This window comes from Suncus etruscus, chromosome X (assembly GCF_024139225.1).
Source record: "Suncus etruscus isolate mSunEtr1 chromosome X, mSunEtr1.pri.cur, whole genome shotgun sequence".
NCBI classification, from domain to species: domain Eukaryota; kingdom Metazoa; phylum Chordata; class Mammalia; order Eulipotyphla; family Soricidae; genus Suncus; species Suncus etruscus.
In genome coordinates this window covers 129,771,703-129,843,791 of record NC_064868.1, presented here as the reverse complement: position 1 = coordinate 129,843,791, position 72,089 = coordinate 129,771,703, and the positions used below count along the sequence as shown (strand labels likewise).

The window sequence follows — 72,089 nt, the reverse complement described above, 5'->3', positions numbered from 1 at the left end:
TGAAGATGTAATTCACACCACTGTCTTTTCAGAGCACAGTGGAATAAGTCTATAAATCATACTAAACAGTCCCTTAAAGTTGTACAAGAGAAGAATGTATCCATTCTCTTCACTACATAGTTTAATTTCTAGGCAGTGAAATTAGATATGAAAAAGGTATAGAAGGAACCTATGGGGCAAAAGAGAGAAAAACTTCCATTGGAAGATCACAATAATAAAGATATGAAGAAACCACTAATAACTCCACCAAGAAACAAATAGAAATAATAAAAGAGGTCAGTAAAATGACAGGATACAAACTCAGTATACACATGTATAAATATGCTGTATTTCTATACAAAAATGATTTTGAGGAAAAGAAACTTAGAAAAACAGTCTAATTTATTGTTATAAGAAAAGAGTTTCAAATGTATGGGAGTAACAACTGGCAAATATATTAATGACCTAAACATAAAATATTATAAGGCATTTCAAAAAAGGAAGAAAACAAAGTGATATAAAGATATAGTATGTCCATATGTTTATTGGAAAAATTAACACTATAAAGGTCATCTCACCAACAGGAAACTGCAAATTCAATATTATTTGATCAAAAGAGTAAGGGCACTTTTCTTTATTATATATTTAATTCCTTTATATTTAGCACCATAATGAACAAAGTTGTTGACAACTTAATCTCAGAATACAAATGCTTCAATCCCAATCCCAATACCATTATCAAGAAAAAATGTCCTATCTCTGAAGGCTCCTTCCACCCATCAACTTGTCTCCTTAACAGATACAGTTTTAAAGTTTAATTATTGTAGTTAAGATCCTATGCTACACTATGCCTAGCAGTTTCACTATACCAAGAAGTTTAGTTTTATATATATATATATATATATATATATATATACATACATACATTTCTTCTCTATCCTATCTGAGTCAAAAGCCCTGAATAGTCCACATTTTCTTGGCTCCTTCCACTTCTCTTCTTCTTTAGTATTTCCCTATACATAATCTAGTGCCAAGATATGCCCATCTTTGATAGTTTCCACTGTCTTGTCATGTTATTCTCTATATCACAGATTAGTAAGAAAATTCAGTGTTTTCTCCTGTCCTTCTGATACTACTTCACTGAACATGAGATTCTATAGTTCAATCCAAGTTGTAGCTAATTGCATTATTCTATATTGCCTTGTGACTACATTGTATTCCATTCTATTTCACTGTGTATGTATGCCACAGGACTCCAAGTAACCAAATACATTCTGTGAGAAAAGAAAAAAAAACCAAGCTACCACTCTCCCTCACTTCAAATGATATTTAAGAGTAATAGCAATTTTTAAAATGTGGTATTGACTCCTAGGAATATACCCTAGGAACACAAAAATACAATACAAAAACCCCTTCCTTACACCTATATTCATTGCAGCACTATTTACCATAGCAAGACTCTGGAAACAACCAAGATGCCCTTCAACAGACGAATGGCTAAAGAGACTGTGGTAAATATACACAATGGAATATTATGCAGCTGTCAGGAGAGATGAAGTCATGAAATTTTCCTATACATGGATGTACATGGAATCTATTATGCTGAGTGAAATAAGTCAGAGAGAGAGAAAAATGCAGAATGTTCTCACTCATCTATGGGTTTTAAGAAAAATGAAAGACATTCTTGCAATAATAATTTTTAGACACAAAAGAGAAAAGAGCTGGAAGTTCCAGCTCACCTCAGGAAGCTCACCACAAAGAGTGATGAGTTTAGTTAGAGAAATAACTACATTTTGAACTGTCCTAATAATAAGAATGTATGAGGGAAATGGAAAGCCTGTTTAGAGTACAGGCATGGGTCGGGTGGGGAGGAGGGAGATTTGGGACATTGATGATGGGAATGTTGCACTGGTGATGGGTGGTGTTCTTTACATGATGAAACCCAAATACAATCTTGTATATAATAAAGTTGGTTAAATAAAAAAAAGAAAAGAAAATTTCCTATACATGGATGTATATGGAATCTATTATGCTGAATGAAAGAAGTCAGAGGGAGAGAGAGAGACGCAGAATAAGCTCACTCATCTATGGGTTTTAAGAAAAATAAATTCCTGTATTTTTAAGGAAGGACATATTTATTAATTCCCCCTTACCTTCTTCTTAAGGAAAAATATGGCAGCCAGTGTGATCCCCGAAATACTTCTAAATCCTTACTAGTTTAATAGAACTATTGTAGTTTATTCTGTCACCCTGGGTGGATCCTATATTATTCTCATTAGTATAATAATATAAGAGAAGTTATACTTATGATTTATTCCTTATTGATTATTCACTGAAGCATACCAGGTTCTTGGGGAAAATAGTTTTCACTTCTGAAAAGAGGACCCCTTGCCATATTTGTTTCTTCTCTCCCCTGCATATGGTGAAACCCAATCAAATTCCAAGTCAACAAGTTTTTAGGATGTTCCTGACATCATGCTACTAAAGCTCAGACATGAGTCCTAGTCAGTGTCTGCATAAAAATATATGCTTATCAAATTTGCTTACCAAGCCACAACAAAATCACTAAGAGATATAGAGGGCATATTACTGGCAAATCTAAGAGAACTCTACAGATTCTTGGAATCCTTGCAATCCTTGGAAAGAAATAAAGAATGCTGTTATCAAAAATGGAAATTCTGGGGCTGGAGCAATGGCGCTAGGACAGACCAGATCAGGGTTCAATCCCCCAGCATCCCATATGGTCCCCCAAGCCAGGAGCGATTTCTGAGTGCATAGCAAGGAGTAACCCCTGAGCGTCAATGGGTGTGGCCCCAAAACAAAAACAAGTAGAAAGCCTGTCTGGAGTACAGGCAGGGGTGAGGTGGGAGGAGGGAGATTTGGGACATTGGTGATGGGAATGTTGCACTGGTGAAGGGGGATGTTCTTTACATGACTGAAACCGAACCACAATCATATTTGTAATCAAGGTGTTTAAATAAAGGTATTAAAATTAAAAAATTAACAAACAAAAAACTACAAAAATTTTCTGAATTGGGTGAAAAAATTGCATTATTTGGAAACTCATTATATTTTTCTTGCATTGACCATGGTTATTTTGCCCAATATGTTAACAAATTTTCATCAGAATATCTGTGATCCCTAAATTTAACATGTTGCCATTATACAAAGTCAATAAATAGAATTGTTTCTCTATGTTTTTTTCCTTTTAAAAAAAAGATCTTAAATGAAATACTAGCAAATAGAATCCAACAGTTCATCAAGATGCTCATATATTAAGTAAGATTCATTCCAGAGATACAAGGTTCAATTAACATATACAAGTCAATCAATATAATGCACCATATTAATAAAACAAAAATTCTTTCAGTCCACTGGGTCACAATAGAATATTCACTGAAAATTCCCATTTAGATGGTCAATTAATCATTGACAAAGTAGCCAAGGACTTGAAATGGAATAAAAATAGTCTTTTCAACAAAGCTTTTGGAACAATAGGATATCCACTTGTAGGAAATTGAAGACCAATCCATATCTTACATCTAACATAGAAGTCAATTCAAAGTGAATTAAAGACCTTCTTTGACTCAGAAGAGCCATTTCCACCCCAAATCAATGCACCCACCTATGAGAATTGCTGCTCTGATTAAATCAGAATGATGCATATTTCTTCTAGTCAATGAGCCCCACTGAAGCACATAAAATACAACACCACACTTCTAAACTCACAATGGGGAAAATACAGAACCTCATCAATAAAGAAGGTAGTTCTGAACACCCAACTAATATTAGCCACATATATAAGGATATATAAAGTCTCTGCTAAGGACTTTAGAGATTAATATTGAGGATCAACAAGTAACTCAAAGTAACCATGGAAAACAGATTCAATAAGTCTCAAGAGGGTATGAGAGTTGAAATGAGAAAACTTCAAACAGAAATGACATAATTGAACAACTTCATAAGCAAATGAAAAACTCATTTCTCAGGCTGAAGAATACTCAAAGTGAAAGTACTCTCATCCTGGATGCCTGAAGAGTATCAGCTAGAAGAGAGCCAAATAAAAGCACCCAAAACATGTCATAACTTGAATGATGAAAATCACAATATATAGAATATATTTAAACCACAAGATATAGAATACTGAAAGCAACAGGATCAAAAAGGGAAATTACATACAAAGAAGCATTCCTAGGATTTGAGGGAGCGATCTCACAAGCAACACTCCAGAAGAGATATATTGGTGGGATATAGTGAAAAATTCTCAAGAGAATGTACAGCTCATCAAGAATACTTCAACCAGCCAGACTTTCATTCAGGTTTGAAATGATACAAAGCTTTATAGATAAACAGTTCAGGATATTTACAGAACCAAAGTTAACCTTAAAAGAAGAATCAAAGGGAGTATATTAAGGCAAGACAAACTCACAAACATCCCATAAAGTAATGAAAAAAATCCATGACAATCCTCTCTCTCAATGTCAATGGACTAAATGCAGCAATAAGAGACACTGAGTGGAAAATGGATTAGAATATAGAATATAATTTAAAATAAAATTTAAAAAAGAAAATAAAATAGAATATAACTTTATTCTGCTTAAAGTCAGAGGTTGGAAGACAATCCTTCAAACAACTCCCTTAAAATGGCTGAGATGGCCATATCAATATTAAACAACATAGACTTAAAAATTAAAAAGTTTATGAGACAGAGGGTTATTTTTAATCAAGAATATGTTTATCACAAAGAAAATCACATTCCTATACTTAAATTCATTCAATGAGGGGCCAGAATTATACTTAAAACAATTGTAAATAGACTTGAAGATAGACATTAGTAACAACACAGAAGTGGTTGGAGACCTCAACACAACTCTGTCACATCTTGATAGATCAACCAAGCTAAAAAGCAACAAGGATATAGTGGCTTTGAAGGAAGAGAAAGCCTTAGTGTTATATATATATATATATATATATATATATATATATATATATATATGTATAATATATACATATATAGGTCCTTTATTCCTCAAATGTTGAATACACATTCTTTTTGAATGCAGTTGGAACATTCTACAAGATAGATCACATGCTGAGGCAAAACACAACTCCATAAAATTAAGGATAGACATTTTATCAACTATATTCTCAGACCATGTTGCACAGAAATTTGAAATTGAAGTGAGTTACAAACATAAATGGAGAAAAAAATTTTCACTTGAAAATTAAAAGCTTTTTACAGAACAACCAGGGAGTCATAGAGGAAATAAAAGAAATTACAATATTCCTAGAAACAAAAATTAAGACATGAGGGATAAAATTTTATATTATATTACAAAAGCATGATAAGTGTTATAGTTTTGCAAAATTTCTTCAGGAAGAAATGGCCTACATAAATAACTAATATCAAAGCTTAAGAAATTGGAAAATGAGCAAATAAATGAGCCTAAATCAGACAAAAAGGTAGAAATCATAAAGCTGAGAACAGAAATTAATGAATTGGACACCCCACAAAAATTCAAAAGATCAATGAAAACAAAAGTTTGTTCTTTGAAAGAATGGACAAGATCATTAAACTATCAGTAAGACAAAGAATTATAATCTTATGAACTGAATCATAAATGAAATATATTATAGAAATATCAGATACTGCAGAAATTGAAAGAGTAATTAGATTGTATTTTGAGAAAATTTATTCCATAAAATGAGAGAACCTGGAAGAAAGGTATAAACTGCAGTTTACACTGTCGTAAGGAGAGAGAGTGAGTGAGAGAGAGAGAGAAGCAAGTTGCCTGTACTAGAGATTGGCCAGGTAGGATGTATGGGAAGAAAAAAGGGGGAAATCATGGCAAGAAGGGTGCAGTGGTGAAGTATAGTGTAAATTGTATGGCTGAAAGCCAACAATTAACAATTTTGTTACCATGGTGCTTAAATAAAGTAATTAATAAAAATAACGGTATATATCCTTGGACTCCTATAACCTCTCAAGGTTGAACCAAGATAATGTGGAATATCTGAACAGACATGTGATTTTGAGAAAATTCAAATGTTACTCTAAATGCTTCCCCAAAAGAAAATTCCAGGACCATGTGGATTCACTAGTGAATTTATTTAGACTTTTTAAAGAGGATATACTGCCTGTCCTTTCAGAATCTATCAGAAAATTAAAAAAAAAAAACAGAGTGGGTGATGGGCTAATGTCATCCCGATAGGTAAATCAGACAAATCAAAAAAGAAGAATATCACAGGACAATATACTGGATGAACACAGATAAAAAGAGCCTCAACAAAATACAAACCAATAGTATCCAACAATTCATCAAGTTGAGTGGAAAAACTGACCTATCTTTACAATGAAATACTATACAGCTTTTAGAAAAATGAAGTCAATGAAATTTGCTTATACATGGATGAATATGGAGAGTATTATACTGAGTGAAATGAGTTCGAGGGAGAGGGATAGAAATAAAATGATCACACTCATTTGTAAGATATAAAAAGATAATATGGTATTAATATCCAGAGACCATAGAGACAAGGGCCTGGAATACCAGTCAAGGATAGGAAGATTGTCACAAATAGGACAGAGAAGAGACCACTGTGACAAGTAGTTGGAAATGATCACTCTGAACAAGAACTGGATGCTGAAAGCAGATCAAGTTATATGCATGGTAGCTCTTCGGCATCATTTTACAAGCAACAGTGTCTAAAAGAAAAAATGGAGAAAAGCTGGGAGGTAGAGAGGAGAGAGAGAGAGAAAAGAGAAAAGAAAAATACCTGCTCTAGTGACAGGAGCAGGAGGAAAACTGGAAACATTGATGGAGGGTAATGTGCATGGTTAATGATGATGTTCATTTTATGATTGAAACTCGATCATGAATAACTTTGCAATTGTGAAAGAGAAAACCCTACTGCATGATGAACAACCTTGTAACCATGGTGTTTAAATAAAGTATTTTTTAAAAAGAATAATATTGAATATGAGCTTTTTATAGTTAGCTCTTCCTATCTTGAGGAACATTTCTTCCATGTCTAATTTGTGAAGGTTTTAATTATGAATGTGTGTTGGATTTGTCAGATGCTTTCTTTGCCTCGACTGATATGATCATTTAATTTCTGTCATTCTATTTACTGATATGGTGCATGATATTAATTGATTTGCATATATTGAACCATTCTAGAATCCTTGAGATGAAACCCACTTGATCATTGGTATACTTTTTTGATGTGCTATTACATTCAGTTTACTAAAATATTTTTTTGGCCATACCCTGTGGAACTCAGGGGCTACTGCTAGCTTTGCTCTCAGAAATCGCTCCTGGAGGGCTCAGGGAACTATATGGGATGCCTGGGATCAAACTCCAGTCAGTCGAGTGCAAGGCAAATACCCTACTCACTGTATATCACTCCAGCCCCATGCTAAGATTTTACTGACAATTTTATCAGTTTTTATCAGTAATATTAGTCTGTAGTTTTCTATTTTGGTATCGCTGTCAGCTTTGGGTCTCAACTTAATATTATCTTCATAGAATATCAGGGTGGGTTCCCATCACTGATATTTTGAAAGAATTTAAGGATAAAATGGCAGTAATTCTTCTTTGAATGTTTGGTAAAACTCCCCTCTAACCCTATCAGGGCCTGGACTTATTTTCAGGGTGATTCTTAGTTAATGTATCAATTAACTTGTTTATAACTGGCCTGTTTAATCAACTTATTTTTCCAGAAATTTGTCTTTTAATTCTAGGTACTCTAGCTTAACAGAATAAACTGGTTCATAGCAAGCCCTCATGATGTCTTAGACATCATTAGGTTCCATTGTGCTTTTATTTCTGATTCAGTTTGAGTGTGTTCTCGGTTTTTTCTTGTAAGTTTTGTTATTGGTTTGTCTATCCTTTTTATCTTTGAAAAATCAGCTCTTGTTTTCATTGATTCTTTGTATTTCTTTTCTTGGTTTCTATAACATTTATTGCTGCACATTTTTTTAATTATTTCTTTTCTTCTATGACTATGTTTCTTTGTTGTTTGCTGGTTCTCCAGATATTTAAGGTTTGTCTTTAGGTTGTTGATTTTATATTTTTCTTCTTTCTCTATGTAGGCCTGTATTCCTAGGATTTCCCCCCTAATTAATGCTTTTTCTGTGTCCCATAGATTTTGGTATCTTTCACTACAATTAGTCTCAAGTAATCTTTTTATTTCTTCCTTGATTTCCTCTTTGATTCAGCTATTAGTAAACAGCATGTTATTAGTCTCCAGGAATTAGGGTTTCTCCACATTTTCTTTTTATAGTCAATCTCTATCTCTTTGGTATTGTGGTCTTATAGAAATCTTGGTATTATTATTTTTTATAAAAATTTTTATTTAAGCATCATAATTACAAGCATGATTATAGTTGGTTTTTAGTCATAAAGAGAACACCCCTCTTCACCAGAGCAACATTCCCACCACTGATGCCCCAATCTCCCTCCTCCCCCACCCCTACCTGTATTCAAGACAGGCATTCTACTTCTCTCATTCATTAACTTAGTCATGCTAGTTGTTAGTGTAGTTATATTCCTAACAGCATTCACCACTCTTCGTGGTGAGCTTCATATTGTGGGCCAGTCCTTCTGGCCCTTCACTCTATTGTCTTTGGGATTATTACAATAATGTCTTTATTTTAAAAAAACATAGATCAGTGAGACTATTCTTGTCTATCTCTCTCCTTCTGACTTATATCACTCATAATAGATTCCATGTACAACCATGTATAGGAAAATTTCATGACTTCATCCCTCCTGACAGCTGCATAATATTCCATTGTATACATATACTACAGTTTCTTTAGCCATTCCTTTGTTGAAGGGCATTTTGGTTGTTTTTAGTGTCTGGTTAGTATGATTCTATGTTGTGAATTTCTGTAAGCTATTCTGATGTCAAAAATTGTGATCTAATTCAGGAAATGTTCATTGTTATTTAAAGAACGCTTATTCAACTTTTTGAGGATGGAATACCTATATTAATCTAGTAGTCCTAGTTCTTCTAGTTTTTCTTTTAGGGCTCTTATGTTGTTATTGATATTATGCCTCATGGGCCTAACTAGTTGTGAAAGTGTCATGTTGAAATTTTCTCTACTATCACATTTTTATTCATGTGTTTCTCTAGGGTTGTTAGCAAAAGGTTTACAACCTTTACTGATCCAACATTTGGTGAGTATATGTTCATTAGAGTTAGTACTTGCTGTTCTATTGTTCCCCTGATCAATAGTGTCAATTCTTGCTTCTACTTACTTTCTTGAGCTTGAATGCATTTTGGTTTTATATAGGTATGACTCTCCCAGCTTTATTATTTTGTTTTCTGGGGACATATACAGTTGTTTTCCTTTCTTTTATTCTGAGCTTGTGTCTCCTAGATTTTAGATGTGCTTCCTGTATGCAGCAAATAGATGGATTTTGTTTCCTAATTCAACCCTCCACTCTGCTTTTTAATGGAAGAGTTTAGTCCATTGACATAAAAGGAAGCTATTGAGATAGGACTGCTATGTCATAACATTCTGCAGAGTTATTGCTTCTATAATTGGTTATTTGGTTTAATAAGGTGATATTTTAGTAGTTCATTTAGAGGTGGTTTGGTTTAGAATGTGTTTTTATTCCTCTCTCCCATATAAATGAGAGGTTTGCTGAGTAGTGGACTCTAGGTTGAAATTCATTCCTGAATTCAGTAATTTGAATATGTCATTCCACTTCTTTCTCGGCTGGACCATTTCATATGGTAGATCTATTGTTATTATAATGTTCTTTTTTTCAAATAAATTTTAACTTCTCCATATTTAAAAAAATTTACCCCTCTCTTTGAATTTTGCCACTTTGATTATATGTCCTCTTGTTCTGTTTATGTCTATTTTGTTTACTACACTTTTGTCATCTTGAATTGGCATGGCTGCCTCTTTTCAGAGAGTTAGGAAGTTCTCTGCTATTATCTCTTTCACTATTTTTCTTCCCCTTTCTTTTTTTCCCTCACCTTCTGGTATTCCTATAATCCAGAGCTAATTCCTCCTGTCTTTGTTCATTAAATACCTTACCTTTTCCCATTTCACTGTCAGTCTTCTCCACTTTCAGGGAGGTTTCAGGAGAGCTTTATGTTTGTGAAGATCATCTCGTGGGCTCTAAAGGGGCCTTCTGCTGGGAAATCCAGGCCCATGGGCATGGCTTCTGACCTATGAATGTGGTCCAACCATCAGTTTTGGGGGTAGGTCAGGTAGCTCCACCTACAGGCTTCTTGCCTTGATACTCAGCCTCTGACTTCCTGCTGCATACATCATTTTGAATGAATATTTCTAAGGCCTGGGTATAGATATTAAAAAGTGGAATTTTGGGGGGTCGGAGAGATAGCATGGAGGTAAGGCGTTTACCTTTCATGCAGAAGGTCATCGCTTCGAATCCCGGCATCCCATATGGTCCCCCGTGCCTGCCAGGAGCGATTTCTGAGCACAGAGCCTGGAAAAACCCCTGAGCACTACCAGGTGTGACCCAAAAAAAAAACATAAAAAAAGTGGAATTTTTGGGTTATATGCCAGCTCAAATTGTAAGTATACTGAGGACTCTAGTCTGTTTTCCACAGTAGTTGGACCAGATAATATTCCCTCCAACAGTGGATTCGAGTTCCTTTTTCACTGCATTCAGGCAAGCACAGATTATTTTTTACTATTTTTGAGATGTGTCATCCTAACTGGTGTGAGACCTTATGTCATTTTTTTCTTGACTTGGATTTCCCTGCTGATGTGATGCTGAGCACTATTTCATATTGACACTAATTGTCTACCTCAAAGAAGTATCTGTTCAATTCCTCTCCCCTGCTTTTAATTTTTTTTTTTTTTTTGGATTTTGGGTCCCACCCGGCAGCGCTCAGGGGTTACTCCTGGCTCTATGTTCAGAAATTGCTCCTGGCAGGCTCGGGAGACCATATGGGATGCCGGGATTCGAACCACCATCCTTCTGCATGCAAGGCAAACGCCTTACTTCCATGGTATCTCTCCGGCCCTCAGCTTTTAATTTTTGTTGTTCTTTGTGAATAATTTATATATCCTGAATATGTGTTTACCTGATATGTTGAATGCAAATGTATTTGACCATTCAGTTAATATATTTTACTTTTACTTCCTATTACTTTTGCCTTGCAGAAACTCTTTAATTTGATGTAGTTTTGTTTGTTTACTATTTTTGTTGGTTTTGACAATGATATTAAATCATTAAAGCTTCTGGTCATTTCTTAAGGCCTTTGATCCACTTTGAATTGATTTTGTATAAGGAATAAGATGTGTTTTGATTTTTAATTTTAATATATAGTTATAAATGATTATTTCACTAGAATTCTGTATTTTTAATCCTAGAGATTTTTAAATGTCCATGCCTTTTTTGTATAGAACTTGTGTTATTTTAAGTTTTTAGCATGGGTTTTCTTGTACAGAACTCCAAATTTAGTGTTTAAAACTGTATTTTTTTAAAAAAGTTTGAGGGCCAGAATAATTGCACAGTGGGTAGGGCATTTGTGTTGTATGTGGCCAACCCAGATTCAAAACCTGACATTCCATATGGTCTCCCAAGCCCACCATGAGTGATTTCTGAGCTCACAGCTAGGAGTAACTCCTGAGCACCTCTGAGTGTGGCCCCAAAACCAAACCAAACAAACAAATAAAAATTATATGAGATGCTTGTGTGATAGTATAATAGGTAGGAGTCTTGCCTTATTACAAGCTTTAATCCTTGGCACTACATATGGTCCCCTGAGCCAAGGAGTCATCCCTGAACCCATCCTGAATACCATCATATGTGGCCCAAATCCAAAAATAAAAATATTTGCTTTTCATAAAGGCTGAACCAGACAACATTCTTCTTAAAGATGAACAAGAGTTTTTAAATTTTATCTCCACCAACATATGGTTGTCTTGAACTATTTTCATTAGTGTGAGGTGACTTGTCATTGTTTGACTTGTGTTTCCTTTATAATAAATATATACGTACATATCATGAAATTTCAGATGGTTTCTGTCTGTATGCTTTCTTTTGAGATGTCCATCCCCAAATGAACATCAATACCTAAATGTATATTCTTCACCTCCCATTTTAAATGGGGTTATTGGGATGTTTTTGTTGTTGTGTTTTGTAAGTGCCTTATTTACCTTGTATATTAACCCTTCATCTGATATACCGTGTTCAAATACTTTCTTCCATTATGTGGGATGTCTTGAGCTTACCCTATGTTGCTTTTGCTGTGTAAATATTTTAGTTTAATGTAATCCCTTACACATATTTTTGTTTCTGTCAGTGTAGTCAAATCATTGAAGACATTGTTGAGGTCCCATCTCTGGAGTATTCCACCCTTTGCTCTCCCATTAAAGATATTGATAGTAGACCAAAATCCATAAAGGACTATTATTTTTTTATTTATGGGCTACACCCAGAGGTGCTCAAGACATTATTCAGGCTCAATTGTCACTCCTAGTGGGACTCAGGGACCCAAACGGAGCACAGGGGATTGAACCCAGGTAGAACATATGCAAGGTCTACGTATTACAGTTAAGCCTGTTTATGCATCTACAATTTAATATATTAACACTATTTATAATTAAACTGCTTAAAGGTAGTTGTATATACCTGTATATCCAAAACTGTGGAGTAATACTCATGCATTGGATGTCACCAATCTCACTTATTTTTGTCCACTCTCTTTAAGACTCTTCCTGATGACTACCATAATAGCTGCACTTATGGAAATGATCATAGTTTTCAACAATTTTGGTGGGTTGTTTTTGGTACTTTGGGGTTATGCCGGTGGTGCTCAAGGTTTACACCTGGTTCTGCTCTCAGAGATCACTCCTGGTGAAGATACTATGAGGTGACAGATATCTAACCCTGATTAGCTGCATGCAAGGCAAATGACCTTTTAATTGTTTTATTGCTCCAGACCCTATCTTGATCTTGGATTCTGCTTCTATCTTTTGCTGTTCCTATTTTTATGAATAAAAGGTGCCTTTTGAATGGGAGCCAAATGTCTTTGAACCCAATGCACATGTACCACACTTTTTTAGGGAACTATAGTCCCTAAACTAATATTTTCAATGAAGATATAAGCACAAACTAAAAAGTGTAGTGTCCAGAATCTGAATATGAATCCTTGCTCTAACTATACTTACTGTTATAATTTCCTGAAACTCAATTTTCTTTTCTGTAGCATGGTTCACCTCAAAGTGTTGTTGCAAGAGTCAACTCATTCCAAACATATGAGTTTTGACTATCTATTTATGAAAGCATGATATATATGCTATATAAAATTCCATATATTGGAGATATCATATATAACTTTAGATTTTCAGTCTCAAAATATTAGACCTGGAGATAGTCCTAAAACTATTTTTTTTTTGGTTTTTGGGTCACACCCGGTAATGCTCAGGGGTTACTCCTGGCTATGAGCTCAGAAGTTGCTCCTGGCTTGGGGGACCATAAGGGATGCCGGGGGATCAAACCGCGGTCAGTCCAAGGCTAGCACAGGCAAGGCAGGCACCTTACCTCTAGCACCACTGCCCGGTCCCCCTAAAACTATTTTAATCCAATGATTAATACCTTTTTCAAAACAGTCAGGATTATTGTCTAAGTATGTTATAGATCACATGACAGACATAGAGTCAGGAAATAAATATATTAATCCAGCATTCTTTGCCTTCTTTTGTTGTTCACCAGGTATGATAGATTATGCCTTGCTAAAATGTTTGAATAATAGCTAAAATTTATTGAATATTACCATATGTTATATACTAAATTATTTTTATTTTTCATTGATTTACTATACTTTTTTTTACAATACTGTTTAATGATGGACTCATGTGTAACATAATTCCAACATCACACCCATTGCCAGAGTACCCACCTACAACCATAAAAGTCCTCTTTCAAACCTTGCTTCCCTAAACTCAGTTTGGTGGACCAACTTTTCAGTTCTGTTGTATATGGTCCTTTGTTGCTACTTTACTGTGTATATTTAAGTCCTACATATGTGGGAGATCATTCTGTATCAATATTTTTCAAGCTGGTTTATTACACTCAGCATATCTTCTATTTACTTCCATGTCATGGAAGATTGCATGTTTTTCTTTTATTAGTATCCAATTGTGTTTGTATATTTTATATATAGAGAGAGAATTATTGATCCATTCATCCATTGTGCGTTTGTAATTTTTCATACATTTGCCATCGTACTAAGTTATGTGATAATATAGTTGTATATTTGGACTTTCAAAATAATTGTTTTGTGTTTGAAGGGTAGATGCTAAGAAAAACTGGGTTTTATGAGAGTTATGTTGTTGCCTTTTAATTAACCTTCATATTGCTTTCATAAAAATATGATTCTAATTAAAATTGAAATTTTACATGTAACAGTATTATCTCAAGAGGTGTTTATAATACATCCATTTTGTAGATAAGAAAATTTAAAGGCATAAACACTAAGTAATTTATCATAGAAAATATATCTAAGAATTGACATAATATAAACAGCTATCTGGAAGTGATATAATTGGTATCCAAGGCAGAATGACATAGAGAATAAGTAGCAATAGTGGAATCCATAGTTTTAATATTTTTCATTTAAAGCATTGTGATTTATATCTATTCATAGTGGAGTTTTATAATTCATACTTTACTTTAGACAGTCTATCTCTAGAAATACATATATATTTTTATATAAATAGATACATTTTACCCAACATACCACTATAGACCATGCCTTCAATTCATCCTAAATGATGTCACTGTCTTTTATTTACCTGAAATCCATTATTTTCACATCCATGGAATCATTATTCACAGACCACTATTTTATTAAAGTATTATAATTATCATGTAAAGTCCTTATTCCAAATGGCATATAAAATCAAATCCCCAAACTGATATTACTATATCTCTGTCCTATATTATTTACACATTAATGATCTAATCTCATTCAAATAAAGATAATTTACTACTTCATAGCTAAAAAAAGTTCAGCAATTATTTTGACTTCAGAAAAGGATCAGTCTAATAATTTAGTGATACTACAAGCATCCCAGTAAATATATAATTTTTTTCTTTTGTTTCAATGGTTTTTGTACTTATCTTCCAGGTCCATATACCAGACATTTGACAATTCCATGATCCACAAATTTGGTTTGGTTTTAAATGATCAAAAGCTGTGAATTTGCATACTGTATTGTACAGTAGAAAACCTATGTCCATAATTACCAGAAAATTCACAGTTTACTATGATTAAATCATTTAAATATCTAGTTACTAAGCCCAGGGGAATAAGATTCAGTAATTGGCCTAGGGTTGGCTTACTTGCCTTCCTGAGGCAGTCCATAGGGCCAGGATGATGGGTTATCTTGATTGATTTAAGGCAATTATGATGTGCACCAGGGTGCTAGAGTCAATTCTACCTAAAGAACTTGGCTGAGAGTCGAGAGTGGGATGGTTTCCCAAACAAAATTTAACCCTATGTCTATTAAAAAAATAAAAAATACGTTTGTAGGCACTTGACTATGTGCTACAATTTCCCTTTTTCTCTCTAATTAAACCACTTTATATTTTTTGATGTCTGAATTTGACTCATTTACTCATGTCAATATCTGTAGCTATATAGCATTCACAATATTATGTTGTTTCATACATAATTTATGACATGGAATTCCAAAAAGAAATTAAGTTCATCTAAAGCACAGACTTTCTTCTAGAACAATCCAGTGCTTACAGTGCAATATAAACAATTTTTTACTTGACTTACTGACTTGTTGAGTTAGGTAAATCTATTTCATTCATTTTGGCCATCTTCAGGATTGATGCTCTGGTTCACGCAATAATTTGACTCTCAACATGAATAATAAATATAACAAATATAAATAGATTAGCTAGGTTTTAGTTCTTTCATTGTGCCTTATGGGTGATGTAGCTTTTTTGATAAATAGTACTTACCTCTATATTCCCTTATAATGCTTCATACTTTTGTATTTTTGAAGATCTATCTTTTTGTTGAGATATAGCTATTATTAAAACAATTTTTGTGGAAAACATTCTTTAATAATTACCTATATTTGAGTTACTGGTAAGTGCTTTCTATTCTGCGATGTTTACTTGCATTAACTATTGTACCCTGTTTCATGTGCCTTTTCCTTTTTATAGTTTGTTTTGTTGTATTTTTTATGTTCCATAATCAAACTTCTGGAAAAAAGCATTAGTCACAATGACTGCAGTTCATCTTGTACTAATGATCCACTATTAAACTGATTATCCTTTAGCAGAACATTCAACTTTTTCTCCAGAATCATGGGACATTTAGTCTGTTATTAAAAAGTAAATGGACTCAAAGACTTTATTTAAGATTAAAATTCCAAAAGCTAAAGAAATTTTTCAATGAATATTTAAATACCAGTGACATCATTGGCATTTATATAAAGAAAAAGAATTAAAGGTCAAAGACGTCATAATAACAAGAGATACATTTACCCAACAGGAGGTAGAAAATTATGAATGCGGACAGATCTTGGAATTCATCGTATACTCTCACAGAACATAATTAGAGCAAAGTATGTTTCAGAAAATGAACTTTTAAAGAATTATTGATCATGGTAAATTTTCTGCTGCCCACATAACAACCTGCAACATATAATCTTTCTCCCTCTCCTTATATTTTATAGGTAAAATTATTTTACTTATAAAATAAAGCATGGTTGTGTTATCCTCTATAATGGTTCCTTAATCATTCTGAGTATTATTATGCCTACAAAGCTCAGCATACTATCTCTTTTGGTATCATTTTTCATTATTTTTCTCCTTAATTCCTACCTATTATACATGTACTTTATTCTTTCTAATTATATGCCAGGTCACAGAGCATTCAAAATTCTTCTTTGGTCAGAAATCTAGTATCTCTTCTTGGAATAGTATTTCCCTAGATTTTTTTCACCTAGATTATTAGATTAGATTATTTCTTCTAAGTATTTTCATCTTTAGTAGAGCATTGCTTTTCATGAAAGCCAAACTTATGATTCACAGCTGTCTTAAACAAATGTTTATATTAAACAAATGTTATTGACTATTTTAGTAAATGACATTATTTACTTCCATCTCATCTGAACATTTATTTCCTTTTTATTGATGAAAGTACAAATTCTACTTCTAATTCAGAAACCACCAGAGTATTATAAATGTTTATCCGTTAAGTTATTGTCTTTCGGCACAAAACATAAAGATTCAACTTAAATGAAATTTTCCTCAACCAACAGTAATGAGCTATACTGAAGAGTATGTCGTGAAAAATATAGATTAAAGAAAATGAAACTCAGACATTAAAATGTATGTATAGGAGTCTGTAAATACAGAATGGAGATTCTACTAGTTTTGGTTTGTTTCATTTTGATATGGGGGCACATCTGGCCATGATCAGGAATCTCTTCTGATTCTGCTTTGAGGAATTACTCTTGGAAGTGCTTGGGTCTACAGGTGATACTGGATATTTAACCTTGTTGGCTGCATACAACATGAGCAGCCTACCTTCTGTACTCTCTCTGACCCTAGATAATCTACTTTTAAATCTTCGTTTTTTATGATATGTACGTTAAGCTGTTATTAATAGGATATCACACATGAAATATTCCAGCATCACATACTCTACTCAGATATCTGTTTTCTCCGATTATTGTTTCAGTGTCACTCATTCACACCCCACTATCCATCCCCTTTCTTTTTTTTTTTTGTTTTGTTTTTTCGGGCCACACCCACTTGATGCTCAGGGGTTACTCCTGGCTAAGCGCTCAGAAATTGTCCCTGGCTTGGGGGGACCATATGGGAAGCCGGGGAATTGAACCGCGGTCCTTCCTTGGCTAGCGCTTGCAAGGCAGACACCTTACCTCTAGTGCCACCTCGCCGGCCCCTATCCCCTTTCATATTAATGACAGGTTCTAGGTTTCTGTTACATGTAGCTATTTGTTATTCCTTTATCCTGTTTCTTTGAATCTCTCATCTGAGAATGTCTGTCTAGTGCCTGCCTCTCTCCTTTTGATTAAACACTAAGCATGATACTCTCCAGTTCCATAAACGAAGCAGCAAATTTTGTGATTTTATATTATTTACACTTTAGTAGTATTCTACTGTATATATGTACTACAGTTTCTTAATTCAGTTATTTGACCATGAAAACTTTAGTTGTTTCCAGAATTTTTCCAAATAGTGCTGAAATAAACAGACGCACCGATGTCTTTCCTAAATTGAGGTTTTGGATCTTTGGGGTAGGGGCCCAAAGTGGAATTATTGAATCAATTCTTAGATTTATGAGAAGTTCACGTACTGGTTTTCAAAAAAGTTGAAATATTTATGGTGCAGGGGCACTTTCCACCCTGAACATCTGTCAAGGGGACGTGATTTAGGCCTAAATTAATTGGGCATCAACCATCCAACCCTGAACCCTTGATCCCAACTTTAGAACAGGCAGTTTCCTGCACCAGCACCAGAAATCAAACTCTTCCCGGGGGAGGCCCTAAAGCCTCTCTGGCATCAACTTGCTCCAGGGTAGGTGCATATGACATCCTGACAACAAGAAAACAGCAACAATTTGATCTAAGTTCAGGTTGCCCTACCTCGCCACCTAATGATGAGATGAAATCAGAAGATACTCCATGAAACCCCTGTTTCATCCTATGGTCTGTGCAAAAACCACGATCTCTAATTACAAAAGATTGACTATGACAACTGACTAGAACTTTTTCTGGAACAATAAAGAAAGTCCTTGGGGTTCAACAACTAACATGGCTGAAGTCTGTAGTCGATCTTATGATAGTGTGCTTCATGTGTAGAAACACCTTGTATCTCTTAGGCCAAAGGGAATTTCCTTTCTAGTTTTCACAATGTTTACTGTGGCTATACAAAAAATATTACCACATCTGTCTCTCCTTTTTAAAATTTTATTTAGGGGCCGAAGTGGTGGCACAAGGTGTAAGGCATCTGCCTTGTACACTCTACCCTAGGAAGGACTGTGGTTCAATCCCCCAGTATCTCATATGATCCCCAAGCCAGGAGCTATTTTTGAGCACATAGCCAAGAGTAACCCCTGAGCATCACCAGGTGTGGCCCCAAAACAAAATAAAAACAAAACAAAAATAATTAAAATTTTATTTATATCTTCTAGATTGGGGCTCCTGCATTTTTCATAAAACCTTAGAACATGAATCTTTTTGTTCTGCCTCATATTTCTATATCTTCCTACAAACTGAGAGAAGTAAAGTGGATGGGACCAAGGGGCCAAGTGGTCTCAGGTGCATTGAGTGGGAAAAATGGTCAGAACTAAATACATACCCAAGCCAAAGTCAATGAAAATAGAATCAAGAGACGCAAAATATGACAAGCTAAATACAAGCTAAACCTGCTACACTGTTGTTAAACCTGTGTGACACTGTTACACCAGGGGGCTAAGAGTGGAGGTATGAGATGCATGCTGGGAACTCTGGTATAAGAAAGTCAACACTGATGGTTGAAATGACTCTAATTCACTGTCACTATATGTCTGAAATAAAACTGTGAAAGACTTGTAATTCGCAATGACATCAATAAAAATTTTTAATAAAAAGGTTGAAACAGTCTCCACTCCTCCTACTACTGAATTAGGTTCCCTTCCGCACCACACACATCCATACTAACACTTCTTTGTGCCGGTCATACTGATGTGATTGATAGCTCATTATTGTTTTAATTTGCACTTACCTGATGAGAAGTGATGCAGAACATGTTTACATATACTTCTTGACTATTTTCTTGTTTTTCCTTTGACCAGGTATTGGTTTATTCCCAGAAGTTTTTGATGGGGTGGTTTTTTTCTTATAGAGTGTTATTCATATTTTATGCATCTTTATCCAGTGGGTGTTGAGGAAATTATCCTTTCTGTGGTGTGACTTTATCCATACAATTGTTTCATTTGCAGAATAGAAGCTTGTTTGTTTGAGATACAAAGATACAATCCATCATGTCAAAAAGGAAAAGCATGTAGAGAAAGAGAAAGATAGAGAAGTGAATGATTTGCCAAGAGGCAGGCATGGGGATGGGTGTGAGCAGAACTGGGGACACTGGTGGTGGAAAACGCGCACTAGTATATAATTATATGACCAAAACTCAATCATGAACAATTTTGTAACCATGGTACTTACATAAAGTAATTATAAAACCAAAGAGGTTAATCAGTGCTCATGGATTGGAAGACTAATATTATAAAAATAAAAATCTTTCCCAAGCCCTATATATAGTCAATGCAGACCCTATTAAAGTACCCACGACGTTTTCAATAGTGAATAAAATGATTTTTATTGAATGAAACTGATTTGAAAAAAATGTGAGAAGAGAGAAATCAAAGAAATATATGTTAAAGAAAGAACACAAGCTTCACAAAAAATAGCAAGCAAAGGTACATAGAGTCAAGCAAACTAAATATTGTATGTGTTCAAGGGAGAACACAAACTTAAACAGTAAAAAAAATCTAAATTATTTTAGGGTTCATTATTAAATTATTTCAAAGTTTCCACCCTGGGGTTTTATATACATGAAATTATATTTTGTCACAGGAAAGCCTTGAATTATTAATAGAATTTCATCCCCTGCATTGTTGTAGCCTTTCCAATTATCAGATTCTTCTGTAGCTTCTCTTTTCTTTATTATTTATTTACTTATTTATTTATTTATTTATTGTTTTTGGGTCACACCTGGCGGCACTCAGAAGTGGTTCCTGGCTGGCTGGAGGGACCATACGGGAAGCCGGGACTCAAATCAGGGTCTGTTCTGTGTTGGCAGCATGCAAGGCAAATGCCTTACCGCTGTGCTATCGCTCTGGCCCCTGTCCTCCTCCTTTTCTTTAAAGTCTACCCCTATTTGGATGGTGCCTTAATTTCTTCCCTATCATTCATCTGATGAAGGGCATCTTGGTTGTTTCCAGAGTCTGGCCATTGTAAATAGCATTGCAATGAACATAGGTATGGGGAAGGGATTTTTGTATTGTATTTTTGTGTCCCTAGAGTATATCCCTACAAGTGGTATAGCTGGATCATATGGGAGCTCAATTTCCAGTTATTTGAGGAACCTCCATATTGTTTTCCATAAAGGCTGGACTAGACAGCATTCCCACCAGTAGTGAATGAGAGTTCCTTTCTCTCCATTATCTCAACCAGAACTGATTGTTATTGTTCTTTGTGATGTGTGCCAGTCTTTGTGTCCAGAGATGGTACCTCATTGTTGCTTTGATTTGCATTTACCTGATAATTAGTGATGTGGAACATTTCTTTGGCCATTTGTATTTCTTCTTTGAGAAATTGTCTGTTCATTTATTCTCTCCATTTTTGATGGGGTTAGATGTTTTTTTCTTGTTAAGTTCTGTCAGTACCTTGTACATCTTAGATATTAACCCTTTGTCTGATGGTTATGGGATAAATAGTTTCTCCCATTCTGTGGGTGGCTTTGGTATCCTAGGCCCTATTCCCTCTGAGGTGCAGAAACTTCTCAGCTTAATATAGTCCCATCTGTTTATCTCTGCTTCCACTTGTTTGGAGAGTGCTGTGGTACATATACACAATGAAATATTATGCAACCATCAGGAGAGATGAAGTCATGAAATTTTCCTATACATGGATTTACATGGAATCTGTAATGCTGAGTGAAATAAGCCAGAGGGAGAGAGAGACACAGAATATTCTCACTGATCTATGGGTTTTAAGAAAAATAAATCCCTCCAAGAGAAAAATAAAAAAAGAAAAATAAAAGACATTATTGTTATAATGTCCAGAGATGAGGGCCAGAAGGACTCTCTCATAAAGAGTGGTGAGTGCAGTTAGAAAAATAACTACACGAACAACTACCATGACCATGTTAATGAGTGAGAGAATTAGAATGCCTGTCTCGAAAGTAGGCAGGGGTGGGAAAGGAGGGAGATGGGGGACATTGGTGGTGCGAATGTTGTACTGGTGAAGGGCCCTGTTCTTTGTATGACTGAAACCCAACTACAATCATGTATGTAATCACGGTGTTTAAATAAAGACATTATAAAAAAGATAACTCATCTACCACCAGGTAGTTCTGATGGGGGTTAATGGATTTTAAGCCTTATTAACCCATGTAGTAGATTTTAAAAAATATTTTATTTAGATGAGCTACTCCTGAAAAGTCAATGCTTGGTATAGTTGTTTGATTGATAAGGTAGGGAAGTGCTTCTCTAGAACAGCAACAATGGGCTGAGAAGGAAGTCTGTCACTTCCAAAGGGCAGGCAGCTTGGGAAAATTCTATCCTACTGGCTATGCAGAAAACCAAATATTTCTGTGTTCAGCACCCACTGCTCCCTGGGTAGGGGTCGGGGGCTACATGGATCTGAGCTTCCACTTAGGGAACCTCTGCATGACACGCCTCTCTGAGGCTTTGTTCCTTAGGTGCTTTCCTGCTTGTGAAACTTTCCACATTTCAACTGTGGGCTCCTCCCCTGATCTTCCACCCATGGGGTTCCTCTTCCCAGTCAAAAAAAGTCTCCTCTACAAAGAGTCCAGGATTTGTATTTCAAAGGAATTTGTCTTAAATTGGATTGCTTCAGGTCTAGGCAATTTTTACTTAACTTTTATTCTTTCCAAAAGTTCATTACCAGGGCATCCTACAGTTCTACTTGCAAGATATGGAGGGATGTAATTTATATCCTTGTATTTCCAGAAAAGTTAGCACTACCATAGAACTAGAATTTGAATTGTACAAAAAAATACAATACTGAAACATAGTTTTGCACCACCTTTACTTTAGCAAATGGTTCAATTATAATAAATTTGGCTAGTTATTTTTTTATAATAAACGAAGAAAGATCAGGGAATTTTCCATTTGGGGTAATTTCTAAGCGATCCTGAGTATAAGCTATTACAGAGTAGGTGGCTTATATGAATAAATACCTTAATGTTTTACCCATAATGTTAAGAGTTCACATGGGTGACCAATGCAAGGATGTGAAAATCAGGTTATTACAGCAAGTTGGAGATTACCTTGGGTCTGTCTTCTCATAGGAGTGGTCTGGCATGCAAGAATTATCAGAACTACATGCAGAGTTGGGAGAGATGATGGCTCAAGTGATACTTGAAGCTAACAGCAGAATCTCAGGCTTATTCTATTATAAAATAAAATATTCATATATGTAGATAGAAAAAATAAAACAACATCTCCCATAAAGTTATAACCTTGCATATACAAACTGCTGCTTACATTTTGGTGCTGAATCAAGTGCATTTTAGTGGCGATCTCTAAAAAGGGTAGGTAAAAAATAGGAAAGTATTAAATATAGTTATTTGCTATCTGCTTTATAAAATGCAATAAATTAGCAAATATACCCAATCTGATAAATCAGGGCCTAATATAGCAAGGTTTGAATAAGCATCCCAAGAGTTACTAAATAAATGATTTTATGGTTTCATTCTATTGTAATTAAATATATCCCCAGTGTTGTCAAACCATCATCACTATCCATTCAGTACATTCATAATTCCCAACAGAAACTTTATCATCTTTCAACAAGAAGCCCCCACAATTCTCTTTCCTTATCTTTGGGTACTCTATGGTCTATTGTCTGCTTTTATAAACTTGCTCATTCTATGCTACTGATATGAGTGCTATTATGCAATACGTATTTTGTTTCTCACTTAATTCCACATTGTGTTTTTAAGGTTTATCCTGTTGTGGGATATATGTAGTATAATTTTATTGTTACTTGGGACTATACTATGGTGAGGACTGATGCTGTGGTTGAGAAGCGGTAGGGCACATGATTGCATGTGTGAAGCTTTTGCTTTGATCCTCGGCAATGTGTGGTTCCTGAGCATCACAAAAATATCAACAGCAATAAAGACATAGCTATTGTGACCTTTCTATGTCAGTAACATAAAAAGTAAAATGTTAATGGCTGCACTGCATTATAAGTTTAATATCCTCACATTGAGATTATTTTGATAAATATCTTATGGTTATTAAGTACCACTTTACTGAATATTATCAGAAACCGTTTGTACTTTCCTGATTATTTTCTAGAAGTAGAGCTACCAGCTGTTCTAATTGAGTCAAATGGTACCTTGGGTCAATCTTGGGTCCTAGTATATGTAAGTCATCTGGTCTATGGTTGCTAGACCCTATAAAATATTGTGTACATGAATGCAATCAATATACCTTTAGTATATTTTTGTGCTATTAATATCAAATATTAGCAATATAATCGTGCAAAAGATGAAGAAAAGCAAATAGTTACTTTCTTTTTGGTTTTTGGGCCACACACTGTGACACCGAGGGATTACTACTGGCTATGCGCTTCCAAATCACTCCTGGCTTGGGGGACCATATGGGTCACGGGCGGGGGGCTCGAACTGTGGTCCGTCCTAGGTTAGTGCGTGCAAGGCAAATGCCCTACCGCCTGCGCCACTGCTCCGGTTCCAAAAGTTACATTTTAAAGACACAATGTTGACATTTGGACACGTATTTCAGAAATTCTTTCTGCAATTGTAATTATAATATGCATATTTTCACTTAATTTATGATGACTCGGAGCTGGAGCCATAGCACAGTGGTAGGGCATTTGCATTGCATGAGGCCAACCCAGGACGGACCCTGGTTTGATTCCCAGTATCTCATATGGTCCCCAAAGCTTTTCGGGAGAGATTTCTGAAAGAAGAGCCAGGAGTAACCCCCGAGTGCCACCACGTGTGACCCCCCAAAAATTTACGATGACTCTGATGCTAAGGATTACTCTTGGTTCTATGTTTAGGGATGACTCCTAGTATTATCTGGGAGAGCATACGCAGGTTTGTGGATTGAACCTGGATCTGCCTTGTCAAAAACACACCTTAAATTCTTATCTATCTCTTCACACCCCCATTTCTTTTTTTAAATAAAATTTTTATTGTGATCAGAGTGAATAACAAATCTTTCACAGCAGTTTTTATGGTACATAGTGACAATGAATCAGGGCCATTCCCACCACCAGGGTTGTCCTCCCTCCACCCCATTTCCCAGCATATATCCCATATCTCCCCTTTTTCCCCCTGAGTGCTAGTGAAAATGTTCCCCTCTGTGTATAGTTTGTTGTAGGTAGAGTGTCTGTTCTATTGTTGACTTTAGGTTTGATGTTTAAGCAGATCATTTTTTAATTCCACTCAATATTCATATGGCAGTTTGGTCTTGGTACCATTTATTTTTATTTTCTCCCTCAATTCATGAGGCAGAACAAGTTGATTCAAGTTGTGTGGTTCTGCTGGAAGAAGACAAAGAAATAAAGGAAAACAAAACAAAACAAAGCAAAACAGAAACAAACAAATAAGATAGCAATTACCAAAAAGGAAAAAAATGCACCCAGCAACAAATAAAAACCACAAGAGTGGAAAAAAAAGAGAAAAGTGGAAGAAAAAAGAGGAAAAGAAAAAGGAGTGCTGGTGTGCTCCCCCTTTTTCCTTTTTCTTTTTCTTTCTTTCTTTCTTTCTTTCTTTCTTTCTTTCTTTCTTTCTTTCTTTCTTTCTTTCTTTCTTTCTTTCTTTCTTTCTTTCTTTCTTTCTTTCTTTTTCTTTCTTTCTTTCTTTCTTTCTTTCTTTCTTTCTTTCTTTCTTTCTTTCTTCCTTCCTTCCTTCCTTCCTTCCTTCCTTCCTTCTTCCTTCCTTCCTTCCTTCCTTCCTTCCTTCCTTCCTTCCTTCCTTTCTTTCTTTTTCTTTCTTTCTTTCTTTCTTTCTTTCTTTCTTTCTTTCTTTCTTTCTTTCTTTCTTTCTTTCTTTCTTTCTTTCTTTCTTTCTTTCTTTCTTTCTTTCTTCCTTCCTTCCTTCCTTCCTTCCTTCCTTCCTTCCTTCTTCCTTCCTTCCTTCCTTCCTTCCTTCCTTCCTTCTTCCTTCCTTCCTTTCTTTCTTTCTTTTTTTCTTTCTTTCTTTCTTTCTTTCTTTCTTTCTTTCTTTCTTTCTTTCTTTCTTTCTTTCTTTCTTTCTTTCTTTCTTTCTTTCTTTCTTTCTTTCTTTCTTTCTTTCTTTCTTTCTTTCTTTCTTTCTTTCTTTCTTTCTTTCTTTCTTTCTTTCTTTCTTTCTTTCTTTCTTTCTTCTTTCTTTTTTTCATAGGCACAGTAAGTATTGGGGAAGAAAGAGAATTTCCTTGGCCTATGAGATTCAGGGTTTCTCCACCCTTGAAGCATACCTTCATGGGAACAACTACTGGCTTCATACATGCTCATTATCACATCTCAAGGGCTTTCTTGTGGTGCCAGGAAATTTTCTTCTCAGTTGTGGATGATAAAATCAGGACACTCTAGCTAGAGATCTTGGCATTTGCACAGGTCATAGGACAAGGTCTAAGATAGAGTCATTACAGTTCTAGACGTTCTGTTCCATCATTGTTGTTGTGGTCAGTCTTCTGCAATAAGTGTTCTTTGTTTTTGCTCAGATCCTAAGGCGAAGCCTAGGATATTATGGCTCCAAAAGTTCTGCTCAGTCTCTGTTGTCAAAATCGAGTCTTTGTAATTAGAGATCTTGATTTTTGCACAAGTCCTAGGCTACAGCCTAGGGTAGGGTTTTTCTCATTGGTCCCAAGGTAAATTCTGCCCAGTAATGGTTGTCAGTCAGTTTTCTGTAGTTAGTGCTCTTGTTTTTTTTCCACAGATCAAAGGACTATATATCTTCTGATTTCCTCTTACTGTTAGGTGATGTGATAGGACAACCTGGTCTTAGTTCAAGTTGTTGTTTCCGCGTTGTCGGGATGTTATATCAGAACTGGTTCAAGTTGGTGCCAGAGTGGTGTTAGAAATTTCCCAGTGGAATTTGGTTCCTGGTGTTGTTGCAGGGAACTGTATCAGTTCTACGTCTGGGATCTGGGGTTCGAGGTTGGACTAACACTGTCCAACCTCATGGAGACTGAGTTATTTCCACATGATACATGTTCAGGGTGGGAGGCACCCCTGTGTTATAAAAAGTATGAGTTCTTATCCCTATAAGACCTTGTTTTTGTGTCTATGGTTTCCCCTTTTTTACTGTGCCTATATAAAAGCATATGGTGTCATATTTATTGCTGGTGCTATTCTGGGTAAGAATGACAGGCTACACAGTCTGTTTGGTCTGGTTTTAACTGGAGCTTTTATCCCAGGCAAGACTTTTTCTTGGTTTTTGTACCAAAACTGGTGAGGATAAGAAAATATGTGTGTGTGTATATACACACATATATAAAATAGAATAAATAAAACTGATTTTTATAAAAAGGTAATTGAAGAAAATAAGTGATGGAAGAGGCGACCTTTATATTTAGGAATACACATGTTAAGATGCATTATTATAAAGATATTAAACATACAAAGGCAATATAGGCCTCCCAATTAGGTCTTTTGAGATATTCTTTGAGGGGGTAAAATTCAAGGCACTTTTTATCACACACCTTGGTCTTGAGAGTTTGAGACATGATTTACAGCATTATGAAATCACGTAGGGTCCTTGAGCTGGGGGTCTTTCTGAAGCTGAATCCGGTACCATACAACACTCCATGATTTGAGGGGGGTGAAAAGGGCCACATAGCATGAGTCAGCAGACGTGTTGGTTGTAGTTTCTTGCAGAGGCACGAGATGAGGGACTGAGAGGGTGTCTTTTCTTTGAGTTGCTGTGTGGTGGTTTGCTGGGGCAAGAGGTCGGTCTTGGTGCCTAATGAGTTAAGAACTGAGGGTAAAGAGGATTAAATAAGGAGGGATAACAGATCAGGATTGGGGGATGAGGGCGTAGAAGGGATTCTGGAGTGGGGGGAGGGGTAATATATAAAATGGGCTATATACACTATATGGAGAGATTGTTTATGGTTTATGTTTGGCAATCAGAGAGAAACTCATGCCAACATATAGACTGACTTTAGAGATCTATTTGAGTGTTATCATGCAAATCTTGGGAATTCCATTCCCTTTCCTAAGAACAATCTAAAATTAGGAACATTGTTGGATAATGGTTAAAAAGCATATTTGTCAAGGACACCCCTGCAAGGGGGGTCCACCACATAGCCCCGTTTATGGCCATGGAAGAGTATGATTTCCTTCCCGCACAGCCCAGAGACCCAGCTGCCAGGCCTTGTCCTGAAGGCCGGTCTGGTGTGGGGCATCTCAGTCCCCTGCACTAGTGTTCAACACGGGGGGCCTTTTGGCAGCTCTCTAGCTCAGTGACCCGCACATACCAGTTGAAATAGGACCGTGAAGTCTTGGCATGTGGCAGACCCCACTTCATAGAAATACTTTTAAGAATTAAGACAAAAAATATACCCTGGATGTTCTTCTATACAAATACTCTAACTTCTGAACAATTGTTTCCATAGGTGGAAAAATCCTAAATAAAAGAATACTTAGTAAAATTGTATAACCGGTAACAAGAAACATAGCAGGAAGTGAAACATTGCCTTATGTGTATCTGTTTTCCTGTTGCTCCCTGGCTTCATATAAGAACTCCTGAGTACCACCAGGAATGATCCTTGTGCACAATCAGAAAAACTGAGCATCACTTGTGCTCTCTCTCATCTCTCTTCCTTCCTTCCTTCCTTCCTTCCTTCCTTCCTTCCTTCCTTCCTTCCTTCCTTCCTTCCTTCCTTCCTTCCTTCCTTCCTTCCTTCCTTCCTTCCTTCCTTCCTTCCTTCCTTCCTTCCTTCCTACCTTCCTTCCTTCCTTCCTTCCTTCCTTCCTTCCTTCCTTCCTTCCTTCCTTCCTTCCTTCCTTCTTCCTTCCTTCCTTCCTTCCTTCCTCTCTTTTCTTTCTTTCTTTCTTTCTTTCTTTCTTTCTTTCTTTCTTTCTTTCTTTCTTTCTTTCTTTCTTTCTTTCTTTCTTTCTTTCTTTCTTTCTTTCTTTCTTTCTTTCTTTCTTTCTTTCTTTCTTTCTTTCTTTCTTTCTTTCTTTCTTTCTTTCTTTCTTTCTTTCTTTCCTTCCTTCCTTCCTTCCTTCCTTCCTTCCTTCCTTCCTTCCTTCCTTCTTTCCTTCTTTCCTTCTTTCTTTCTTTCTTTCTTTCTTTCTTTCTTTCTTTCTTTCTTTCTTTCTTTCTTTCTTTCTTTCTTTCTTTCTTTCTTTCTTTCTTTCTTTCTTTCTTTCTTTCTTTCTTTCTTTCTTTCTTTCTTTCTTTCTCTCTCTTTCTTTCCTTTCCTTCCTACCCTTCCTTCCTTTCTTTTCTTTCTTTCATTCTTCTTTCTTTTTTTCTTCTCTGATCCATACACACATACACAAAAGCAAGCAAAGTAAAATGATATAAATATCTGGAACATAATGCCCAACTTTCTAAGTTTCCCACCAGAAAATGTATGCCCTCCTGTCATTTATTCAGTATTTGAAGATAAGATTTTTACGAATTTATAATAAGATAGTATCTTTAAATGTTACTTTACATCAAATCAACATTGAGACATTTTAGTTTTTCCAAATTTTGCCATTCCAATGAACAGAAGCTGATATATAAATTATTAATATTGTAAAAATATCTTTGTTGGTTAACATTATATTTAAATCTGTTTAAAATTTCTTTTATTCTGCATTATTCATTTACACGTCTTCTGTTAAAGACTGGCATTAGTTTTTCCTTCTATTTATCTATTTCATTATAAACCTTATGCTTTTAGTTGCCATTAAAAAATATATATGACTTTTGGCCCACATCCAGTGACACTCAGGGGTTACTCTTGGCTATATGCTCAGAAATCACTCCTGGCTTGGGAGACCATATGGGCACACTGGGGAATTGAACCGTGGTCCATCCTGGGTCTTTCGTGTGCAAGGCAAATGCCCTACATCTGTGCCATCGCTCTGGCCCCTGCCATTTATATATTTAAAAAGCTTACGTTGTTGCCATTTTAATTTCATAAGATTTTCCGCTTAGTTGTATATTGCATTAAATCTGTAATTCCTAAATATCAATAAATAATAGATCAATAATATTTGTGTAAATTAAAAAGCTGACCAGACAATTTTCATACACTTAAATTATATAGCATAACTATTAAGCTAATTTAACATAAAATATATGGAAATTAGATGAAGGGCTAATATCAAGTTACTGACAGAACTAAACAAGAAAAATAAATCTAACCCCATCAAAAAATGGGGAGAAGAAATGAACAATTTCTCAAAGAAGAAATACAAAGGGCCTAAAGGCATATAAAAGTGCTCCACATCACTAATCATCAGGGAGATGCAAATCAAAACAACAGTGAGATACCATCTCATGCCACAGAGACTGGCACACATCACAAAGAACAAAACAATCAGTGCTGGTGGGGATGTGGGGAGAAAGAAACTCTCATTCACTGCTGGTGGGAATGCCATCTAGTCCAGCCCTTATGGGAAAAAATATGGAGATTCCTGGAAAAAACCTGGAAATTTAGCTCCCATTTGATCCAGCTATACCACTCCTAGGAATATATCCTAGGAACACAAAATACAATACAAAAATGCCTTCCTCACACCTATATTCATTGCAGCACTATTTATCTTAGCAAGACTCTGGAAACAACCAAGATGCCCTTCAGCGGATGAATGGCTAAAGAAACTGTGGTACATATACACAGTGGGATATTATGCAGCCATCAGGAGAGATGAAGTCATGAAATTCTCCTATACATGGATGTACATGGAATCTATTATGCTGGGTGAAATTAGTTAGAGAGAGACACACACACATACAGAATAGTCTCACTCATCTATGGGTTTTAAGAAAAATTAAAGACATTGAAATAAATCCCAGAGATGAGGGTCGGAAGGACCCGGCTCAAGATATGAAGCTCACCACAAAGAGTAGTGAGTGAGGTTAGAGAAATAACTACGTTGAGAACGATCATGATGATGTCATTGAATGTAGGATGTAGAAAGCCTTTCTGGAATATATGTAGGGTTGTGGAGGGGGAAGAGACAGTGGCATTGGTGATGGGAAGGTTGCACTGCTGAAGGGAAGTGTTCTTTATTATGACTGAAACCCAACTATAATCATGTTTGCAATCACAGTGTTGAAATGAAGATATTATTAAAAAAGAAATAAAAAAACAACAAATATTTACAGCAGACCTGTCACAAGAAACCCTCAAGGCTAAAAGGCAGTGTTGGGATATAGTGACAAAACTCAATGAAATCAATGCTTCTCCTAGAATACTGCACCTATCCAGATTCACTTTCAGGTTTGAAGGAAGCATACAGATCTTCATGGATAGATAATGGCTCAGAAACTTTACAGACTCAAAACCAGCCTTTACAAAAACTGAAAGGTCTACTTTAAGACAATTCAGAGCAAAAGCATTCTCCATATTTACTCTCTAAAGACTTTCTCGAAAGGCTACGCATGTGGCTGGTACTTGTTGAGTCTTCATAATTTTCATTTTCTATGTATGCTGATGTTATGCAATGCTTTACCATAGTGCTCTTTGCAGAGTGTTTTTTTTTTTGACATGTGTTGATGTGCATTGATCAGGGTATAATTGAAGCCAGGAATGAAGTAGAGCGGCTGGTGTTCTCTGCTTTTGTGCCTTTGTGTTCCTCCAGGGGAGAAGGGGTGTCTTCTCTCAGCTTAAATTTGGCCTTTGGGGAAGGGGAACTCACCACTTTATTTCTCAAGGCTTCTCCCAGCCTTAACCTGAACTCAGGTTCCTGCTGCCTTTATGTCTCTGTGCAGGAAAAGCCCACGTTCCCTCAGAGGAGGAGGGGCTTTGCCACTCAGCTTAAATTTTTCTTTTCGTGGGGAGAGCACTCACTCTTCTGTTTTTCAGGGCTTTTGCTAGCCTGGGTCCAAGATGGGGTTCCTGCTGCTTTTTGTGTCTCTGGGCAGGAGAAGACTGAATTCCCTCAACCTATATTGTTGGTTGATGCTTTGGTTTTTATCATTTCTTTTGTTGTTTTTATTTAGGTTCTTCATTTTATCTTTTTCTTCTTTCATTATGTAGGTCTGTAATGCTACGAGTTACCCTAATTACTGTTTTTTCTGTGTCCTATAGCTTTTGGTAATATTTCTTTATTATCATTATTCTCAAGGAATCTCTTTATTTCTTCCTTGATTTCCTCCTTGATCCAGCTATTGTTGGGAAGCATGCTGTTTAGTCTCTAGATGTTAAATTTTCTCCACATCTTCTTTTTCCAATCAATCTTTTTCTCTGTGACATAAGTATTTGATAAGATGCATGTTTTAATTCTAATATTTGTAAATTAATGTAAGTTAGACTCGTGTCCTAAAATGTCGTCTATTCCAGAGATGGCTCCATGTTCACTGGAGAAGAATGGGTATTCAGCTTTTTGGGAATGAAACTCCCTGTACAGATTCATTCAGCTCAGCTCTTTGATCCTAAGTCTTTGCTCTTTTCTCTCTAGTGAATCTGTCCAGTGGCAATAGTGGCGTGTTGAAATCTCACTATGATCACGTTTCTCTCAATATATTACAAACTATGTTTCACTAGGTTTGCTGGTGCAAGTTGTGACAGAGGATCCCCCATTTTCAGGCTCAGGAATCATTACTGGTGGCAGTAATACTTCCAGTCAAGATATATTCCTAGCAATAATATCACACAACTCAAAGTGGACTAAAATTGATATTAGATAATACATAAAAGTAAATCAATAAAAGAGCAGAACTCTCCAGAAAATGGGTCCCAAAACTTTCTTCAACGATGTGATGTATTAAAGAAGCAAAAACAGCAAAAGCAAGAATAAAATGATCAATTATGAATCATTAAAATGTTGTATGTAAAATCAAATCAAACTTAAGTTAAAAGATGACCTCAGGGGTAAAGAGAAATCACAGAGTTAAAGGTACTTACTTTGCATGAGCAATCCTAGGAGTTAATCCTAAGTATTACAAGGTTTGGTCCAAAAGTAAAATAAGTACATACATAAAACAACTTATTGTAGGGAAGAAAAATGTAGATAATGTAACAGATTAAGGTAAAATAGCCAAGATTTATAAAGCACTTTAAAAGCTTAATAGAAAAATCTAATAAATTTATTATAAAATGGAGAGTACATGAACAGACATCCCAGAAAAACTTACAGATAACTAGAAGACATTTGCAAAGTACTTATCACTTATTATTAAGGAAATGAAAATAAAAGTAATATATAATATCATACTAGTGTGAAAGTTACATATCAGAGAAAAATGTACACTAATTAACTGTCAGTAGGAATGTCCTCTGGTTCAATCTCAATAGAAAGGAGTATGGAGATTTCTCTAAAAGGTAAGAAAAGAACTACCAAATGACATGCAATACCACTTTTTAACATATAACCCTAAAACACAAATCATCAATTAAGGATATGAGTATTGCTACCCTTCTTAACAGTCATAACCTTCCAGAAAATTGTCATATCAAACATGAATCTATGCTATAAATTCCAAATTAGACATACATTATCTCATCTATATAAAAACAATGCTCTGTATATCCCTCATTCTGAAGTAGGTGAGATATGACACACCCATTTTTCTTTTTTTTTTCGGCCACACCCGTTTGATGCTTAGGGGTTACTCCTGGTTAAGCGCTGAGAAATTGCCCCTGGCTTGGGGGGACCATATGGGACTCTGGGGGATGAAACTGCAGTCCTTCCTTGGCTAGCGCTTGCAAGGCAGACACCTTACCTCTAGCGCCACCTCACCGGTCCCGACACATTTTTCAATGACAGCCTAAAATCAACACTCATTGTAATTGTAACAAAAATTAAGGAAGCTGGGCCCGGAGAAATAGCACAGCGGCGTTTGCCTTGTAAGCAGCTGATCCAGAACCTAAGGTGGTTGGTTCAAATCCTGGCATCCCATATGGTCCCCCGGGCCTGCCAGGAGCTATTTCTGAGCAGACAGCCAGGAGTAACCCCTGAGCAATGCTGGGTGTGGCCCAAAAAATTAAGGAATCAAAAAGAGAAAAAAATTAAGGAAGCAGTTGACTGAAAATAAGCAAACAAGAGATAATATATTTGATAAACATAAAGTAGAACTTTTTTCAGAGGAGGAGTCAAAGGAGGAGCATACTAGCCAGATATAGTAGTAGAAGATCACCAGGGAAGAATCATATAGACAACTTTGAAGACAAAATAAATATAAGACAATATTAATGAGGAAGTTGAAAAAAGAAAAGAGAGGAAAATGATGGAAGGTGTAAGGTCATTAATGACCATAGATAAGAATAATCTCCAAATTATTGGAATACCTGATTGTGAGGAAAATGAGAAAGGAAAAAGTTAATGGTGAGAGAGATTATAGATGAGAATTTCTCTACTCTTTGAATGGAGGCATCAGCAAAAGTTCAAGAGAGCAAGAGTACCAAACAAAACAGACTCAAACAGAACACGAAGTCACATAATACAACAGGATGGAAAAAATAGAGATCAACTTCTTAAAGCAGTAATGGATACAAAAACCTTAATATAAAGGAAAGGACATAGAATCACAACAGATACTCCAAATGAAAGGGTACAGGCAGAAAACATGCTGAATCAAAGAAACTTTCAACCTACAGTTTCTATCCATCAAAGTTCTTATTTATATGAGAGCGAGGGATAAAAACATTCTCAGACAAAAAGAAGCTGGCAGTATTTCTGACAACAAAACCAGATCTGAATAAACTATTGAAAGGTCACTAATATAAACCAAGTAGCCAATTGCAAAGGCACAAACCATCCACAGTAAAATATCAGCACAGTCCTTGTCATAAATAATATCACTGAATGTCACTGTACTAAATAAATTATTCCATTAACAAGTATAGAGCGACAACATGGATCAGGAATCAAAACCAATTTATTTTCTGCTTTCAAGAAACACATCTAAAACCACAGTATAGACACACAGACGGAGTAAAAGATGGAAAACAATTATACAACCCAATGGTAAATAATAGGCCTGTGACAGCCAAATCTATATCAGACCAATTTGCATTGAACATAAAAAAGGTAAATCACATTATTTCTAACAGCTATGTAGTATTCTATTATATATGTACTACATCTTCATGATCTGTTCCTGGACATCTAGGTTGATTCCAAGTCTTAGCTATTGTACTGAGTGCTGCAATGAGTAGTGGTGTGATTAATTCCTTTTAAATTAATGTTCTTTTGTCCTGGGGATATATACCCAAAAGTGTGATTTCTGGGCCACATGGCAGCTCAATTTTGCTGCAATATGGATAGAACTGAAAGATATTATTTTATTTATTTATTTATTTATTTATTTATTTATTTATTTATTTATTTATTTATTTATTTTGGGGTTTTTGGTTTTTGGGTCACACTCAGTGATGCTCAGGGGTTATTACTGGCTATGTGCTCAGAAATCGCTCCTGGCTTGGGGGACCATGTGGGATGCTGGGGGATCAAACTGCCGTCCGTCCTAGGTTAGCACTTGTAAGGCGCATGCCTTACCGCTTGTGCCACTGCTCTGGCCCCTGGAAGGTATTATTTTAAATGAAGCCAGAAGAAGGATAAATACTGAATGGTATCACTTATATATATATATATGGTATTTAGAATAACTGCATGAAGAAATTCAATGATTTAAATGGGAATTGTCTTGAACACCCTTGATCCAAGAGTATAACAAGGAGACAGAAAGAAATTGAGGGGAGGAGAAACACAATTATGAAAGAAGAGGGACCAGGAGCCAAGCGTTTTCAGGTGCATTTGTGGTGTTAAAACAGAACTAAATATCCAAGCCAAAGGCAACAAAAATGGAATAAAATGTATAACCAAACTTTAACAATTTAAACTTAAAATGGGCTTGTTATACTGGCAGGCTAGTGACAGGGAGCTGGTATATGCTGTACTTGGGCAACACTGGTGGAAGAAAGTGAATGCTGGTGGTGGGATCGGCCCTGATTTATTGTATGTCTGAAACCCAACTATGAATGACTTTGTAAATTACAATAATTTCAATAAAATAAAATATTAAAAAGAGCGTAAGTAGAGTCAAAGATGGACACTATTTATGGACATAGAAAGCAACAAGAATTACTGACTAATTAATATATATGCAGCACATATTGATTCAGCAGTTTGTAAGTCTTTGTTTATAAACCTAGAGATACAAATGGATGAAAACTTAATATGAGTGGAAGATTTTAACACGCCACTTTCACAGTTGGATAGATTTACTAGTCAGATTATCAGTAAGAACATACGAGTCCTAAATGAGAAAGTGGAAGTTCTGAGACTAATGGAATTATACAGGGATCATTATTTTTTCTTGTGTTTTGGGTCATACCCGGCAGCGCTCAGGGGTCACTCCTGGCTCTATGTTCAGAAATCGCTCCTGGCAGGCTCGGGGGACCATATGGGATGCCGGAATTCGAACCACCGACCTTCTGCATGCAAGACAAACGCCTTACCTCCATGCTATCCCTTCGGTCCCAGAGGGATCATTTTTAAAAATGAAACACGGAATATTCTTTAGAAGATATGGCATTTTAGGGCATAAATTAAACTTACATAAATTCACAAACATGAGAATTTTATAAGGCATCCTATAAGACTACATTACTCCTGAAATGAAAATTAACCATAAAAATGCAAAGAAGCTCTAACATTTGGGTAGTGAATAACATGCTGTTTATTAACAGCTGGAGAAAAGAATAAGTCAAGAAAAAGTAAAAAGACCTTTGAGACTAATTATAACTAAATAGCAAATTACCAAAAATATATGAGACACAGCAAAAGTATTACTTATGGGAAACTCATAGTGATTCAGGCCTAAAGAAAGAAAGAAGAGATAAAATCAACAACCTAAATGCACACCTTAAATTTCTGAAGAACCATCAAGAAATGAACCCCAACACTAATACGAGGCTAGGGATAAAAAAAAACTAGAGCAGAAATCAACATCATGGAAAGCAATAAAAAGAATCCATGAAATGAGGATCTGATCCTTCAAAAGAATAAACAAGATAGACAAGCAGTTGACAAGGTTCACAAGGATAAAAAGATAAAGCACTCAGATAAATTGAATCAGAAGCAAAAGGGGTGAAATTACAATAGAACTTCCAGAAATCCAATAAACCAGGAGAGCTTTCTATTAAAAACTTTACACTGTCAACCTAAAGACCCTAGAAGAAATGGACAGATTCCTAGGAACACATAATCTCCCAAAAATGAAGGAGGATGAAATAGAAAGTGTGAATAGGGCAATTGCTGTTACTCCTCCCCAAAGCCAAATGCTAATCTTACCTGAAGGTCAGACCAGCCCACAGCTGGGAGGGTCTGTGGGTGGTAAGTGGAGTGGCCTAGGGGATGGGTGAGAGAGGCTCGGCAAGGAAGACAGACAGCATGGATGCAGACAAGCAAGAGGTTGGATAGCTTAGAAGCCAATGTGAAATATGCACATGGCGGTTAGGGCCTTAAAAAAACTAGTTGTCTCCTAAAACTTCAACTTACTACCTGTGGGTCATTTCTTAACCGTCACCCTGATACCTATAGACCCGCCAGGCCATAGGGGCTGCAGGCACTGACTGGGCTGGGCTGAGAAAGGGCTCGCCATCCATCCATCCATCCATCCATCCATCCATCCATCCATCCATCCATCCATCCATCCATCCATCCATCCATCCATCCATCCATCCATCCATCCATCCAACCAACCAACCAACCAACCAACCAACCAACCAACCAACCAACCAACCATACATACATACATACATACATACATACATACATACATACATACATACATACATCCACCATGCACTACCAGGACTCTAATAATTAATACAGCAAACTACAAGCAAGGAAATTTAATTAATAATCTCCCCAAGAATAAAAGTCCAGGCTCAGAGAGTTTTATTGTGTGTTTGGTCAGATCTTCAGAGACTTACTGCCATTGATCCAAAAACTCTTCCAAAATAATTAAGAATCAGAAAACCTTTCAAACATCCTCTATGCATCTAACATTACAGTGATGCCAAAGTTAACAGAGATACAAACAGAAAAGAAAATTTCAGAGAAATCTTTTTGATGAAAATCAATGCAGAAAAGCAACAAAATACATTCAAATGAAATCCAAGAGCACACAAATCATATAAAGTGTGTGTGTGTGTGGGGGCAGGATGGATAGCACAGTGGTAGGGCTACCAACCTAGGACAGACTCTGGTTCGATTGCCGGCATCCCATATTGTCCTTCAAGCTTCCCAGTGGTGATTACTGAGCACAGAGTCAGGAGTAACCCCAGGGTACTGCTGAGTGTGGCCCAAAAACAAAAAAAAAGATGAATCATACAAAAATCAATTCAAATCATACATCTCATAAGTAAAAGGAAAAATAAAATCATGATCTTATCAATTAAGGCAGAGAAAGATGTTGACAAGATAGTATATTCATTATTTATTAAAAATAACTCAGTAAAATTATGATAAAATGAACCTTCCTTAAAATAATAACAACTGTTGTTATTTTGTGCTGAGATCAGTACCATGCAAAGATGTCTTTTGACCACATTCTTATTCAATATGATATTAGAAATCCTAACAACAGAGGTCAAGCAAATGAAGGAAATCAAAAGGATCCATTATGGAAAATGGTGAAATCAAATTATCTCTACTTGCTGACAACATGATAATATACATTAAAAAACTTTAAAAGTCCATTAAAATACTCCTAGAAATAATCAACCAATATAGCAAAGTAGAAGCCTACAGTCAAGAAACAAAAATTGGTTGCATTCCTTTATACAAAAATGAATCAAAAGATAAAGATATTGGAGTCTATTACACTTAAAATAGCGCTCAAACACTTCAATTATCTATGAATAAAATTGAGGTGAAATGCCTATATCACTTAAGAAAGACATGAAAGATGACCTAAGGAAATGGAAATATATTTCATGCTCATGAATTAGAAACTTCGTGCTATCTCTCAGCCCCATATTTATGCATTTTCAAGGACGTAGAACAGTATATTATGAAAATAGTATGGAGTCATGTGAGACCCAAATAGGCAAAATAGTACTGTAAACAAAGAAACAGGAAGACGTTTCAGTCCCGAACTAGAAGCTATACAACAAAGTCATAGTGATAAAAACAGTGTGGTACTGGACTAAAGACAGAATCTCTGATCAATTTTTTAAAACAATATTCAACGACAAATCCCCATATTTAGTCAGCTAATTTTGACAAAGGAGCTAAAACATGAATTGGAATAAAAACGGCTTCTTCAACAAATGGTGTTGGGACAACTGGATACTCACTTGTAAGAAAACTGGTTACATCTTTCACACAATACACAAAAACCAACTCAAGGGTATCAAAAATCTTAAGAGCAGTTTTTGTTTGTTTTTGTGCTTGTTTTTCTTTTATTACTTCCTTCTTTTGAATTGATATAGTCTCTAGACTGATTTCTCCCACCTTTTTTGCCTTCTTCCTTTTCTTTTTCCAACAGAACCACAGAACTTGAATCATCTTGTTCTCCCTCATAAATTGAGGGGAAAATAAATGGATAGTACCAGGACTAAGCAGTTGTATGAACATTCAGTGGAAAAAAAATGATCAGACTTAAACAACGAACCCAATGTCAATGGCACCAGAATCAATATTCAATCTATAACCAGCTATACACAAAGGAGACCTGCTATACTAGCAGTCCATTGGGCAAAGGGGGCAGGTATGAAAAGCATTCTAGGAACAGGGATGGAGGGAGGACAACACTGGTGGTGGGAATGGCCCTAATTTATTGTCACTATGTACCATAAATATTACTGTGAAAGACTTGTAATTCATATTGGTCACAATAAAAATTATTAAAAAAATAAATCTAAGTTGGCTTCTTGCAAGGCAAGCACCAAGCCTGCTGAACTATAATCCCCATCCTCCAGTAAATATATTTTATTACTTCATTTTAAATACATAAATAAAAATTTAGTTAAAAATGAAAAAATACTTAGTTAAAATGAAAAAATCTTAAGAGCAAAAATTAATCTATAAAGTATATTGAGGAAAATACAGGCAGAATGAAATAAGACCTAGCCTTCAAAGTCATCTTCAAAGACTACAGGATCAAAACTAAACAAATATAACGTAATCAAACTAAAATTTTTCTGTATGGCAAAGAATCAGGGCTAAAACTTAAGACAGCTAACAGAATGGGAAAATTATTTGCATTCAAGATATCAGATAAAGGGTTGCTATCTGGGATATACAAAATCTCTTACAAAAATTAGCCAAATATATAAGATACCCATCAAAAAGAGAAAAAAAAATAAACAGGAACTTCTTCAAGGAAGGCCAACAGATGAACAACAGGCACTTGAAAAGATACTCATCATCACTTATTATGGAAATAAAAAGGAAAATACAGCAATGATATATTATCTTGCACAGAGAGAACATTACATATCAAAAATACTCAGAACACTCTGTGTTGGTGAGGATGTGGTGACAAAGAGCTCTCATCCACTGCTGGTAGAAAGGTTTGGCGCACCACCTATGGGAAGTTATGGAGTATTTTCAGTAAATGTAGACTTGAACTGTGTATGGAGTCACAATTATACTTCTGGGTATCTATTAACCCAATAGAAAAATGTATTCAAAAGTATCTTTGCAAACCATTACTTATTGTAGTACTCACTACTATAGCAAAGATGTAAAATGACCCTAAGTATCCAATAAGAATAACTGATGGTTGGATCATGAAGCACTCTATTAAGAATTTGAAACTTGGATAAGTGAAAGGAAGCTCTCCTACAGTATTTCGCAAAACTTTTATTTTATAGTTTTGTCTTGGCTCCCATTCCCTTAATTTCAGATAATTTTGTATGTTTTGGTCCTATAGCTAGAATTGCTTCTATCATCATTCAGCCTGATAATCTTTCCCAAAATTTCTTTTTGCCCAAGATCATAAAAATATGATTTACTTCCTAGAAACAAACAAAAATAACTCTTGATACAGATATCTTTAATGAATGACATACTAGTTTTCCTTCTTACCAAGCACATCCTTATAACTCATATATACTGGTGTTATATTTTATATAGGTCATTACTATAATATAGAAAGTGAAATGCAGAACTTGTGTGTGGGGCTGGGAAAAACTTAAGGTCTTTCTATATAATTTCTTAAGCACCATACTTACAAAATGTTTGTAGTTCAGTTTCACTCTTTGAATATAGACCATCCTTCACCAGTGTAGCTTTTCCACCATCAGTGTTCCCTATTTCCCTCCTCTCCTCCTCCCTGCCCTTCTTTGAGACAGGCATTCTCTTTCTCTCACTCACTACCAATCTCATGATGATTATCAATGTAGTTATATCTCTAACTGGACTTGCCACACTTTGTGTCCAGCTTCATATCATGGGACAGTCCTTCCATTAATACAATAATGTCTTTTAATTTTCTTAAAACACATAGATGAGACTATTCTGTGTATATTTCTCCCTATGATTTATTTTACTCAGCATAATAGTTTTCATGTCCATCCATGTATAGGAAAATTTCATGAGTTCATTTTTCCTGACGCTGCGTAGTATTCCATGTGTATATGTACCACAGTTTCTTTAGCCACTCATCTGTTGTTGGGCATCTGGGTTGTTTCCAGTTTCTGGTTATTGTAAATAGTGCTGCAATAAATATAGGTGTGCAAAAGGCATTATTGCATTGTATTTTTGTGTTCCTAGGGAATATCCCTAGGAGTGCTATAGCTGGATGATATGGGAGTTCAATTTCCAGTTTTTTTTGAGGAATCTCCATATTGTTTCCCATGAAGGCTGGACTAGAAGTAATTGCCATCAGCAGTGAATAAGGATTCCTTTTTTTCCCACATACCCACCAGCAGTGGTTGTTCTTGTTTGTGATGTGTGCCAGTCTCTGTGGAGTAAGATGCCTCATTGTTGTTTTGATTTGCTTTTCCCTGATTATTAGTGATGTGGAACATTTTTTCATGTGCCTTTTGACCATCTTTATTTCTTCTTTGAGAAAATGTCTGTTCATTATTTCTTCCCATGTGTGATGGGGTTAGATGAATTTTTCTAGTTAATTTCTGTCAGTGCCTTGTATATCTTTTTTCAAGTATATATATATATGTATATATATATTTACTTATTTATTTATTTATGGCACACACCCATTTGTGCCCAGAGCTTATTCCTGGCTCTACACTCAGGGTCTTTTGGGGTTTTGAGGGTAGAATTCTTTTTTAATTAATTTTTATTGTGACAAAAGTGAATTATGAATCTCTCACAGTAATATATAAGGAAAATAGTGACAATAAATGAGGGCCATCTCTATCACCAGTGTTGTCCTCCCTTCACACCTGTTCCCAGCAAGCATCTCATATCTCCCTCATTTGCCCTCCAGACTGCAAGTGTAACTGCTGCCCTGTGTCTAGCTTGTTGTAGATTGGGTTTTGATTCTGACTTTGAATTTGCTTTTTAAGTCTGATCATTTTTTATTTCCACTCAATGATCATATGACTGTTTATTCCTGGTATCATCCATCCCCACCCCTGCCCCTCAATTTATGATGCAGAACAAGATGATTCAAGCTGTGTGGTTCTGTTGGGGAAAAATAACTGGAATGAGTCCATCTAGTGGTTATAAATATTAATTTAAAAGAAGGGGAAAAAGAAGAAAAACATAATAAAATACAAACAAAATAAAATAAAAACCAGTAACTACAAGAAAAAGCCTCCAGAAACACGAAAAACAACCACCAAATAATAACCACAAGAACCAACAAAGAAAAAAAGAAAAAAAGAGAGAAAAAAATAAAGAAAAAGAAGAAAAAGAAAAAGAAATGAAGGAAGGAGGGAAAGGTGGGCTGGTGTGGGAAGGTTTTGTGCTTCCTTTTTTTGTATAGGCACAGTAAGTATTGGATAAATTAGAAAGGGAATTCCTTGGTCTAAGAGATTCAGGGTTTCTCCTCCCTTGAAGCATACTGCCATGGGAACAACTACAGCTTTGTACACGCTCATTTTCACAACTCAAGGTCTTTTTATAGTGCTAGGAAACTTTCCGCTCAGTTGTGGATGATAAAATCAGGCCTCTGTAGCTAGAGATTTTGGTATTTGCACAGATCATAGGACGAAGTCTAGGATAGTTTCTTTTTACAGTTCTAGAAGTTCTGAAGTCTAGGATAGTTTCTTTTTACAGTTCTAGAAGTTCTGTTTCATTACTGTTGTTGTAATCAGTCTTCTGTAATTAGTGGTCTTGTTTTTTTCTTAGATTCTAGGCCAAAGTTTAGGAGAGAGTCTTTTAAGACCACAGTGTTTGATGGAAATGTGCCCTGGATTTCACCCCCTACAAGAATATCTCAAAAGACTTAATGGGGATGCCTATATTTTTCGTCATTGTTTCCTTTGAAGTGCAGAAGTTTCTAAGTTAAACATAGTCCCATTTGTTTATCTCTGCTTCCACTTGGTTGGGCAGTTGTGTTTCCTCCTTCAAGATGCCTTTAGTCTCAATGTCATAGCGTGTTTTGTCTATGTTTTTTTCTATAGACCTTATAGTGTCAGGTGTGATATCAAGGTTTTTAATACATTTTGATTTGACCTTTGTGCATGGTGTTAGATAGAGGTTTAAATTTGCTCTTTGCATATGGCTGACCAGTTGTCTCAACACCACTTTTTGAAAATGCCTTCCTTGTTCCATTCTTTGTTTCTTGCCACTTTATCAAAGAAAATAGATTGTATATCTGGTGGTCTTTTCTGAATATTCAAATATATTCCTTTGATCTGAGAGTGTGTCTTTATTCCAATAGCATGCTGTTTTAATTACTATTGCTTTGTAGTACAATTTTTTGTTTGTCTTTTGGTCACATCCTGGGGCATTTAGGGGTTAAGAGCATTATTCAGGGCATTAAGGGCTTTGCACTTAGAAATCACTCCTGACAGGCTAGGGAGACCATCTGGGATGTCAGGAATTGAACTATCAATACTGGGTCAGCCAAATGCAAGGCAAACACCCTATTACTGTGCTTTCTCTCCGGTCCCCTGTAGTACAATTTAATGTTGGGGAAAGTAATGTCTCATATCTTTTTTTCCTAAGGGTGCTTTAGATATTTATGGGCATTTATTGTTCAGAAGTGTTTGATCCACTTATTTGAAGAATGTCATGGGTTTCTTTAGAGAGATTGCATTAAATCTCTACAATGCTTTGAGTAGTATTGCCATTTTAATGATGTTATTCTCCTAATCTATGAACAGTATATATTTCTCCATGTCTTCATGTCCTTTTAATTTCTTGAAGCAGTATTTTCTAGTTTTCTTTGTATAGATTCTTCACTTTTTAGTTAAGTAGACTCCAAGATTTTGAATTTTTGTGGTAATATTGTAAATGAGATTGCTTTTTTTTTCTGTGTGTTTTAGGGGCCATACTCTTTTGATGCTCAGGGGTTACTCCTGGCTAAGCGCTCAGAAATTATCCCTGGCTTGGGGGACCATATGGAACACCAGAGGATCAAACTGAGGTCCTTCCTTGGCTAGCGCAGCAAGGCAGACACCTTACCTCTAGTGCCACCTCTCCAGCCCCGAGATTGCTTTTTAAATGTATATTTCTCCTCTATAATTATTATATGTAGGCATTGATTTTTGCATAATAATTTTGTAGCCTGCCACTTTGCTATATGAATCTATTGTTTCTAGAAGATTGTTGTTACAGTCTTTAGAACTTTTAAATATAGTATCATGTCTTCTGCAGTGAGAGCTTGACATGTTCCTTTTCTATTTGGATGTCCTTGATAACTTCTTGCATAATTGCTAAGGAAATTACTTCCAACACTATGTTGAACAGCAGCAGTGAGAGGTCAGCCTTTTCTTGTGCCATATTTTAGAGGCAAGTATTTCAATGTTTCTTCACTGAGTGTAACATTTGCCTTGGTTTGTGGTAAATGGCCTTGACTATATTGAGAAAAGTTCATTCCATCACATCTTGTTAAGAGTTTTATCACAAAATGGGTGTTGGACCATGTAATAATATTCGTTCTCTGCATCTATTGATATGCTCTTATATTTCTTACTTTTCTTTTGTTGATATGGTGTATTATATTGTTTCATTTGCATATGTTAAACCATCATTGCATTTCTGAAATTAAACCCATTTTTTACATGGTGTATATGACTTTCCTGATGAGACATTGAATCCTGTTTGCTAGGATTTTTTTGAGGATCTTTGCATCTGTTTACATTGGGAATATTGTTTTTAGCTCTATTTTTTGTAGTATTTCTGTTTTTTGCCAATCATGGTGATTTTAGCTTCATATTTGGAAACTATTTGAGAGTGTTTTGTTTTGTTTTGTTTTGTTTCAGATTCCTGACAGAGCTTGAAAAGAATTGGCAGTAGGTCCTCTTGAAGGATTTGAAAGAATTCGTTATTGAATCCATCTGGACATGGGCTTTTGTTTTTGGGAAGACTTTTGAATACTATTTTGATTTCAGATATGCTAGATTTTCTTGACTCAACTTAAGAACATCTTAGACATGTGAAGGACATCTGTAGTTTCAATTTTATAACTAGAGAAACATTATAATTATAAAAGTTTTGTTTGATACTTGCTCTTAAATGAAAGTAAAGTTAGGGGCAGGAAAGACCTCAACAGGTATGTAGGACAATTACTTTGCAGGTGGCCAGCCCATGTTTGATCCCCTGCACCCAATATATTCCTCTGAGTCTGCTAATAGTGATCACTGAATACAGAGCCAGTAGTAATCCCTGAGCATTTCCAGATGTGACCCAAAAATGAAGTGATAGACATAAAATAAACACAGAAACTTGTTGAATACTTTATCCAGGTTTAATTCCCTATTTATATCCTTATGTATGACTATGAAGAACAAATACAGAATAATCACACTTCTGTGGTATACAGAAAAATAAATCAAGTATATGGACACTACAATTAATAAACATTGGGCACTGGAATAGTCTTGAACATGCCATATGAGCCTGGTAGGAGAGGAATAAAACTATCACTTATATCCAACCTACTGAGTAGTTTGACTGGAAGTAACAAACAAACATGTGTGTTGTGTCTCAAAAACATGAGTGGTGCTGAGGGAGGTGCCAAGATATCAAAATCTCAACTTTCAACCAAAAAGAATAGAATTATGGTTGGAAGGAAAGGAAATTCTGTTTAGAGTTAACAATGTGCCTGGGGTAGAAGGTCATAGAATAACACTTTGGTGACACTGCTGTGTCTTAACTTTGTACAGCAACACCATTATCTTAAATGTTATGTCAATGGTATCAACTAAAAGGTAATAAAATATTTTTTCTTTACTTAAACATCTTGATTACATAAATGATTGTGATTAGGTTTCAGTCATGTAAAGAACACCCCCTTCAGCAATGCAACATTCCCACCACCAATGTCCCAAATCTCCCTCCATCCCACCCCATCACCACCAATACTCCAGACAGGCTTTCCAGTTCTCTCCTTCATTCACATGATTATGGTAGTTCTCTGTGTAATTATTTCTAGAGCTGCACTTACCACTCTTTGTGGTGAGCTTCATGAAGTGAGCTGGAAGTTCCAGCCCTCCTCTCATTGTCTCTGAGGATTATTGCAAAAATGACTTTTATTTTTCTTAAAGCCCATAGATGAGTGAGAATATTCTATTTCTCTCTCCCTCTGCTAATTTCACTCAGCATGATAGATTCCATGTACATCCATGTATAGAAAATTTCATGACCATCTGGCCTGATGGCTGCATAATATTCCATTGTATATATGTACCAGTTTCTTTAGCCATTTGTCTGTTGGAGGGCATCTTAGTTGTTTCCAGAGCCTGGCTATTGTGTATAGTGCTGCAATAAATATAGGTGTGAGGAAGGGGTTTTTGTATTGTATTTTTGTGTTCTTAGGATATATCCCTAGGAGTGGAATAGCTGGGTCAAATGGGAGCTCAATTTCCAGATTTTGGAGGCATCTCCATATCGCTTTCCATAGAGGTTGGACTAGACGGCATTCCCACCAGCAGTGGATAAGAGTTCCTTTCTCTTCACATCCCCGCCAGCACTGATTGTTCTCATTCTTTGTGATGTGTGCCAATATCTGTGGTGTGAGGTGGTATCTCATCATTGTTTTGTTTTGATCGTTAGTGACGAGGAGCATTTTTTCATGTGCCTCTTAGCCATTTGTATTTCTTTTTTATCAAAGCGTCTGTTCATTTCTTCTCCCCATTTTTTGATGGGATTAGATGTTTTTTTCTTGTAAAGTTCTGTCAGTGCCCTGTATATTTTGGATATTAGCCCCTTATCTGAAGGATGTTGGGTGAATAGTTTCTCCCACACAGTGGGTGACTCTTGTATCCTGGGCACTATTTTTTTGAGGTGCAGAAGCTTCTCAGTTTAATGTATTCCCATCTGTTAATCTCTGTTTCCAATTGTTTGGAAAGTGCAGTTTCCACCTTAAATATGCCTTTAGTCTCAATGTCATGGAGTGTTTTACCGACGTGTTGTTCTATATACCTTATGGTATCAGGTCTGATATCAAGCTCTTTAATCCATTTGGATTTTACCTTTGTACATGATGTTAACTGGGGGTCTATATTCGCTTTTTGCAAGTGGCTAACCATTTCTGCCAGCACCACTTGTTGAGAGATTTTTCCTGCTCCACTTAGGATTTCTTGCTCCTTTGTCAAAAATTAGGTAATTGTATGTCTGGGGAACAATGTCTGAGAACTCAATCCTATTCCATTGATCTGAGGGTCTGTCTTTATTGAAATACCATGCTGTTTTGATAACTATTGCTTTGTAGTACAGATTAAAGTTGGGGAAAGTAATGCCTCCCATTTTCCTTTTTCCTAGGAGTGCTTTAGCTATTCGAGGGTGTTTATTGTTCCAGATAAACTTCATAAGTGTTTGATCCACTTCTTTGAAGAATGTCTTGGGTATATTTAAGGGGGTCGCATTAAATATGTATAATGGTTTGGGGAGTATTGCCATTTTAATTATTTTAATCCTGCCAATCCATGAGCAGGGTATGTGTTTCCATTTCCGTGTGTCCTGTCTTGTTTCTTGGAGCAGGGCTTTATAGTTCTCTTTGTATAGGTCCTTCACGTCTTTGGTCAAGTTGACTCCAAAATATTTGAGTTTGTGTGGCACTATTATGAATGGGATTGCCTTCCTGACCTCCATCTCTTCTCTATCATTATTGGTGTATAAAAAGGCCATTGAGTTCAGTGTTATTTTTGTAGCCTGCCACCTTGCTATATGAATCTATTGTTTCTAGAAGCTTTTTGGTAGAGTCTTTAGGGTTTTATAAGTAGAGTATCCTGTCGTCTGCAAACAATGAGAGTTTGACTTCTTCCTTTCCTATCTGGATTCCCTTGATATCTTTTTCTTGCCAGATCGCTATAGCAAGAACTTCCAGTACTATGTTGAAGAGGAGTGGTGAGAACAGACAGCCTTGTCTTGTACCAGAATTTAGAGGAAAGGCTTTTAGTTTTTCTCCATTGCGGATAATATTTGCCACTGGCTTGTGGTAGATGGCTTCAACTAGATTGAAAAAGGTTCCTTCCATTCCCATCTTGCTGAGAGTTTTGATCAAGAATGGGTGTTGGACCTTAACAAATGCTTTCTCTGCGTCTATTGATATGATCATGTGATTTTTATTTTTCTTCTTGTTGTTGTTGTGTATGATGTTGATAGATTTATGGATGTTAAACCATCCTTGCATTCCTGGGATGAAACCTACTTGGTCATAGTGTTTGATCTTCTTGATGATGCATTGGATCCTATTTGCCAGGATTTTGTTGAAGATCTTTGCATCATCATTCATCAGGGATATTGGTCAGTAATTTTATTTTTTGGCAGCATCTCTGTCTGGTTTTGGTATCAAGGTGATGTTGGCTTCATAAGAGTTGTTTTGGAGTGTTCCCAAACATCCTCAAACATCCTGCTACATCCTCCTTACGTAAATGAGGAAGGATATAAGTGTTCAAGAATTTTTCCATTTTCTCTACGTTCTCATGTTTAGTAGCATAAATTTTCTCAAAGTAGTCTCTGAGTACCCTTTAGATCTCTGCAATATCTGTTGTGATCCCCCCTTTTCATTTCTAATATGGGTTATCAGATTTCTCTTTCTTTGTGAGTTTTGCCAGTGGCCTATCAATCTTGTTTATTTTTTCAAAGTTTTTCTTCTGTGTGCCTTTGTAGTTCACATCTAATTTTAGAGCCTTGTGGTCAGCAAAGCTAGCCTGCAAGATTTATATCCTCTTGATTTTATGGAGGTATGTTTTATGTGTCAGCATGTAGTCTATCCTGGAGAATGACCCCTGTACATTGGAGAAGAATTTGTATCCAGGTTTTTTGGGATAGAGTGTCCTGTATGTATGTATGTATGTATGTATGTATATATATATATATATATATATATATATATTCTATTATTCTTATCAGGGCTAGTATGTTTTTCTTGGGTTTCAGTCTGGTTGACCTATCAAGTGTTGATAGGGCCATGTTGAGTTTTCCCACAATTATTGTGTTATTATTAATTCCTTCTTTCAGATTTGTCGGTAATTGTATTAAATAATTTGCTGGCCTTTCATTGGGTGCATATATGCTTAATAGTCTGATTTCTTCCTGTTGCACATATCCCTTGATTAGTACATAGTGTCCATATTTGTTCCTTACCACTTTTCTGAGTATTAATTTGGTGTCATCAGATATTAATATGGCCACCCCATCTTTTTTGAGGGTGTTGTTTGCTTGGATGATTTTCCTCCAGCCTTTGATTTTGAGTATATGTTTGTTCTGACTATTCTGGTGTGTTTCTTGTAGGCAGAAGAAGGTTAGATTAATCTTTTTTTTACCCATTTTGCCACTCTGTGTCTTTTATTTAGTGAATTTAGTCCATTGACATTGAGGGAGATGATTGTCATAAGATTTAATGTTATCTTTGTAGATAAGTTTGCTGTGTTTGTTGGTCTCTCTTGTCTTAAAGTAGACCTGTCAGTTTTTCCTTTAAGGCTGGTTTTTTTAATCTGTGAAGTTTCCGAGCTGTTGTTTATTTATGAAGCTATGTATTCTTCCTTCAAACCTGAACGTGAGTCGGGCTGGGTACAGTATTCTCGGTGAGGCATACATTTCATTCAGTCTTGTCACAATATCCCACCACTGTCTTCTGGCCTTTAGAGTTTCTTGTGACATGTCTGCAGTAAGTCTTAGGGATGCTCCTTTGAATGTAATTTCCCTTTTTGATCTTGCTGCTTTCAGTATTCTATCTCTCTCTGTGGGATTTGTCATTGTAACGAGGATGTGTCTTGGGGTATTTTTCTTTGGGTCTCTTTAACTAGTACTCTTCAGGCATGCAGGATTTGATTGCATGTAGTCTTTAACTCTGGGAGTATCTCTTTGATGATGTCTTTGACAGTTGATCCTTCCTGGAGATCTCCTACCTGGGTCTCTGGGACTCCAATGATTCTTATGTTGTTTCTATTGAGTTTATCAAAGACTTCTATTTTCATATGTTCACATTCCTTGAGTACTTTTTCCATTGCCTGTTCATTTGTCTTAAGGTTCTTTTCCAATGTCTTCTGTTGTCTTGAGTTTTTCTGCATCACATCTTCCAGTACTTCGATTCTCTCCTCAGCTGCTGATACCCTGCTGGCGAGGCCATTCATTGAGATTTTCAATGTTTTTTTTTTTTTCAGATCTGTTATTTCAGTTTGGAGTTTTCTGATTTCTGTCTTTGTGTTCTGTTTAGATTGATCTATGCTTTGGGGGGTGCGCTCCCTAGGCCTCTGAGGAGACCTTCAGGGATTCAGAAACACAGGCAGACAGGCGCAGGAGGAGTTTCCCTTCGGTAATAAAATATTTTAAAATAAAATTAAAAAATCACTATTTCAAGAAGATGCCTTCTGCCTGAGGCCAAGCAGAAACAACTCTGGCTAGACAGTTTTTTTTCCCCCTCAAGATCTGGCTTAATAGGGAACAGAGTGAATAGGGAAACTAGAAGCCTTTAATCAGAAACCACTAGTCCAGACAACAGCCCTCCCAGCAAAGCCACTTGGCAAATCCAGTCAGCTTCCAGGAGAAATAATCAGGAGAAACTGCCACGAGAAAACAGCCACCAGCACAAGACTATATATGGGGTTTTTATATCCCTGGACAAGTGCTTCTAAATGAGTTACCAGGAATTTCTATTTATCAGATTTCTCTTTGCTTAAAGGGACAGACCCTTTTAAGGAAGTGTCATCCAGGACCTCTCCTTTTGTTTATATATTGTTAAAATTTTTAGGGCAAGAATTGTGTCTATATACTGTTCCAAACTGCTGATCAAGTTTCTGGTAGGTCATCTCAGAAGGGCTGCAGCTAATGATAACATCAATCTGTGCAGAGTGATCAGTAGGTTGCCAAATTCTTTGTAAGTTCAGGATCATAGAGAAGCTGATCCAAGCTGGTTCAGAAAGGTTACAAGTAAGCAGCAGTTCTTTCACTCTGGGCAGATATGGCACTCCATTGCCAAGGAAACAGAAAAGTTTAGAAAAAGCAACTATAGCAATTTATTCAACTCACCATAACTAGATATATTTTTCTATATAAATGCAGCATAAGAATAGCCTGAAAAAGAGAAAATTTGAGACCTCAATTATCTAGATAGAATAAAGTGCAGAGAGTTATTGAAAATTTTACAAAACAGTGAACCTAAACCTACAATTATCTTGAAGTGAAAGCTCTGATGGTTAGGTATTTGGGCAACTTGATGTTCTCGCTACTTCTTGCTGACACAGGGCATTGGGGGATAATCGAGTTTCTATTCTCTATATCTATCTAACAGAGGATAGGGAAACAATAACAAAATTGGGCTGATTTGTTCAAAAAGAGAATTAATGACTACATTTTGATGACTGTATTCAGGGTTGAAGAGTTCTGGTAATACATAGTGGTGCCCATAGTTTTTCTCTTTGGGACTATTCTCCATAAAAATATATGCATAGCCTTTATCTCTGATGACTAAATGCCCTGCTACCCAGTATGTCAATTTTCACCGAAATAGGTGAATAATTTTTCTTTTTAGCTTGTAGGTCTTCCTGGAAGTGTTTTTCAGGGTTCTTGTGGTGGATATAGTAAATTTAGAGAAAACAATGATAAAGATAGAATATCAAGTGGAGACACCCCCGTTTTATGCTTTCTTTTTTACATATAAAATCTTTGTTTAAGCACAATATTTACAAGCATGATTGTAGTTGGGTTTCAGTCATAAACAGAACATGCCCCTTCACCAGTGCATCATTCTCACCACCAATGCCCCCCTCCCTCCTTCCCAACCCCTGCTGTATTCCAGACAGGTATTCTACTTCTCTCACTCATTAAGATTGTCATGATAGTTGTTAGTGTAGTCATTTCCTAACTGCACTCTCCCCTCTTTGTGATGAGCTTCATATTGTGAGCCTCATCTATGTTTTTTGTTGTTTCTTTTTGGGGGGGGCACACCCGGCGATGCTCAGCGGTCACTTCTGGCTATACGCTCAGAAATCATTCCTTGGGGGACCAAGGGATTGAACTGCAGTCCATCCTAGGCTAGGGTGCACAAGGCAGATGCCTTACAACTTGCGCCACCGCTCCAGTTCCTCATCTATGGGTTTTAAGATAAATTAAGAACATTATTGTAATAATGCCCAGAGACAATAGAGATGAGGCTGTAAGGACTGTTTTTTTGCTTTTCAATATTTAGTATTTAAGAATTCTATGTGCACGTTCAGCAATAACCTGTCTTTGAGGTATTCCTGTAATATAATTGATTTGACACTGTTACAAAAAGATTAAATAGGTTTTCTGGTATACGCTGGTTCTTTATCTGTTTTAATGGTATTAGAAACGTCTGTAACAGAAAAGCATTGTAATAAAAAGTAACACTGCATTTGCTCTTTCTAGGGGTTCATAGGAGTGCCCATATAAAATGAAAATATGTATCAATAAATGCATGTAGATATGCCTTGTTTGTTAATAAATTGATATGATTCACATCTTTTTATCATAATTCATTTGTCTTTAGACCTCAAGGGTTGGCTCCAGGTACATGAGATTTATAGTTCAGAGGAACACAAACAGAACAGCAACTGTGGGAGTAACGGTTTTTCATTCTATTCAGGATGATTTTTCTTTTTGGTGATTGTCTGTCAGGGACTAGAAATGCCTCTAGATTGGACCCTTACCCTACTTTTCTCCACCCTTGGGGGTGATCTTTATCTTCCCAATAAGACCACAGTTCTCATGGAAAAACTGCTTTCAGTTTTGTTTCCACAAAGGGTCGGTCTGATTGCTGATATCTCTTGCTAGTGAGCAGAAGGCTTGTGGTGTAATTTTCCTGAACCTATTTAATTCCCTTCAATCTGCGTTGACTATTTTCTGTTAGCATTTGCTTCCAGACTCAGCTTCTCCAATTCCTGGGGATTGGGGCAGGAGGTCACTGTTTCACCTGGGACAGGGACTTGGCCTACAACTGATTGAAATGCCCTCTTGGGTGATTTCATGGTTACTCAAGTGTATAATTCCTCCTTTGATAAAAAAAAATCTTATTCTTATTTGGATCAAAGTTATGACAATGGCTTGCTTTTGGTTGTGGGATCCTGACTTTTCTTCATGTATATTGCTAAATTCTTTATTCCAACAATCAAGATAAAATACTGAAGTAGGTCCTGGAGTGGTAGCACAGAGGTAAGGCCTTGCAGTGGCTGACCCAGGATGTATATGGGTTTGATCCCCAGTGTCTCATATGGTCCGCATATGGTTGAGCCAGAAGTGACTTCTGAGTGCAGAGACAGGAGTAACCCCTTAGTGCCACCGGGTGTGGCCTAAAACAAAAACAAAACAAAAACCTGAAGTAGTAATTTATATATCAGTTATTCTGGTAGTGATTCTAATTGTCATTATAAAGACTTTGCAATGAGAGGTGCAAAATCAAGTTTTCTGAAATACTTCCTTCCAATTATTTCTGAAATACCTCTCATTTCAGAAACAAAAGCATTTTCCTAGTAGTGATACATGCTCAAGCCAAAAGCCTCAAGCTGGTAACTCACCACCTTCCCCTGGCATTAGGTCAGAGGAATTGTTAGTCCCTCATATGAGTATACCAGATGAAACAAATGCTGGAAATAGCTAGCAAGAATCCAATGGGACACTGAATCAAAAAACGTATCTGTAAATTTGCCCGTCTCCCCCAACCCAGAAACTATGTAGAGAGTATGAGACAAGCTCAGACCCAGAACTGGATCCCTCCCATCAGGAAAACAACCAACCTCCAACCTATGTGGGCTTAAATATGGAACTCAAGGTTAATTAAAAAAAGGCCTGCTTTGAATAGTGTACATTTTCTCTGTTTTGTGTTTAATTACTTACTACCTGGAGTGATGGTGGGTGGTGGAACCCTCAGGAATTTAATAATGTTGCTAAAACATGTCAGATGTCTTCTAAATTAATACAGTGATATATTTGGTATCCTGATGAAGCTAAAACCAAGATGAATAACCTAGTTCATTCGGAAGGATGGTTACAGGAGTTCAGTTGTCTTACAAGCTTTTGATAGGGCAAAGGGATTTTTCAGACCACCCACAAGCTGGTGACTTTACTCTATGCTGTTTTGGAACTGGTCAGAATTTGCATTGTGTGCTTGAGAAGGGTTGCTGCTGGTGCAGAATTTAAGAGCAGTTTGACAAAAACTTTCAGGCTGCTTTGGAGCCATATGAATCATTTCTGGGGAAACTGACTGATGTTATCTGCAAACAGGTTAAAAGCAAGGAAATACAACAGCTTCTGACAAAAACATTAGCTTTTGAAAATACTAATGAAAAGTGTCAGTTCATTTTATGTCCAATTAGAGATAGAAAAGATATCATAGGATTTCTACATGCTTGGAGAAATACTGAGGCATTCAATTTTAAGTTCATTTAGAGAACTACTCAGTACAGAGGCAAAATCTGAAGAACCAGAAAGGATCCAATTATTATTTCGAAGTACATGGTGAACCTCATCCAAGGAGACCACCTGGAATTTGTATAAGTGTGGCAAAAGATTCAATTGTTCCAGAGATAGTTTCACATCTTCTTGTCGTTTCTTGAGTAGTTGGGGAAGGGGTCCAAACGCAGTTCCACGAGTTCAGACCAGGTGCATTAACGGTGGCAAAAGGGGCACTTATGAAGAGACTGTAGGATTACTCCTGGACCTGCCCCTCAAGGTCAAGAACTGATTTCCAGTCTTGGGAAACTGGGTTAGGGGCCAATCCTAGGCACCACAAAATCAGGGAATCCTTTTTGTTCACAACTGAGCTTCCTATCCCAGGACAAGTGAACTCCAAAGCATAAACTCATTAAATCCAGCTACTTCAGTAAGCTATGCACTGGACATTCCCTGCCCTGAAGAAATTAGAATAATGCCAGCCCAGTGCCTGTTCAAGTTAAGATCTGGCATATAAGGGCCTATTCCTTCAGGAACTGTGAGCTTAATAATGGGAAAAAGCAGTCTGACTATTAAAGGTATTTTTGTTCAACTGGAAATTATAGATTCAGACCATTTAAAGAAATAATGGTTCTTTTTTTCCTGCACACAATTCGGACCTTTAAAAAAAGGTGAAAACAGGGGTCGCAGCAGTTGCACAGTGGTAGGGTGTTTGACTTGCATGCAGCTGACCCAGGACGGACTGCAGTTCAATCCCCCAGTGTCCCATATGGTCTTATGCCCAAATTGTGAAAATTTTCCCTAGACATGTTTATTTTATTATACTGAAGGTATTTGCATCAGGCTGTGCTAAACCAGAGACACAAAGGTAATTATGTATGACATTGGAGATTATATAGGTGATCAGACACTTAGAATCAAGTTTGAAATTTTGTTCATTTTGTATGAGTTAAAGCAGAACACTTATACTAAATTTATTGTCAAGGCATCATACTTACAGACATAACTGTTAGTTACCCTCTACTATCTGTTCTGAAACCATTCTTTGGGCGAGGCATCTGGACCTCCTAGCAAGGTAATTTTTCAGAGACTGGTGTTTTTATATTGTTTTGATCTTGTACCAGTTCATGCATTCTGAGCTAAGCTAAAATATTAACCCTTAATATGACTGCACTTAGGCTAACAGCAAAGCTAGGTTTGGTGGTGGTTGATAATTTTTTAAGACTAATAAAGAATTATTTGTGCATACACAACTGCCTGTGGTACAGTGTATTTACAGAAATCTGCATTACTTTTAAGAGAGGCTAAAAGAAAAGTCCTTAGGATGCTAATGAATTTATGTCTCAAATAAAGTTTATAAGACAGCCACATAAGTTTCCCCCATTTTCCTGAGTGCTTCCTGGACAGGCAGCCAGAATCTCTCAAGGCCTAGTGCCTCCCTTGTGGGTACAGACAGCTAAGGCTTCTTGAGTCCGTTTTTTTCCCTTAGCCTTTGTCTCAGGGTCAGAGTTCATTACATGGGGCTGGTCATGGCAGATATTTTTCTGGCTTGCTCTAGGGATAGATAATTACAATGTCTGTATGAATAACTCATCACTTGCCTCAGACTCTGGTTTAAAAATAGTCACAGAAAATATTTAGAATTTCTCTCATTTCAATATCTGAGTTTTGTTTTGGACTGTACTTCAATGTGTCTCCAGAAATCTCTATCAGGAAAGTCTTAGGATTCTTGATTTTCAAAAATTCTCTGGTGACATAAATTGGATCACTCTCTCCCTTGGAATTTCAAACTCTGAACTCAGCAACCTATTCAGCACACTGGTAGGAAATCCAGACTTAAATAGCCCCAGGTGTTTAACTCAAATCCAAAATAATTAGAGATCTTCATGGAACAGCTCCAAAAGTCCTATATTTCCAGGTTTATGCCTGGAGATAATGTGTGGCTATTAATTTTTAGCAACTCCTCTATCTCCAGTTGGAGCTTTTTCTCAGTTGTCTTGGCCTTTAGAATGAGTTTATTTACAGAACAAACAACCTTGCATATTTGTGCCCTACTAAGCATTGTTTGCTATTCTTGTCATCTAAGCAAGTCGTAGAGCAATTTCTTTGTTAAGTTTTGATCCTGAAATAATAGTCCTGCCAATTCCAAAGTAGAAATTAGAATGAATATAACCACACAGTGAGCCTCTTCAAAGATCTTTATCTTATTGTTCAGGAGAAATATCCTCCCATTATCCTGCTGGAATTTTTTCAGAAGGACGGATTTTGTAATCTCTTCAATTATCCACTCTTTCCATATAACTTATGCCTCCTTGTTTTGCATTGGTGTATTTCAACAGGAAAAGGCGGTATCACTGGTCCATCACTGAATATAATGGTATCTACAAATTACACATTGATTCAATAAGAGAAACTTGCTGCCTTAATTCACATGCTATTCAATGTTTCAGACCCATACAACATAAGAAGTGATTCAGCATATATGGTTGTTCAATTTTCTTCAGCAATTACAAGCCCTATTACAAAAACTTTCTGAGCCAATTTTCATCACACACATAAGACCTTATTCTGGCCTCCCAGGGCTCAAGAAAATGAAATTGCTTGCCATTTACACATGCCAATATTTAAATAATCTTTAGAAGATCATGAAACTCTTCATAAAAATGCCTGCTGCTTGCACATGAACTGTTATATTTCATGGAGGCAAACCAGACAGATTGTCAATAAATGTACCATTTCTGTGCCTTTGCGTAAAAGATCACATGTATATGGGGCCAACCTCTGAGGTTTACAGACAAATGAATTATGGTAAATGGATATTATACATGTTAACTTTTCCAAAAATACCTTTCTCCATGTGGTGCATATTCTCATTTTATAGGGGCAACTACAATGACTTCTGAAAGATCTAAAGTTGTTTACATATTCCTGTTACAATATTTTTATGTCATATGCATTCCACAATCCATAAAATGGACAATGGCCCCACCTACACCAGTAAATATTTTCAATTATTTTTCAAAGAATAGCAAATTAAACATATCATTGGTATCCCCTATAACCCTCAAGGACAAGGCATAGGTGAAAGCTCATAGAACCCTCAAAACACAATTATTAAAATACAGGAAAAGGGGCATGCCATGAATGGATCTTTTTTATTAGCACTATTTTAATAAACTTCTTGAATTTACTCCAAGAATATCCATAATCAGTTTTAAAAAGGCAATTTAAAGATAATGCACAGGTATAACAAACAATTAACTCACCCTTTGGGTAAAAATGGATAATGAATGGATTTCTATTAATCCCCTCATTCAGGAAAAGAATATGCTTATGTTTTCACAGATAGCAATCCTGCCCAAGAATTCTGAGTTCCACTATCACTTGTCAGAAACAGGATTCTCATACGTGATGAAACTCAGACACTGGTAAATGATAAGGAACCCTCCAAACCTAAGATTGCATGCCTCCCCCCAAGACCCAACACAGACTACTCTATAGGAGGAGAGCAGAAAGCCAACTATGACCTTAATAGGTAACTGGGACAAGCTAATACCTCATAAGGAAGCAAAGATGACCAGGATTGAAAATGACCAGTTCCAGAACCTCTGTTCTGTAGATGATGAAACTGGTCCAGATCTCACTGGATTTTATAATTTAGGAAACATGTATTACATGGAATCAATATGACAATGTAAAATTCCAAGTTTGGCTAATTATTTTAACCAGAACCATTACAAGGAGGACATTAATAGGTTAAATCCATTGTGACATAACTGCAAAGTGGCAGAAGAATTTGATAAAGTTATAACAGTTTTGTGGGCAGGAAAACACAGGTATATCAAACCAAAATAATTTAAGATAACCATTAGCTTTATGGCCATTTCACAAGGCACAATCAACAGGAGCTCATGAACTACTTCTATTGATGGATGGTCTTCATCAAGACTTGAACAAAGCTGATAGACAGAAAAGATGTAAAGAGGAAAATAGTCATTATTTTGTTGACTTAAAAGCAGAAAAAAACTGGGAGAGACACAGTTTAATGAGTATATTATTGTCACACTTTTCCAAGGTCAGTTTAAGCCCACAGTTCAGTGCCTCACCTATCACCAAAAATCTCAGAAATTTGAGATTTTTATGCATTTTCTTTTCCTTTGACATCTACAGATAAATGCATATAGTAAGATTGCCTTAAGTTATTTTTCAAAGAAGTAGAACTGAAAGACAATAATTGGGTTTATTGCAGTCACTGCAATGCACATTGAAATTCTTTAAAAAGGAAAGAAATTTGGAAACTGTCAACTGAGCCTCTAATAAATCTAAAGTGTTCTTCCTACAAAGGCAAGCAGATGAAAAAAATTACAGACTTATGTAGACTTACCTTTTAAAAACCTTGATTTGTCACAATACACTATGGAATCTAAAGACAACCCTGAAGAATACAACTTATTCTCGGTTTTTAACCTTTATGGTGAAATAGAAAAGTGTCATTGCACAGCATATTGTAAAAGTGCAGCAACAATATTGGTTTAAATTTGATGATCAATAAGTTTTAGAAATCACCACCTTGTCTGTGAAATCTCCATCTTTTTATCTTGTAGATAAGGGCTTCTTCCTTTTTTTAAAAAACTTTGAAACAAAAATTTTGTTTGACCTTTGTTTGACCTCATATTTATGCATTTTCTATAAAATTAAGAAGGGGAGTTGTGGGAGTAGCAGGTTTTCATTCTATTCAGGACTATTTCTCTTTGCTGATACTTGTCACTTAGGGACTACTTCTGGGTTTTTCCATTACCCTACCTGTTCTTTCTCTTTTAAATAAAGACCCTACCTGGTCTTTCTCTTTTAAATAAAGACCTTGGGTTTCAGGGAGAAACTGCTTTCATTTTATTTTCCACAGGTGGTTGATATGCCGTCTGGTATCTCTTGCTAGCTAGCAGAAGGCTTGTGATGTAATTTTCCTGAACCTGTTTCATTACCTTCAATCTGTGTGGACTATTTTCTATCTCTTTGCTTCCAGACCCAAGATTCCCCAATCCCTTGGAATTGGAGCATGACGCTTCACTTCAAAGTACATTCTGTTTTAGTAAGATGTAATATTTTATATGAAGGTGATGGGCATTTGTGTGAAAAGCATGATGCTTTTTTTCTCCTGTGAGTAGGGTTGAATGTGTAAGAGATTAGAGATATGGGTATCTAACAGATGGGAATATATTAAGTTGAGAAGCTTCTGCACCTCAAAGGAAATAGTGCCCAGGATACAAGAGCCACCCACTGAGTGGGAGAAACTATTCACCCAATACCCATCAGATAAGGAGCTAATCTCCAAAATATACAAGGCACTGACAGAACTATACAAGAAAAAAAACCATCTAATCCCATAAAAAAATGGGGAGAAGAAATGAACAGACACTTTGACAAAGAAGAAATACACATGGCCAAAAGACACAGGAAAAATGCTCCACATCACTAATCATCAGGGAGATGCAAATCAAAACAACGATGAGATACCACCTCACACCCCAGAGAATGGCACACATCACAAAGAATGAGAACAAACAGTGTTGGCGGGGATGTGGAAAGAAAGGAACTCTTATCCACTGCTGGTGGGAATGCCATCTAGTTCAACCTTTATGGAAAGTGATATGGAGATTCCTCCAAAAACTGGAAATCGAGCTCCCATATGATCCAGCTATACCACTCCTAGGAATATACCCTAGGAACACAATAATACAATACAAAAACCCCTTCCTTACACCTATATTCATTGCAGCACTATTTACCATAGCAAGACTCTGGAAACAACCAAGATGCCCTTCAATAGACGAATGGCTAAAGAAACTGTGGTACATATACACAATGGAATATTATGCAGCTGTCAGGAGAGATGAAGTCATGAAATTTTCCTATACATGGATGTACACGGAATCTATTATGCTGAGTGAAATAAGTCAGAGAGAGAGAGAGAGAAAAACGCAGAATGGTCTCACTCATCTATGGGTTTTAAGAAAAATGAAAGACATTCTTGCAATAATCATTTTCAGACACAAAAGAGAAAAGAGCTGGAAGTTCCAGCTCACCTCAGGAAGTTCACCACAAAGAATGATGAGTTTAGTTAGAGAAATAACTACATTTTGAACTGTCCTAATAATGAGAATGTATGAGGGAAATGGAGAGCCTGTTTAGAGTACAGGCGGGGATCAGGTGGGGAGGAGGGAGACTTGGGACATTGGTGATGGGAATGTTGCACTGGTGATGGGTGGTGTTCTTTACATGACTGAAACCCAAACACAATCATGTATGTAATCAAGGTGTTTAAATAAAAAAATTATAGCTAAAAAAAAGAGATATGGGTATCTATATTTCATTTTCTAAGAGTTAACCTTTGACCACATATCTTACACTTTTTATTTTTAGTAGTTAAATGAATCTACTTTGTTTACTCTCCAACCATATAGAACAGAAATTCAGAAACTTTCCCTATGGAAAAATTATTGTTGGCCTTTAAAATAATTTTATTGAGGTATAATACATACAGTAAATTTTATTTTGGGTGTACTGTGTGATGAGTTTTGACAAGTGCGTTCAATCATAAAACCACTATCACAAAAAAGATAGATACTATTTCCATTATTTTCAAAAGGTTTCATTATTTTGTTTTGTAATAATCTTCTGTGACCTATAGCCCTAGCACTATGTTTTATTTTGTGTTCAATTGAATATGTCCATTGATATATTATAGTGGTTAAGGCTCTTGACTTACACATAGTTTGCTATTGTTCAATTTCCAGAATCTCATGTGGTCCCCTGAGCCACAGCCAGCATTGATTCCTGAGCAGAAAGCCAAGAGCAGCCTCTGACAACTGCCATGTTTGGTTCAACTCTCACAATATTGCATTGGAACCATAATAATAAGTACCATTTGTGCTGGAATTTTGTTTTGTTCTGTTTGGGGGCCACACCTGGAAGAAGGCTTACTTCTGGTTCTGTCTACAGGGATCACTCCTGGCAGGGCATGCAGGATCATCTGGGGTGACTGAACTCATGCCAGCCCCGTGCAAATCTTACACATTGCACTATTGGTTTCGCTCCTGTGCTGGCTTTTGGATAATCTGATATTCCATATTATTGCATGTATCAGTAGCCCAGTCACTTTTATTGATGAATAATGCTCCATTTTATAAGTACACCAGAATTTTTTAAATGGGTTTCTGTTAATGAACATTTGAACTGTTTACAGTTTAGAGATAACATGGAAAACTTTTATTTGAAAATGTAAGAAACGTTTTTTAAATTACTGATATTTTCATTTCTCTTAACCATTTAATAAAAGAAGACCAGGTAATAGTGTGGACATGTGTTTTTTAAGAAATTTTCAAACATTTTCAAGTGAATGGAACATCCTCTAAGTGAGTTATGATAAATCTAGCTATTCTTGGTGTGCATCAAAATTTGGTAAATTTCAGTAATTTTAGGTTTATCTTTTGTAATGAGTATGAAATATCAAATATCTTTGTATTTATGTTTAATCTGAGGATTATCTTGAACACCTTTTATTTTTCTCATAAAACATACTTATGCCTTATATTTCAAAATACTTCTTCAACTAATTTCTATATTATTTAATAGATTATTTCTCTTTGTTATTTAATTCTAGTAATAATCCACTTTTTCTAATTACAAATCATTTTTTTTTGTTTTTGGGTCACACTTTAAAGTGCTAAGGATTTACTTCTGTATTTTTGTTTATAAATCACTTCTGGCAGTGTCAAGGAGCTCTATTTGATGGGGTCAGAGCAATAGCACAGTGCTATATCGTTTACCTTGCACGCAGTGGATCCAAGATGGTCGGTGGTTCGAATCCCAACGTCCCATAAGGTCTCGAGTCAGGAGTGATTTCTGAGTGCAGAACCAGGAGTAGCCCTTGAGCATCACCGGGTGTGGCCCAAAAACCAAAAAACCAAAACCAAACAAACAAAGAAAGGAGTTCTACATGAATGTCAGATCAAACCTGGGTTGGTCACATGTAAGGCAGGTACCTGACCAGATTTACTATCTGTTCAACATGTCTTTTGTTAGATATGTGGACTTTGAGTATTTTCTTTGTAATTTTTATACATAAAAGAATTTTTCAATTTTGAAATTTTTCATTTTTCTCAAAACCCATAAATGAGTGAGACCATTCTGTGTTTATCTCTCTCCCTCTGACTTATTACATTCAGCATAATAGATTCCATATAGATCCATGTATAGGATAATTTCATGACTTCATCTCTTGTGATGGCTGCATAATATACCATTGTGCATATGTACCATAGTTTCTTTAACCATTCATCTGTTGAGGGGCATCTACGCTGTTTCCAGAGTCTGGCTATTGTAAACAACACTGTAATGAATATAGGTGTGAGAAAGGGATTTTTGTATTATATTTTTGTGTTCCTAGGATATATGCCTAGGAGTGGTCTAGCTGGATCGTATGGGAGTTCAACTTTCAGCTTTTGGAGAAATCTCCATATCGGTTTCCAAAAAGGTTGGACCAGACGGCATTCCCACAAACAGTGAATAAGAGTTCCTTTCTCTCCAATTCCCCGCCAGCACTGTTTGTTCTCATTCTTTCTGATGTGTGCCAATCTATGGCGTGAGATGGTACCTCACAGTTGTCTTGATTTGCATCTCCCTGATGATTAGTGATGTGGAGCATTTTTTCATGTGCCTTTTAGCCATTTATATTTCTTTTTGTCAAAGTGTCTGTTCATTTCTTCTCCCCATTTTTGCATGGAATTAGATGTTTTTTCTTGTAAAGTTCTGTCAGTGCCTTGTATATTTTGGAGGTTAGCCCCTTATCTGATGGGTATTGGGTGAATAGTTTTTCCCACTCAGTGGGTGGCTCTTGTATCCTGGGCGCTATTTCCTTGATGTGCAGAAGCTTCTCAGCTTAATATATTCCCATCTGTTAATCTCTGCTTTCACTTGTTTGTGTAATGATTGTCAAAGACAAAATGATTTCATTTGTTTGTGTAATGATTCTCAGAGACAAAATAGAGGAGGACTGAAGAGTCCTACTCCAGACATGAAGCTCACCACAGGGATCATTTAGTGCAGTCACAGAAATAATTACACTGAGAACTATCATAACAAAATGTGACTGAATGAGGGAAGTAGAAAGCCTGTCTAGAGTAAAGGCCAGTGTAGGGTGGGGAGGAAGGACACTTGGGATATTGGTCATGGGAATGTTGCACTGGTGAAGGATTTATATATAGATATATATATATAAAATATTTTAAAAAATCAAAAAGAAAAGATAATGCCTCCCAATTCTTACCACAGGCTGTGTTCTTTACACTGACTGTATAGAAAGAGGAGGTACAGTAAGTGCACCCCATATACACCTCAATCCAGGCCCTTTGCCTGGTCTGTATTGTGAATTGGGGACAAAAAAAAACAGAAAATTTTATATTAGCTTTTGCTAATAAGATGATTAATGGTTTTTTATTTAACCTTAAATTTTTATATTAAGATCTGTAACTTATGTCAAATTTCTTAAATATAGTGAGGAGGTATTTGATGTCATTTTCTTTCCCTTATACAGCTATTAATGTATATGTAACATATACTTTATATATTTTAGTATAATATATAATTTATATATTTTATTTATTTTTTAAATATTTTAATATATTTTTATTTAAACACCTTGATTACCTATATGATTGTGTTTGGGTTTCAGTCATGTAAAGAACACCCCCTTCACCAGTGCAACGTTCCCATCACCAATGTCCCAAATCTCCCTCCTCCCCACCCGACCCCTGCCTGTACTCTAGACAGGCTTTCTATTTCCTTCATACATTCTCATTATTTGGATAGTTCGAAATGTAGTTATTTCTCTAACAAAACTCATCCCTGTTTCTGGTGAGCTTCATAAGGTAAGCTATAACTTCCAGCCCTTCTCTATTTTCTGTCTGAAAATTATTACTGCAATAATGTCTTTCATTTTTCTTAAAACCCATAGATGAGTGAGACCATTCTGCATGTTTCTCTCTCTGTCTTATATCATTCAGCATAATAGATTCCATGTATAGGGAAATTTCATGACTTCATCTCTCCTGACAGCTGCATAATATTCCATTGTGTATATGTACCACAGTTTTTTTTTAGCCATTCATCTGTTGAAGGGTATCTTGGTTGTTTCCAGAGTCATGAATATAGGTGTAAGGAAGAGATTTTTGTATTGTATTTTTGTGTTCCTAGGGTATATTCCTAGGAGTGGTATAGCTTGATCGTATGGGAGCTCGATTTCCAGTTTTTGGAGGAATCTCCATATCGCTTTCCATAAAGGTTGAACTAGACGGCATTCCCACCAGCAGTGGATAAGAGTTCCTTTCTCTCCACATCCCCGCCAACACTACTTGTTCTCTTTCTTTGTGATGTGTGCCAATCTCTGTGGTGTGAGGTGGTACCTCATAGTTGTTTTAATTTGCATCTCCCTGATGATTAGTGATGTGGAGCATTTTTCTTGTGTCTTTTGGCCATTTGTATTTCTTCTTAGTCAAAGTTTCTGTCCATTTCTTCTCCCCATTTTTTGATGGGATTAGATGTTTTTTCCTTGTACAGTTCTGTCAGTGCCTTGTATATTTTGGAGATTAGCCCCTTATCTGATGGGTATTGGGTGAAGAGTTTCTCCCTCTCAGTGGGTGGCTCTTGTATCCTGGGCGGTATTTCCTTTGAGGTGCAGAAGATTCTCAGTTTACTATATTCCCATATGTTAATCTCTGCTTTCACTTGCTTGGAGAGTGCAGTATCCTCCTTGAAGATGCCTGTAGTCTCAATGTCCTGGAGTGTTTTGTCTGCGTTTTATTCTATATATCTTATGGTTTCGGGTCTGATATCGAGGTCTTTAATCTATTTGGATTTTGCCGTCATACATGAGGTTAACTGGGGTTCTAAGTTCAATTTTTTGCAAGTGGCTAACCAGTTATGCCAACACCATTTGTTGAAGAGGCTTTCTTTGCTCCATTTAGGATTTCTTGCTCCTTGTATGTCTGTGGAACATTCTCAGAGTATTCAAGCCTATTCCACTAATCTGAGGTCTCTCTTTATTCCAATACCATGCTGTTTTGATAACTATCGATTTGTAGTAAAGTTTAAAGTTGGGGAAAGTAATTCCTCCCATATTCTTTTTTCCAATGATTGCTTTAGCTATTCTAGGGTGTTTATTGTTCCAAATGAATTTTAAAAGTGCTTGATCCACTTCTTTGAAGAATGTCATGGGTATCTTTAGAGGGATCGCATTAAATCTGTACACTGCTTTGGGGAGTATTGCCATTTTACTGATGTTAATCCTGCCAAACGATGAGCAGGGTATGTGTTTCCATTTCTGCATGTCCTCTCTTATTTCTTGGAGCAGAGTTTTATAATTTTCTTTGTATAAGTCCTTCACATTTTTAGTCAAATTGATTCCAAGATATTTGAGTTTGTGTGGCACTATTGTGAATGGGGTTGTTTTCTTAATGTCCTTTTCTTCCTTATTGCTATTGGTGTATAAGAAGGCCATTGATATTTGTGTGTTAATTTTGTAGCCTGCCACCTTGCTATATGAGTCTATTGTTTCTAGAAGCTTTTTGGTAGAGTCTTTAGGATTTTCTAAGTAGAGTATCATGTCATCTGCAATCAGCAAGAGCTTGACTTCTTCCTTTCCTATTTGGATTCCTTTGATATCTTTGTCTTGCCAGATCGCTATAGCAAGTACTTCCAGTTTTATGTTGAATAGGAGTGGTGAGTGAGCACAGCCTTGTCTTGTGCCGGAATTTAGAGGGAAAGCTTTTAGTTTTTCTTCATTGAGGATAATACTTGCCCCTGACTTTTTGTAGATGGCCTTAAGTGTATTGAGAAAGGTTCCTTTCATTTCCATCTTGCTGAGAGTTTTGATCAAGAATGGGTGTTGGACTTTATCAAATGCTTTCTCTGTATCTATTGATATGATCTTGTGATTTTTATTTTTCTTGTTGTTGATGTTGTGTATTATGTTGATCGATTTACGCATGTTAAACTATCCTTGCATTTCTGGGATGAAACCTACTTGTATAGTAGGTTATCTTAATGACTTAGTGAATCCTATTTGCCAGAATTTTATTGAGGATCTTTGCATTTGTGTTCCTCAGCGATATTGGTCTGTAATTTTCTTTTTTGGTAGCATCTCTGTCAGGTTTAGGTATCAAGGTGAAATTGGCTTCATAAAAGCTATTTGGAAGTGTTCCCATTTCTTCAATTTCATGAAAGATTCTTGCCAGGATTGATAGTTGTTCCTCTTTAAAGATTTGAAAAAATCCATTAGTGAATCCATCTGGGACTGGGCTTTGGTTTTTGGGTAGACATTTGATTACTGTTTTAATTTCCTCAGTAGTGATGGGGTTGTTTAGATATGCTACATCCTCTTCATTCAACCGTGGAAGATTATTTAGTCTAAGAATTTATCCATTTCTTCCAGGTTCTCATTTTTAGTGGCATAGAGTTTCTCAAAGTAGTTTCTTATTACCCTTTGAATCTCTGCCATATCAGTAGTTATCTCTCCTTTTTCATTCCTAATACTGGTTATCATGTTTCTCTCTCTTTCTTTGTTAGTTTTGCCAGTGGTCTATCAATCTTGTTTATTTTTTTGAAGAACCAACTTCTGCTTTTGGTGATCTTTTGGATTGTTTTTTGGGTTTCCACTTCATTGATTTCTGCTCCAGCCTTGTTATTTCCTTCTGTCTCCCTATTTTTGGTTCTTTTTATTGAGCACTTTTTAATTCTATGAGCTGCATCATTAAGCTATTCAGGTATGCCCCTTCTTCTTTCTTGATGTGTGCTTGCAAAACTATACATTTTCCTGTCAGTACCGCTTTTGCTGTGTCCCATAAGTTCTGATAGTTTGTGTCTCTATTGTCATTTGTTTCCAGGAAGGTTTTGATTTCCTCTTTGATTTTATCTCAGACCCACTGATTATTTAGTATTAGGCTGTTTAACTTCCAGGTATTAAACTTTTTCTTCTGTGTCCCTTTGTAGTTCACATATAATTTCAGGGTCTTGTGGTCAGCGAAGGTAGCCTGCAAAATTTCTATCCTCTTGATATTATGGAGGTATGTTTTATGATCTAGCATGTAGTCTATACTGGAGAATGCCCCATGTACATTAGAAAAGAATGTGTATCCTGGTTTCTGGGGGTGGAGTGTCCTATATATATATTACTAAGCCTCTTTCTTCCATTTCTCTTTTCAGGTCTAGTACATTCTTGTTGGGTTTCGGTCTGGGTGACCTATCAAGTATTGACAATGCCGTATTGAGGTCTCCCACAATTATTGTGTTGTTATTTATACTATTTTTCAAATTTGTCAACAATTGTATTAAACATTTTGCTGGACCATATTCAGTGCATGTATGTTTAGGAGAGTGATTTCTTCCTGCTGTACTAATCCCTTGATTAGTACAAAATGTCCATCTTTGTCCCTTATAACTTTCCTGAGTATAAAGTTTGCATCATCTGAAATTAGTATGGCCACTCCAGCTTTTTTATGGGTGTTGTTTGCTTGGATGATTTTCCTCCAGCCTTTTATTTTGAGTCTTTGCTTGTTCTGACTATTCAGGTGCGTTTCTTGTAGGCAGCAGAAGGTTGGATTGAGTTTTTTTGATCCATTTAGCCACTCTGTGTCTCTTAACTGGTGCATTTTGTCCATTGACATTGAGAGAAAGAAATGTCCTGGGATTTAGTGCCATTTTTCTATCAAAGTTTGGTGTCTCTGTTGGTCAGTCTTGTCTTAAAGTAGGTCTTTTAGTTTTTCTCTTAATACTGGTTTTGAGTCTGTAAAGTTTCTGAGCTGTTATTTGTCTGTAATACCATGTATTCTTCCTTCCAACCTGAAAGTGAGTTTTGCTAGGTGCAGTATTCTAGGTGAAGCATTTTTTTCATTGAGTTTTGTCACTATGTCCCACCAATGCCTTCTGGCCTTGAGTATTTCTTGTGACAGATCTGCGGTAAATATCAAGGATGTTCCCTTGAATGTAATTTCTTTTTTGATCTTGCTGCAGTCAGAATTCTGTCTCTATCTATGAGGTTTGTCATTGTGACTAGGATATGCCTTGGGGTGTTTTTTCTGGGGTCTCTTTTAGTTGGTACTCTTAGAGCATGCAGGATTTGATTGCATGTATTCTTTAGCTCCGGTAGTTTCTCTTTAATGATGTTCTTGACCGTTGATTCTTTCTGGAGATTTTCTTCCTGGGTCTCTGGGACTCCGATCATTCTTAAGTTGTTTCTGTTGAGCTTATTATAGACTTCTATTTTCATCTGTTCCCATTCTTTGAGTAATTTTCCCATTGTTTGATCATTTGCTTTAAGGATTTTTCCAGTCTCTTCTGCTGTATGAAGTTGTTCTTCATCTCATCTTCCAGTGTACTAATTCTGTCCTCAGCTGCTGTTAACCCGTGGGAAAGCTCATCCATGTTTTTCTTCAATTTATTTACTTAGTTTTTCAGACCTGTTATTTGACCTGAAATTTCAGTTTGGAGTTTTCTCATTTCTATCTTTATATTCTCTTGGTTCTTATTAGTGTTCTCTTCTATACTTTCTTTGAGTTCTTTGATCATCTTCCATATTTTGACTCTAAACTCCTTATCTGAGAGACTGACTAGTTGGTTGCCCATGTTTTGGTCATCTGAGTTGCTGTCTTCATTCTCTATGTCTTGCGCTGGCCTGCATTGTTTCCCCATTGTCACACTTGTATTGTGGGTTTTTCTCCGTGTTGTGGTTGCATTTATTGGCTAAATGATGTGCGCAGCCGCGTAGTGAAGAGCTCCTCTGGCTCCTCCCTTTCTGGGAGTGTAAATTCACCTCCATGGATGACTAGCCATCCGCAGATGAGCCACACACAGGATGAAATCAGGCCGAAAATGCAGCACAGCTCAGAGGACGGGCAGATAGGGATGCTGGCATCTGAGTTCCAGCATAGTTCCAGTTTATATATTTTAGTATAATATATAAACTATACATTGTATAATTATTATATATTATCTGTAAATATAATATATAGATATGCATATATTTATATTTATTATATATTTATATATAAATATATGTCTAGTATATATATTTGGCCACAACTTGGCAACATTCAGTGGATATTTCTGGCTCTATGCTCAGGATTCACTCCTAGAAGCTTGTGGGTCCATATTGGAGGCCGGGGTTGAACCCAGCATGGCTGCATACAAAGGAAATGCCCCACTTGCTGTACTAGTGTTCTAGTTTCTGGTTATATAATATTTTAGCAACAGTTGTGGAAATATTTATTTGCTCATTAGATTTCTTTGATGTCTTTTCTTCAGTTATGAACTCTTTAGTATATTCCATATATTTATTTGCTTATTCTTATTTTAGTACTTTTATATCTTAGATTATTATATTTTTTTTGGTTTTGGGGTCACACCTGGTGGTGCTCAGGGGTTACTCCTGTCTCTACACTCAGAAATCGCTCTTGGTGAACACAGGGGACCATATGGTATGCGGAGATTTGAACCACTGTCCTTCTGCATTTGAGGCAAACACCCTACCTCCATCTATCTCTCCAGCCCCAGATTATTATATCTTATATTTATATATAAATTACAGTTTTAGAGAAGTTTCTTAGGTCATATAGTTAAATTTGTTTTTATTTAATATTGTGTATTCTAAATATGTCTATTTTTTATATATTTTTAACACCAAATTGTCAATATTTACAAAAGTGCTTACCTAATTTCATGGGTTAATATAAAAATACACTAGTCAATAGAAATGAGGTATTTTTATAGTAGGAGACATGTCAGAAAAATTAACAGAACACATAGTGACAAGCCTACAAATCAATTTTAAACAAAGCTCACTAGATCCTTCAGCAGAGGAAATGCTAGTCTTCAACAAGGGTTGCTAGAACATCTTGACAGCATAAAGAAAACAATTATCCTCAATTTCCTATCTCATAAAACACAGTGTAGTTTCAGGATCAGAGTTGGAGAAGGTGATTCAAGCTGGTTCAGATAGGCTGAAAGTAAGCAGCAGTTCTTTCACTCTAGGTAGATATGCCACTCCATCACCAAGGAAACAGAAAAGGAAAATCTTGTTTAGAAAAAGCAACTACAGGGGCCGGGCGGTGGCGCTAGAGGTAAGGTGCCTGCCTTGCCTGCGCTAGCCTAGGACGGACCGCGGTTCGATCCCCCGGTGTCCCATATGGTCCCCCAAGCCAGGAGCAACTTCTGAGCACATAGCCAGGAGTAACCCCTGAGCGTTACCGGGTGTGGCCCAAAAACCGAAAAAGCAACTACAGCAATTTATTCAACTCACCATAGCTAGATATATTTTTCTATATGAATGATGGATTTTATTATATATTTACTTTTAAATGTATAATGGATCATAAACAACAAACAAAAGCATAATACATATAAAAAGGAATACAAAATAAGATTTGTAGTTTAAGTTAGCCAAAGACATATAGGTCACAAAGGTATTAGTCACAAAACAGTAGATTAATTGGATTTTTGTCAAAATAAAAAAAAAAACCTATTTCTTGAAAAGACTACTTATGGTAAAGAAATGTAAAGGGAAATTAAAATTTAAGATTTTTTCTCTAAAGTTTAGGCAGTTGAAAATTTTTATAGTCTACACATTTTGTAAATATTTTGTGCCAAATTTATTAAAACATTACAACCTAACATTCATGGAATCTTTCAGCAACAACCACTAACAGAATATAAAACAATTCCAACAATTCTCCCCAAATTACCTCATGTCCCTTTTGTAGTCAGTGTTTCTCCTTGGCCATTAGCAGCCATTGGATTTTCTCTGTTCTCCTATTGTTTTTACTTTTACAGAATGTCATAAAAATAAAATGTCAAATGACTTCGTTCACATAGCAAAATGAATTATAAGATTCACCCATCATGGCCTTGTCTGGACACTTCAGGGAGTTATCTGGGTTCCCAGGAAAGTGGGTGCAGGGTTCAGTGAAGGAAGGAGACACACTTAGTTGATGTGGTTGATCATAATTGTGTGTTTGTTTATTGAATGCTATAGGGGTGTATTCAAACATGAATTATATGTTTAAAAGACTGCCTACATCTGCTATCCTGCAAAGTTAAAAAATTGTACTTCTTGTTATCAGCAAGCTTATTAGTACATACTGTTTGATCTATGTTTCTTCACAACACAGAATTCACAGACCTTAAGTGTGGGTTACAAATCTTCGAATGATAAGTT

At 36.2% G+C, this 72,089-nt stretch overlaps 1 non-coding gene across 1 annotated transcript; it reads left to right on the top strand.

Moving 5' to 3' along the window:
- The first annotated feature begins 64,134 nt into the window (after positions 1-64,134).
- Positions 64,135-64,268, top strand: LOC125999766 (small nucleolar RNA SNORA51). Its single transcript, XR_007492237.1, has one exon. It is a non-coding gene; the product is annotated as a small nucleolar RNA SNORA51 (small nucleolar RNA).
- The last annotated feature ends 7,821 nt before the right edge of the window (positions 64,269-72,089 follow it).